This window comes from Chelonia mydas, chromosome 18, assembly GCF_015237465.2.
Source record: "Chelonia mydas isolate rCheMyd1 chromosome 18, rCheMyd1.pri.v2, whole genome shotgun sequence".
Lineage (NCBI taxonomy): Eukaryota > Metazoa > Chordata > Testudines > Cheloniidae > Chelonia > Chelonia mydas.
This window is the reverse complement of record NC_051258.2, coordinates 14933836-15005924: the sequence shown is the minus strand read 5'-3', so window position 1 is coordinate 15005924 and position 72089 is coordinate 14933836. Positions and strand designations below refer to the sequence as shown.

Below are 72089 nucleotides of genomic sequence, written 5' to 3'. Positions count from 1 at the left end.
TTGTTTGATAATTACTCTGAGTCTTTCAACCAGTTTTGCACCCACCATATAGTAATTTCATCTAGATCACATTTCCCTAGTTTTCTTATGAGAATGTCACGGGGACTCTGTCAAAAGCCTTACTAAAATCAAGATACTTCATGTCTACAGCTTCTCCCCAGCCACGAGGCCAATAACCCTGTCAAAGAAGGAAATTAGGTTGGTCTGGCATTCGCTCTTGACAAATCAGTGTTGGTTATTCCTTATAACCCTATTATCCTGTAGGTGCTTACAAACTGATTACTTAATAATTTGTTCCAGTATCTTGATGGATATTAGGCTGGCTGGTTTATAGTTCTCTGAGTCCTCTTTGTTCCCCTTTTCAAAAATAGGTAATATGAACCTAGAATGTAAGTAGACAAGTCAAAGGGTGCGAGGGGTGGGGAAGTGACTCTGAGGCAGAGCCCAGAATAGAATGCAGGCATCCTGACTGCCAGGCCTCCGTGCCTTATCCATTGAGCCAAGCTGCCTCTCCCTGGTTCATCTGCACATTGGTATCCAGGACTGGCTTGACACATGACACATGCTAAACTACTCAAGAAATACCAGTTTGATCCTTTGATGAGTTCAGCACACACAGTTCCCCCTGAACTCCAGTTGATGGTGCTCAGAACCTTTCAGGATTTGGCCCATAGTTTTAAGTATAACAATCAAGCTCTGATCCTAACTTGCTCTGAGGGAAGAAGCTTTATTCATTCTTTTTCATAAAGGAACACTTTTTCAAGCAAATAATAACGATTCCTGACAGGGTCCAAATGCCTTTTGCAGGCAGCAGCAGGCAAAGTGTTAAATCCCTGCTCTAGTCTCCAGCAGTTGCAGAATGATGGGGGTAATGAGAAAAGGGTGGGGGAGGGGGACACCCAGTTAGTTGATCATGAGTGAATCAGGAAGCTTGAGGAAAATATATCCTCTGAAGCAGCGTGTGACATCAAAAGGAGAAGGGACTGTTTTGGCTGCACTCCAAGCAGGGTCTTTTGTTTCTTGTTATCAAAGAAAGTTAATGCTGCAAGCCAGACAATAAAGACTTTGGGGGAAAGCCATCCTGATAAATGACAATGGGTTAAATTCATCTCACTGGAATGGCTCTTGAGATACATTTTGCCCACTTAGTTTTGTAACTTGCCTCTACCAACTTGTCAGGGTGTTCACCCAGAAAGCTCTCAGAAACACGGTGAGCTGAATAAGCCAATACACTAAATAAAATGTCACATAACTTCCCCCCCCCGCCCATTTTATCTAGCACCTCCTGGGTTTTCAGGCTTTTTTCTGGACACAAAGAGGGCAATGTGGCTTGAACTCTGGTGCCCCTGAGTGGCCAACACAAGAAGGGCACTGCCTACCCTAAATCTGGTTTCAGAGTAGCAGCCGTGTTAGTCTGTATTCGCAAAAAGAACAGGAGTACTTGTGGCACCTTAGAGACTAATAAATTTATTAGAGTATAAGCTTTCGTGGGCTACAGCCCACTTCATCCTAAATCTGTATGCCCACACAGGCTCAAGCGGAAGGTAAAGTTGTGCTTCTGCTGAGAAAGGAGGGAGCAGAAGTGTGAGATGAGAGGCAAAACGGATGGGGGGAAGGATGCAAAAATCATAGGACTGTCAACACAGAGGACCTATCTTTTAGCTTAATCACTGTCTCAAGAAAGCCTTGTTAGAGAATGGATAGTATGGCGGCGAAGGCCAGGCTCAGATATCGCTGGCAATTTGCATCCGAATGAAACAAGGGACAAAAATGCCTCCCTGGAGCAGCACATATACTAAAATTGGAACGATACAGAGAAGATTAGCATGGCCCCTGCGCAAGGTTGACACGCAAATTTGGAGAAGACCAGACCTAAGTCATCTCTGTTGCAGTGCAGACTACACTCAGCAAACCAATCACTCCCTTCCTTAGCTATGATCAGCTGGCATACTCCTTCACGCACAACCCTTTTTCTTGTTTCTCCATTTTATTAGCAAGTTTTCTAGAAAATGTGTCATTGATACTCCAAGGCTCTCTGTGTCGCTGTGCATACAGTCCAGCTTAGAGCTTCTCATTATGTCTGCAAATTCAAATGATTAAGAACCCTCTAAAATCCACACTGAATCTGCAAGTCCCCTGAAATTTTACAGAGGGCTGTAGTTTCCTATTCTGTTCAATATGTGACACCATTGCTCTGCAACCAAGATACCAGGACAACCCCAATGCAACCACAATGCAAAATGGCTACATAACACTTTTTACAAGTTTCTAGCTACCGTTGAACAGCTCAGAGTATCTGTAACTGAACTCAAGCAGACTACAGAGGATAGACTTTAGCTACAAACCGTGTTGGGCCAAATCCTCAGCCAGTGTCAATCTGTGTAGTTCCATTGACTTCAATGGAGTGATGTTGCCTTACACCAGCTGAACGTATAGCCCATTAGTTCTACGTCCACTGGAAGAACAGAGTGACCAAATGGCTGAAAAAAGCATCAAAATGTCGTGGAACAGGAGATGCAAGAGTTCACATCTCCCATTCATTGTAGTGTGAGACCCTGTGAGAAAACTTATTCTGATCCCTGAGCATGTGGCCAGTCCCTTTTCAAGAGAGGCGCTGTATTTCCAACAGAATGAATGAGTATTGACTGTATCCTGTAACTCTCATCAGAGCTAGCAGAAGTTATGCATGTAAATACCTGCTCAATGACAGAGGAATATAAAAAGAGAGAGTCTATGACCTAAAATGTATTTATGATGAGAATTTGTTCTTTGAAAAGAATGAGTAGCTCAGATACTACTGTGATAGGTGCCTTAGGTGATTGGCACATAGGCAGACAGGCTGTGAAACAGCCAACCCAAGGTTTGTAAAAGCACTGCAGTGTTTTATTTTTTAAAGTGAAGATACTTCAGAGCTATGCCAAGGAAATGACTTAGAGTGGCAGACGCATCTCGTGGTTAAGACTGTACTGGAACTGAGGAGATCTGAGTTCTGTTCCCAACTCTGCCACTGACCAACTGTGTGAGCCTGGGCTAGCCGCCTCTCTTTCCCCCTCCCACTTTTTATCTATTTAGGTTGCAGGCTCTTTGAAGCAGGGACTGTCTCTCACTGTGTTGTACAGTGCCTGGCACAATGGCGTCCTGATCTCAGTTGGGATATGTTTAGAAGAGGGGTGGGCAAACTTTTTGGCTCGAGGGCCACATCAGGGTGCAAAACTGTTGGAGGGCCTGGTAGGGAAGGCTGTGCCCCCCAAACAGCCTAGACCCTGCCCCCTATTCGCCCCCTCCCACTTCCTGCCCCCTGACTGTCCCCCTCAGAACCCCCGACCCATCTAACTCCCCCTGCTCCTTGTCCCCTGACTGCCCCCTCCTGAGACCCCCCTCCCCAAACTGCCCCCTCTGGGATCCCACCCCCTATCCAACCCCTCCTGTCCCCTGACTGCCCCAACCCCTATCCACACCCCCAGCCCCTGACAGGACCCCCGGGACTTCCACGCCCTATCCAACCCTCCCTGTTCTCCGGCCCCTGACCGCCCCAGAACCTCTACCCCATCCAACCACCCCCTGCTCCCTGTCGCCTGACTGCCCCCCCCAAGTCCCCTATCCAACCCTCTTACCGCGGCACACGCACCGTCGCCTCCCCCTTACCATGCCACTCAGAGCGGCAGGAGCTCGCAGCCCCGCTGCCCACGTGGTGGTGTAGCTGCGGGGCAGGGAGAACAGTGCGGGAGGGGCCGGGGACTAGCCTCCTGGGCCAGGAGCTCAGAGGCCGGGCAGGATGGTGCTGCAGACCGGATGTGGCCCGCGGGCCATAGTTTGCCCACCTCTGGTTTAGAACTACTAGAATACAAATAATAAATAATATATTAATATAACAACTATACATTCTTTGTATTTATTTTCCATCACTTATCACAGCCATCCTGCTAAGAGGCAGAAGGACAAGTTGATCCCTGGTGTAGCGCCACTGAATGCAATGGAGTTAGCCCAGTAATGTGTTTGGCCCAGAGTCACAAGAGGTCACCCCATCTTCAGCAAAGGAAAAAAAGTATATGTGAACTGTGACATGGTTCACTGACCTGCCCTCATCCATGTAGAGGATAAAACAAAACCTCACAGAAGCAATCAGCACAGTCACAAATCCATCTATAGAGCCCCGTTTCAGTGCCCTCACTAGAGAGCCATTAATGTCCAGTGATATAAAGCTCCTTTATGGAGAAAGAGATCTCCAGTGAAGGAGAAAACAACACAAGAAAGACAATACACTTCCTATTGTTTGCATTGCTATAGCAATGAAATAAATGTTTGGTGCCTCAGTTTGTGGGTTCCCAATTTGAGACACCATAACGGGGGGTCCAATTTTCACAAACGAGAGCTCAGCACTTTCTGGAAACCAGGCTCGTGTAAGAGGTCTCAAGCTGGGCACCCACAAATCACAAGTCATTTCTGAAAAAATAGGGCCTGTGTTCATTAGAGATTCACAGATTCCAAGATCAGAAGGGTCCTTTGTGATCACCTAATCTTATCTCCTGTATAACACAGAGAACTTCTGCAGAATAATTCCTTTTGAACTACACCATATCTTTAAAAATTAAAAAAGCCAGTTATGGAGAATCTACCATGACTTTTGGTGAGGCTGAACTGCAAAGTTTGGCTCCAGATCCAGAGTTTGCAGGTGTTCAGATCAGGGCCCATCTCTGTGCTAATGGCATGCTCAGTTAAACCCTCAAGACTCAGGAAATTCAGATATCAGCTGGTTCACTTTCATCCCCTTTGCTATCTGACCTCTTCCCCTTCAGCCTTCCTCTCCCTTCCCATCTCATCCTTATCTCTGCCCCCACCCCATTTGTGAGTATGCATTAAGATAAGGCAACTAGATAAGTAACCTCTCCTATGTCAATTTACCTGTATAATGTGATAATTTACTGCAATTAGATCATGAAATAGTTCTATATCTTCATCCTGTTTAGCCCAATCTGTAAAGTAAATATTTGCCCAGTGGTACCTCCCATTGCCCTGGGCTAGGTATTGGGAATGCATATTAGGGATAGCAATAAGAAACAGCCCTCCTGATATTTCAGATTGGTTTGCATGCATTAGAATGCTTCAGAGGACACCAGAAGGTAATTAGCTATTGGAGCAACTTACCTAAGGAAGTGGGATTCTCCATCACTTGAAGTCTTTAAATTAAGATGGGATATCTTTCTAAAAGATATGCTATAGCTCAATCAGAATTTATAAGCTTGATGAAGATATTACTGGGTGAATTTCTATGGCCTGTGTTTTACAGGAGGTCAGACTAGATGGTCCTTTCTGGACCTAAAATATATGAATTTATTAATCAATATTATTTGGGTTAGTACCAGATTTTAGCAACAAGGCAGCTGATGCAGGTAGCAGATCAGATGGATCCCAGTCTGATATGAGAGGCAAGGTTAATAATGAAATTGAATCTTGTTTATATTTCTGGTGGATGTCTGATTACATGACAAGACACAGACAAAAGTATGAAACCAATCAAACAAAGTACAAGGTGTGTTCAACCTGGTTCTCTATAAGTCTTCAGGAAACATATCTGGGTTTATTACCTGTCAACTTTTGATGCGAACAGTACTGATTTTCACTTTCTATTATGCCCTGAAGCACCAACTGTGGGCCATGACATCTCTCACTTAACCTTTTCTCCCACAGACCTCAAAGTACCACTGAACTTCTGCTGTATAGATAGCCTGTGAGTTTCTGATGTGTCCCCATCAGCCAGCCAAGGGCAAAGAATGGATCAGGGAGGTAATGATCCTGACTTTAATCACATAATCTTTTCTGTAAATGGTTGCTGTCATTTGTAGAGCAACGGGGAGAGGAAAAAATAAAGACATCTCATCTGATATGGAACCATATGTGACCACAAGAAATGGGCCTGAACTATAACCCCAGATATGAACATCCTTAAATTGTAGGAAAGTTCAGATCCAGATCTGATCTCTGGCTTGGGCCCGAGACTACTGATAGCATTAGAACATAAAACTGCAGATTAGGGGTGGACATGTATCCTCTACAATTTTACTGATCCCTCCCAGATGGATGGCCTTGTATTTAAGGTACTAGACTGTGATTTAGGAGATCTAGGTTCAGTTCCTGGCCCTTCCACAGATTTCCAAGGAAACCATGGGTAAATCACTTAATCGCTCTTTTCCTCAGTTTCCAGCTGTAAAATGAGGATGAAAATAATACTTATTCTTCCCCATTCTCTGTCTGACTTGTCTATACAGATTGCAAGCAGAGCTTCATTGAGCTCATTGGAGCTAAGCAAATTTACACCAGCTAAAGATCTGACCCAAATATTTTAGTCTCCATCTATCATTTAACAACTGCAGCAGAGGTAGCTTTATCAACGAGAAAGTTAAATGTGATCATGAAAAGATGCTGCTTTTTAAACAGCAAATTTGCATGAAAGATTTGAAAACAGGCAAGTAATAAGTTAATTCAAAAGCATCAGGGTAAAACCATTTCTTGAAAAGACATCTGATGACACAGACTTCTGAGTGGATCTGAAAGCCAAGCCACTGGGCTACTTCCTCTTACAAAAAGAGTGAACCTCTTAGCCAAGTCCTGCTTTTCCAGCTAAGTCTTGCATATATTTGCACCTTAACTAAAAGCAAAGCCCAAGAAGTTGAGTGAATGTGGATTTATATATTTGCCATTATCCATTATGTGTTCTTACAAAACTGAAATGTTATTAGCACATTTCTAATCACAAGGGCATGGTCAACTTCCTTATAGGAAACCTGGGTGAAGCAAACCACAGCCATTTGTTTAATGTTTTTTAAGAAAACATTTAAAGATACAAGACATGGAAGAAAGTAAAAGGCAACTCTATGGATATTCAGAAAACTTCCCAAAATAGTCCAAAATTTGGGTCTGATATAGAGGGCTGTCCTTAGCCATACACAGCATATGTGGGTGCGTAGGGCACCAGAAAATTTGGGGCACCACCAGGACAGCTCCCGCACACCAAGCACACGCAGCAGGCTCTTTAGGCAGCCGCTGTATTCACAGAGCCAAACGCGCCGGTGCGGCGCATTCTGCGTGAGGGAGAAGGTACAGGGGTCTCTGCGGGGAACTGTGACTCTCCACCACCATGAGGCGGACAGGCGGCTTGGTATTCTTTGCTGCCTCGTCCCTCCCACCCCGAGCATCTGCTGCCTACAAAGCTCGGTGTGTGTCAACAATGGGGGCGAGGGGGTGGGATTCTTCTGGGGGTCCGCAGGTGGAGGTGGTGGCTGTGCCCCAAGCCGGGCATAGGGGTACCAGTTTAATAATACTGTGTAGGGCCCCATAAATCCTAAGGTCAGCCCTGGATATAGTGGTTAGAGCAGAAAACTATGTGTCAGGAAGCCTACATTCCACCCCCTATTCTTCCACTGATGTTTTGTGTGACCTTGGGCAATTCACATCACCGCTCTTTGCCTTGGTTATCCTCATAGGACATCTTATAGGTGCCTTTTACACTGCTCCAGGACAGCCATTTTGGCTCTGGCTTTATTGATAATTGGTGACATCTAGTGGTCAGGTATATGAATCCTAGGTGTGTACTCCACAGAGACATTTCCTAGTCTGGTTCCTACCTTACTGAAAAGTTCTGTTTCCCATTTAAAACTCTGTGTTTGGCAAAAGTTCTAATGGAAAATGCAACTCTCTTTGGAGGCTACTATCAAGAAAATAGGATCTTGTGCACAGGTGGGTAGAAGAAAATGGAAATAAACCATTGTCAGTGATCTGAAACTATAATACTCTCTTTATAAGGTTTGATCTTGCAAAGTGCTAACTAACTTCTGGAGTGTCCAATGGGAATCAAAGGTACTCAGCATCTTGCCAGATTGGGCCCTAAAATGAAGTTTTCTCTACCATGTGTTTATCTCTCTCTTGACTAATGGGAACAGGAATCTGCACTTTCTGAACTGTTGGATTCCTTTGGTTCAGACATTAATTCTGAGCAATTAAAATGTGCCTAAATTTTCAAATTTGAGTTCATAAATATAAGCAATTAATTCTACATTCAGGTGCCAAATTGGACACTTAAAACTGGTATTTAGACACCTTGTATTGAAATGTGGTATAGGGGCCAGATTTCAATGCCCACATTTGGAAATTGGAGCCAAAATGATCAAATAATCACAGTGGACCTGAGCCTGCATCACTGAACTCAGTGGGAACATTGCTATTGACTTCAATGGCAGCTAGACTGGGCCTCGTATGAACTGGAAATATTGCATCATTATTTGTGCAACGTGACATCACAAATCTTAAAAAGCAGCCACTTGGGAGTAGTGGAAAAACACACCAATTTTTACATTCATCGGCAGTGCTCCTTTAGCAGCCAAAAGTATATTTGCAACCAAAATGCAAAGGGACATGGAAATAGAACACCAGAGAGAACATATTTTAAGAGGCTTCAAACTATAAAAGTCTGTTTTATGAACCTTTGAAATGGAAGGAGTTGTTATGAATATTTGTGTGAAAGGCATAGAAAACCAAATGCATAAATATATATTTATTAAGCATGAAATCACTTCAGTCTGGTGTTTGCCTTTAACAAAATTTTGTAATTTCTATTACATTATATTCCATCCAGCCCAAATACTGTAACTATCATTCTCCAAACACCATCTCGGCTCTGTAAACTAACATATGGTAAGAAATCAGGAGTGGAAAGCAAAATATGTTTATGCCCAACTTTATATGCAGAGAAGACATTATTTGATCTTAGCAAAGAGGTTACAAAGTATAAACACAGTAATTAAGGCACTCATTCTAATTGCAAGCAGTTAATTGTACTGTATATTGCATAATTGAACCACTCTCTGAGCTATAAGGCTGGCATTATTGCAACCCTTGACTAATCATTGGGGTTTATTTGGAGAAAGTCAACAATCCCCTCCCCTGCTCATTAGGCTGACTAGGGTTCCCTCACTACCACATCTGGCTGTTCACTATTATCATTTACTCTTATTGCTATCCTTATTATGCCCGGCAGATGGTATTAGATTTTTTTAGGAGACTTAAAGAAGGGGATTGAGAGAGTTAAGTAAAAATGATATAAAAGGGATTTAAGGAGGCATATATTATATTGTTCATGTTACAATATAATTGGTGTTGGGCTTCCCTTTTACAGGTGTGGTCTTTAACCCATTACATGGCCTTTAGATGACATGAGTAGTATGAGATAGGGTCTCATTGCTGGTTAAGGGTCTGATCCTGTTCCATTGAAATCAATACGACTTTTAGCATTCACTTGGAATAGGAACAGGGATAAGGTATAGTTTTGCCATATTGTCTTTTCTAAAAAAGGTTTCTATGTGATCAGCATGGTACTAAAAATGTAGAGCACCTTTGTTACAATGCATTTTGTAGGCTTTGGAGGAATTCCAGAAGCAGAAATAAAGTTTTCATAAACTCTAGTGATTTTGTTCTCTAAGTCTCATAAAACAGGTGTGAATGTTACAGTACCTAAGAAAACATCCTGGGATAAAACTACATGAGGACCATGTTCATGGAGACATTTCTGTTTTCCTCATATTTGAGCCAGAATGCTTAGAAATGCTTCTTCCTCTTTCTCCTTTGGTTTAATAGCCAAACTACCTTGGCCTGTGATCTCATTAGGTCTCCTAGGCAGGGGTTGGCGTACTCAAGACTTGGTTGGGAAACTTCTGAGGAAGACCCGCGTGCAGCAAGAAGGTCCTCCTAACCACATGTGACCATGTAAGGTCTTTTTACAAGAAGAGGGATGTTCATCCTTGCTTCCTGGACAACTGGGTAGATACATTATTCTTACCTAGATATTCTTCTCTAGTTTCAGAGGATACAGTATTCTTCACCTCCTGTTGTCAAGTGCTACATGGTATTGCTCTTGAACAATTGCTATGTTTCACCCTCAAACATGGGCCATGCTCATGGTATAGTTTGTAAAGTGCTTTATAATCCTTCTGGAGGAAGCTGCTCTGCAATGCAGGATATTACCATTGGGCACATCATCAGACGGAAGTGATGAAGTAATTGGCAGCCCTTGATTTCACTAGCAGTCCAATAATACAATGGATTTGTTGGTCTCGGCTTGATCTTCAGTGCATACTGCAAATCATCTATTCCGTTCAGCATTGACTGTGCAGAAAAAGAGGATAGGAGCAGGTTACATTCTTCTGCTAGGCTATAAGGGGTGGGAGAATTCTCAAAAAACTTCTCTTCAAATGTCATTGAGCCATCACTTTTATATACCCTTAGTTAACTGTTTATTCCGGATGTAGTGTGAGTATGTATGTGCATGTGTTAATTGTTTCATTTTATTATATGTACATAGTAACCTTGATGTACCGAAAATTGTTTCTTTTAACTATTTGGTATCACACAAGTATTGATGTCCTATAGTACTATTTTGTAGAGCTCTGTTATTATTTCACAGCATATTTCTTTCAAAGGGTTAACCCAGCCGGACAGTGCAATTTCTTTAACTAGTCAGCTAGTCATAAATAAACCTGAAATAGTCGTATGAACAGTATGTGGGATGTTGTTTTGTTTATCTATTTATTTATTTTGAACAATTGTCTATGACAATCATTTAAGGGGGCATAGTCAAGGAGTTTTTCACTTTGCTGAAAATCTTTTTCCTTCCTGTTTGTAAGGATCCATTGGAAAGCATTATACTGACATTTGTTTTCTTACCAAATGCTCCCACTAGAAGTGGACCTGTCCCAAAACCCCAGCTCCACGTAACCACGAACTCTAGGTCATTTGATATTAAGGTACAGTTTTCAGCACAGGCCCATGCTGAGCAGAGATTGGGTTTTGCAGTAAGGTTGATCATGAGTGCAATGTAGGGAGTAGACTTTTCAAAGCAGAAACACAAACACCAGTCATGGGAACGGTAGCTGAGGATGTCAGGAGACAGTTTTGATGCATATTAGGTAGTATGCGTGAAAGACAAGATGCCCAGTCCTCCTCCTCTTCCTCAGCCTAACAGTACCACTCCTCCTTTCTGCTCTCCTGTGAACTTGACTCCATGCAAAGGGGGAATGCGAGTTGAAGGACTCGTGTTGGATTAAGTGGTAGGGGAGGGGAGGTTGTCAGGCTTGGTCAGGGGTTAGGCAGATGCTTCAGATACCTAGCAGTTTTACCAGCTCAGCTTGCCCATGATGGCTTCTTCAGGGATTGGAAAAACTATGACTAAAACACAGATCTCTTGTAAAACTGAGAGAGGTTTTCAGGGGTACACATATGACAAGGCTGCAGCATTGATACATTTGTTTGGGGGAGAAATGGATTTAGAGCTCAATCCCATGCCAATGAAGTCAGTGACAAAATTACCATTGATGTCAATGGCACAGGATCATGATCTTAAAGAGCTACATGGACTTTGCAAACAGACAAACGGAGAAATGGTGGGAAAATCTGGGAGCCACCAGGCTTGCAGCATCCCTCCATGCAAGTCTCTCTCTCTCTCTCTCTCTTCCCCCCCAGTATATGTATTAAACACTTAATGCAGAGATTATTTCAAATGACAGCAAAAGCAGCTCTCTGAACTGCAGCAGAAACCCCTCTGTGTTGATCATCGCTAGAAGGGACTGCCATAGCAGTAGGAGCACTACAGACTCTAAAGTGTGTTTTACCAGCCTAAGACACACAAACAATGATATTGAATCACAGACTCATAGAATATCAGGGTTGGAAGGGACCTCAGGAGGTCATCTAGTCCAACCCCCTGCTCAAAGCAGGACCAATCCCCAACTAAATCATCCCAGCCAGGGCTTTGTCAAGCCTGACCTTAAAAACTTCTAAGGAAAGAGATTCCACCATCTCCCTAGGTAACGCATTCCAGTGTTTCACCACCCTCCTAGTGAAAAAGTTTTTCCTAATATCCAACCTAAACCTCCCCCACTGCAACTTGAGACCATTACTCCTTGTTCTGTCATCAGCTACCACCGAGAACAATCTAGATTCATCCTCTTTGGAACCTCCTTGCAGGAAGTTGAAAGCCGCTATCAAATCCCCCCTCATTCTTCTCTTCCTCAGACTAAACAATCCCAGTTCCCTCAACCTCTCCTCATAAGTCATGTGTTCCAGTCCCCTAATCATTTTTGTTGCCCTCCGCTGGACGTTTTCCAATTTTTCCACATCCTTCTTGTAGTGTGGGGCCCAAAACTGGACACAGTACTCCAGATGAGGCCTCACCAATGTTGAATAGAGGGGAACGATTACGTCCCTCAATCTGCTGGCAATGCCCCTACTTATACATCCCAAAATGCCATTGGCCTTCTTGGCAACAAGGGCACACTGTTGACTCATATCCAGCTTCTCGTTCACTGTAACCCCTAGGTCCTTTTCTGCAGAACTGCTGCCGAGACATTCGGTCCCCAGTCTGTAGCGGTGCATTGGATTCTTCCGTCCTAAGTGCAGGACTCTGCACTTGTCCTTGTTGAACCTCATCAGATTTCTTTTGGCCCAATTCTCTAATTTGTCTAGGGCCCTCTGTATCCTATCCCTACCCTCCAGCGTATCTACCTCTCCTCCCAGTTTAGTGTCATCTGCAAACTTGCTGAGGGTGCAATCCACACCATCTTCCAGATCATTTATGAAGATATTGAACAAAACTGGCCCGAGGACCGACCCTTGGGGCACTCCACTCGATACCGGCTGCCAACTAGACATGGAGCCATTGATCACTACCCGTTGAGCCCGACAATCTAGCCAACTTTCTATCCACCTTATAGAACATTTACTCTCTCATAAAAATGTGATTACGTGCATACAGAGAACTGATTTAAGACAATCTGCGTGTTGTAGATCTTCCTGGGTGGCACTGGTAGTTTTATGTTTTCCTCTCATGGTAGTCAACTTTTAAATAGCAAAGGGCCAGACTAGCCTCTTACCATGTCAGCAAGCTCAATAGCCAGAGAGGCTATTTCTCATCACCAGCTCTTGTTTGCAACAGAAGTGGCTCTTTAGAGCAGAGTTTCCCAAACTTGGGACACCGCTTGTTCAGGGAAAGCTGCTGGCGGGCCGGGCCGGTTTGTTTACCTGCTGTGTCCACAGGTTCGGCTGATCGCGGCTCCCACTGGCCACGGTTCGCCGCTCCAGGCCAATGGCGGCTGCAGGAAGCGGCAGCCAGTACGTCCCTCGGCCCACGCCGCTTCCCACAGCCCCCACTGGCCTGCAGCGGCAAACCACGGCCAGTGGGAGCCACGATCGGCCGAACCTGCGCACACAGCAGGTAAACAAACCGCCCCGGCCCGCCAGGGGCTTTCCCTGAACAAGTGGTGTCCCAAGTTTGGGAAACACTGCTTTAGAGAATAAGGTCACAATAGAAGATAGGGAGGCAATGTGTTTAGAGGGCAAGGCGCTAAAAGAAGAATCAGGAAATCTGGGATCTGATCTGAGCTCTGCCACTGGCCTGCTGGGTGAGTCATTTAGGCCCAAATGTTCCAAAATAGCCACTAAAGGCCTGATCCAATGTCCTGCAGAATGGTGATTTTTTTCCATTCAGCCCATAGTTTGGAGTGTCTCTGTTTCTGAGTGCTCTACTTCAGGCACTTCAGGCCTGTATTTTCAGGGATGAATAAATATTTGAACTGTAATTGCTCTCTGCCTGAGTTTCTCCATCTTTAAAATGAAAATGATCATGTTCACTTGCCTCTCCAAAGCTCTTTGAAATCTACTTTTGAGACCTATTATTATTGAGAGATTGCTGTTTCATATTAAATCATCATTTAATATAGGTAACAACATTCTAAATCAAGGATTACTGTTTACAAAACCATTTTTAGTAACTTTAGCCAATTATTTTTGGCTATACTTTTGATGGCAATATGGAGATCCTGTATTTGAAAGAAATAGATATCACAGTTGGATTGATAATGTGATATGGAACATTTAATCACTAGGTCACCAGTTTGTATCTAGCCTCTGACAGTACAGAAACAACAAAACATTACCTAGTAACAGAGAGGCAGTGTAGACTAGTAGACAGAACACTGGCCTGGGACTCAGGAGATATACTTTCTATTCCTGGCTCTGTTACTGGCCTGCTGGGTGACCATGGGCAAATCACTTCTCTGTGCCTCAGTTTCTCCACCTGTAAAAGGGAGATAATGATGTAAAGAGCTCTGAGGTTTACCAATGAAAAGTGATATAGATCAGAGCTAGATGGCATTATTTTTATAATGGTTGCTCGATTGCCAGTGTTAAATGATTTGATGTTTCTGTGTTCCTACTGGATTGGTGTCTGTATCACAGGTCTAGATTCAGACACACTGGTGAAGTGCTGTGGGGGGAAGTTTGCACTGCTCTGTGGATGACTAGAGGTCATCAAAGCTCTCCATCTAGCACCAATCTTGAGCACTAAGTTTGCTTTAAAAATAGGAAATGAAACTCTGAAGGATCTGTATTATAGAAGGTCACAGACATTAAACTTTGGTTGTGAAATCAGACATATAGAATATTGAGTGGAAATGTGTATTATTCATGAAATTTTACACTCTGTTCATCTTAATCATGGTCAGTTCTGAATCTCTTGACAGGATATTTACCTGTAGAACCAGATTATCTTTTACTGTGTTATCTGAGGGCACCATGTGCTTTAAATTAGATTTTCAAAGAATATTTTCCTTCTACCCTCCTTTTCGTCCATTCCCAACACAGAATTTCTTATAAAGTAGGAGGTTTGTGACAGGTCGCAAACTGAAGTTAGGCTTTTTTCTCTCCTCATTCTTGATCATTCTAACATGAGGCCCTTCTCCTATCATTACTGCAGATAATAGGTTTCTATTTATGACACTCGCTCTCAATCACAAATAAATTTCCTTACTGAAATTGCATTGTAAAAGAAGGAGACCATCTGTACAGCAAAATAAAACAACCCCAGTTATTTTATATCTCTAGAGCACATATTAGGAATTATTCACCGAGCAAGCCAATTAACATTTCAAATGCTCAGTTTTGCTGAATTAATTCTTGATCGGCTATAAATATAGACTGAAAGACCTAATCAAAAAGATGGATTTTCTTTTTGATGTCTAATACCTTGCATCTTGTCATTTCACAGCAGTGATGCAGTACAACATGAAGCAAAGTAATACAAATACATAATAGAATATATATACAGAACATCCAAAAGATCAAAGGGCTGGATTCTCTCCTCAAATAGATTTTACACTGGTGTAACTATTGATTTCAGTGGAGTTACTCCTGATTTACATAGGTGTATTAACAGAATTTGGCCCAGGGATTTTTTAGAATAACAACAATGAACTGGGATAGTATGTGAGTATTCAGAAAAACAAGCAGCAGAAAGAACCATTGACTATCTGATTCTGACTTGATTCTGAAAAATATAATAAAACAGATACAATTTTAGCATGTTGGGCTCTAAATCAAATGTTCACCACTAGGTGTCACTGAAGTACCGCTTACTGTTCCAATGTACTGCTGCAGACAGAGTCATCTCTTTAAAGTGGGCAGAAAGTTTTGACAGTCTGGGGGACTTGTTTCCCTGTTGTCTCTGATTTAAGCATCCACAACCATGAAATCTCTGGTTACATTAATAATATGTATTATCCTTTCAGATTATAAACAGTGCATTGTTTGTTGACATCCTTTATTCAGAGAGACAAAGCGGGCAAGGTAATATTTTTGATTGGACCAACCTCTGTCTGTGAGAGAGATAAGAGCTCTGTGTAAGGTCAAAAGCTTGTCTCTCCCACCAACAGAAGTTGGTCCAATCAAAGATATTACCTCATGCACCTTGTCTCTAATATGATGGGACCAACACAGTTACAACAACACTGTGTGTATATGTGTATGTATATATATATATATATATATCCTTTACTCTGGCAGTCTCTGCTCTGCAGAAATCCATGCAGGCTAGGGGAAAATCAAGTTGTCCCTTAATGAACTCCTTAACAGTCTCCTTTGACAATCAGAGCCCAAATTCACACTGATGTGTTATCTGGTTATTTATTTGTCATAATCCCCAAAGCACAGGGAGGCAAATCGTCCTTTTCTCTCCACTGCTGATGCAGCTGTCCCCCTGTGGCACACAACTAGTTCAGTTTCATGGTCCTGGGGCATGATATGGGGAGACCATGGTAGGGGTACACACCCCACTGTAGTTCTGTGAGGCTCTTTGTGCTGTGTTGTGGTTTGGGCAAGGAGCGTATGGACTTGGTGGAGGGACAAAGCTGAGAGATCTACCTCTGGTTCTTTTCCTTGAAAGGTGCTTTGGAAGCTACTACAGCAGGGGTTCTCAAACTTCATTGCACCGTGACCCCCTTCTGACAACAAAAATTACTACACAACCCTAGGGGTGGGGACTGAAGCCTGAGCCCTGCTCCCCAGGGAGAGGGGGGCAATTCCAAAGCCTGGTGGGGCCAAAACTGAAGCCCAAGGGCTTCTGCCCTGGGACGGGGGCCTGTAACCTGAGCTCCACCACTCAGGACTGAAGCCTGAGGGCTTGGGCTTTGGCCCCGGGCAGTGAGGCTTTGGCTTTGGCCCCAGGCCCCAGCAAGTCTAATGCCAGTCCTGGTGACCCCATTAAAATGGGATCTGGATCCACTTTGGGGTCACGACCCACGGTTTGAGGATCCCTGTACTATTGCCATTTGACTTGAATATCAGCCACAGGGTGGTTCTTCTGTTCAGTAACCTGAGGACAGAGGATTCTTTCCTACCATCCACCCAGTGCCTGGCTGAGTTGCTCAAAATGTGCAGTAGGGAGAGAAATGTAGCCACTGAGAACAGTTCAGTTTCCCATTCTACAGGACTAAAAGTAGCACAAAAGATGTTTTGACAATAAAGCTATCAACAGCTAAGCAACGTGTGTGTCAAGCCATCTCAACCCTGCCCATGACGTGCATTGATCTAGCCCTGTGTCTGGAGGAGCAATGCATATTTTCTGTGAAAACAAGAGAGCAGTACAAAAAGCTGTCATGGTTTGAAATGAGCCCCTAACATTGTTTTGGGTGGTCAAAGGGGGCATAACTCAGAGTAATGGGTTGCAGCTAAGAAAAGGAATATTAGGCTGGTTATCAAGAAAGCATTCCTTACAATGAGATCTATTAGCCTGGGGAATTGTTTCCCAGCAGAAATGATAGAAGCGTCACTGCCTGGGTCATTTACTACTAGATTGGACAAAGTACTTGATATTTGAGAATCTACTGTAGGCACAAATCCTCAGCTGGCGGAGAGCTGGACAAGATGACCTACTAGTAATAGTGCTTTACTGTTTCTAATCTCTCTGGACTTGATCCTGAAAAGTGCTGAGTGCATCCGTCAAAGTGCAGAGTGCCCTCAGCTCCTACTGACTTCATGGGCGTGGATGGGCTGAGTAGCACACAGAATCATGCTCTACGATCCTATTATTGGGAAGTACCATTTCCAGATCTCTCACATAGAGTTATTATGATGCCTAGAAAAATGCATTGTTGGAAATGGCTCAGATTATATGTAAAACCCTCAGAGACAGATTATGGCACGCGTGAACGGGAGAGGGCACAAGGAGCCCCATTACCCCCAGCTCTCACAAGGAGCAGCCATTATTTGGTGTCTTGCATGCCCCAAGAACAAGGAAGGGGGAGCAGATTGGGACTTCCATGGAGAACACTAGTGGGTTGTGTTTGGCTGGATAATGATGTGACCCTGGTACTAATCCCTCTCTCACAAGTCCCCTACAAACTACACCTGTTATACGTGTATAGTAACCTCTACTGGTCAGCATGCTCCCTCTTAGTGGCATTCATCTCTTCCTGCACTGAGCAAGCCTAATACCTCCAGGTCAGGCTGTGTACCCCGCCACAGCATGGCTCTAGCCCTTTGAGACATAACAGCCTCCTAAAACTTTATAGTAGGAGGGTGTGTCTTGTCTTTTTTGCTTTTCTCAAATGCCCAGACATCTCACTTGGATATGGTCCCTCCCCTGCCTCTCACCAGCCCTGCAGGGCAATGATGGATGGGACAAAGATACTTACCATATACATATCACCACTGTCATCTTTATACCTAGTATATACGATCTATATATTTGTTTTGCACTCCTTGAGTGTCTGAAATACAGAGTTGATTTTCTGTGCACAGTGGTTGGATGCTATTTAGTGTTTAGTTATGGCCAGTACATAACTCAAAAGAATTCATAGCTTTGGTTCTTGTAATTATACCTGCAGTTTGATATTAATTTGTTTTATCATAATATGCAATGAATCATTCAGCTGTTTAGAGGTTTGATAGGACTATGCCAGTTAAGTTAGATGTGATACTGATTAAGAAGGACAGTAGAAGAAAATATCAGTGATATACCTGTCTATGAGAGAAGAGCTCAGTTTGCTTTAATTCTAAAGAATATATTCGGGACAAACAAGCAAATCTTGCCCTAATCAGAGTATATAAACATAAAGGATGAGATATACATTCCATCCCAATGAGATGCAGCAAAGTAAAGCAATCAGTGTTCGCACAAGGGTGAAGTGTCCTTGTAGCATGTCAAATAATTTATCGCCATTACCCTTATATGAAGCTATAAAAAAGGACATCAGGATGCTTTTTGTGCCTTCATAAATGCTTAATTTATATCTTAATCTTCGGCTCTGGTTCTGCTCACAAATGCTTTTTGACACACAGAACTACTTTGGAGAAACACACTCTCACTCGGAGCACTAGTGAGAATCATCAGTTCAGTTAATGAGCCAAAGGGCGAAGAGTGATCACGAGTGACACCCTTTTAATATATTTCTCCTACCTTTCATATACATATTTATTATGCTATTTTGGTAGATTAAGATAATAAAGTACTTTGTGGCTATCACCCCCATGCTGTCTTTGCGTTTCTGAATCGGCTCAATAACTTCTAATAGACTAGATGTACTGTAGAATGGTTACCATTGTACTTTAAAGGATGGAGTGTTTTCCTACTGTGGAATCTAGTGTTAGTGATAGCTGAAAGAGCAAAATCAAAGAACTTGCTGGGTCAGATCCTCAGCTGCTGTAAATCAACATAGCTCCATTTAAGTCAGTGGAGCTTCACCTATGTATACTAGCCAAGGATCTGGATCTTTGTCTTTATTTACAGAGAAGAACAGACTTATGGAAGATTGGGCAGGGTTGATGTGTCTCTCATATTTGCACATGCAGCCACATACAAATATATACTGTTCTTTTAAGAGCTGTTCTTATTTTGATTGTAGCCTCCTGCCACACCCTTCAGTTACTGCATGTTTTAGACCGTAAGCTCTTCATGGCAGGAACCATGTTTTCTTATGTTTGTGTACAGTGCACAGGACAGGGAGGCCCCAGTCTTCATTGGGGCCTTTGGGTGCTATTGTAATATGAAGATATTTCAGTGTGTCGCTACACAAAGAATTGCTGTCGGATGCTGGTAAGTTTTCTGGGCCTTGTGAAAGCTCTTTAGGGTCTGGGAGGGACAGAAATGAAGCAGTAATGCACCAGCTACTACAGTTTGGGGTGGGGGGTCTGGCATTAGCTATTAGATCCAGGTAGTTGAGAATCAACTGGCTATGCACATCCACTACCCCACAAGCTTCGCTCCATGGTACCATAGAGAAAGATGCCAAACAGAACAAACTTCCAGGAATGCCTCTTTCCATCTGCCCCATGCACAGTGGAATTACAGCAGTTTGACTGCATTTAGAGCCTTCTGCATCTGTTGGGTCAGGATGAAGGAATGTAGTAATGCCATGTCCATATAACTAAGTAAACCGGAAGATGGCATTGTCTGTATGTGATGGGTAAACCTTTTACAATCTGGATTTAGGCATTTACGAACACTAGTTTACATACCCAATGCAAATTCCATCTTTCCTACTGAACTTTAGACCAGTGTTTCTCAACCTTTTTGATATCAGGAACCAGCTTGCTGCCTTCCTAAACGCTGTCAGGTTGATCTCAGGGACCGGTGCCAGACCACAAACCAGTCATTGAGAAACACTGCTTTAGACAAAGAGATCCTCCTGCAACGCAGGTGCCAGGGCTGCAGCATTCTAAATAAAGGTAACTGCCATGAGGTTTAGTCCCCTCCAAATGCATTGGATATTTACTCTAAGTGGCTTAAGGCCTAATCCATTGAGGTGCTAAGCACTGTCCACTCCCACTGAGTTCCATGGAAGTTAAGGGCACTCAGCAGCTCATAGGATTAAGCATCTGGTGCTAAGGAGAGTTTAGCATATCAATTCCTGTCACTCACTGTGAAGAAAACACACCCTATATTGCCACAGAAGAGTTGCTCTGCAGAAACTAAAATATAATTGCTGTAATCAGCATAATTACAGATATCAACCCTCTGTGTATACAGAAAATGGATACCAGTAAGTCATATTTCATTTCCACCTAGTTACCAGATAGATAGATAAAGTTCTAGATCTTGGTTCAGCAGCAGCAAAACTCCCAAAGTCACAGAGAAATTCATGAACTCAATAGTCATTTTTAAAACAGCTGATATACATACATGCATGCTTTACAATCCTAAATTGACTGACTACTTCAGAGACACCTCCACATGCCCCTCCCCCCCCCTCAAACTCATCAACACAGATGCATCAGCCATCATTCTCTACTATAATATTTAAGGGGAGCCTCACAGTAGGGCTGCCAACTGTGAAATTCCCTTCTGTAAGAGATCCAGCTGAGCCCAAACCTGACCACTACTAGGTCATGTTGCAAGACCTCTCTCTTTGTCCAGGCCTTTTCCTAGCAGTTACAGAATTGCCCTGGTTATGTCCCCCTGGATGGCCACCATTTGGATTTATTCTTTCTTCAAGTAAACAGTTCTTAGTGAGGAGGGAGAAAAGCAGAGTAGGGATCCCTTGATGGGAATTTGATGTATCTATAATGTACATAATGCATGCCCAGGTGATGGGTGCTTTAGCAATGTGTATATCAAGAACAACAGTTAAACTAACTGTACATCTATCTGCTTTTCCTAAGTGCTTTCTTACATGTTTATACAATGCAGAGCACACTGTCGGCACACAATAAATAATCAGGTTTTCTGTAATCTATCTTGCCACTTTTGCTAATGATCCATGTTTGCAATAAACAAATGATTTTCCTTTAAAGAGCTTCAAGCTTCCTATGGTCTCCTGAGGTCCTTCTTCCCTCTCTTCCTCCCCCATTTTGAGCTTTGACACTTGATAAGTTCCCAGATTTGTGAGCAGATTAAGTTAGGTTTAACACAGTCTCTTTTAGGAAAATAAATAGATATGGAGGCATTAGCAGGGGAGCGATCTCTATTATGTAAGGCCTTTGATCAAAAACAGAAACTGTGGTAGGAGAACAGGTGAAAAAAACTCTGGGAAGGTCTCCGTGGGTTGTGCCATTGACGAGGACAAATGGAAAAGAAGAAGAAAGCGAATAAAAGATATGTCTAAAGCTCTGGATATGTGAGACTTAGTACAAAATCATTCGTAGGCTTTGAATATCCCCAGATCTAAGATATAAATGTGTCCCAGAATTCTCTCCCACATATAAGGCACCCTGGTAAACTTGGGTTCATTGCTGGTGGTTCTGACCCCTCACTGATCCTTTCTGAGATTAGGTGCCCTCCTTCTTGTCAATCTGTTTTAACACTAAAGAGATTTTCAGTCCCTGGAGGATCTGAGGTAAAGAAAGGTCCCAGTCTGTGCTCATTTGCAACAAGGAATTGTATCTTTAGTGTCTCAATTCAAGACAATCCTGTAGTGACTTCAGAGAGATCTACATTATTAAATATTTTGGCTGAAATTCTGTGCTGAGGTATATTTGAGAAGGTGCAGACCATGGGGGAGGGATGTAAAGGAGCTTTTAAGTCACCTTTTCACTCTGGGATTCTGGGCAGTACTAAGGACTGGTCTAATTTACAGAAGACTCTAGAATGCTGCTTCACACAATACCTCCTAGCACTCAGTTCTCGACCCACTCCATCTTACTTCTGGCATGCTCTGTGCATCAGAGCTTGCAGTGTGGGGGAAGATTTGGGCTGCCAAGTAGCACACATTAGAGAGTAGGGGGGCAGAACTCCTTCCTCTGTAAAACATTCAGTTATGATCAGAAATTAGGCCCTGAATTTTTACAGGTTCAGGAGACTGATTCTGAACTCCCTCCTCAGTAGCCTGAAAGAGTTTGCTGAATTGCACCTGGATGATACCATCTGGGAACTTTCCAGCTATACAATTTAGATCTTAGACCCCAATCCTGCAAACACTTACCCCATGCACTTAACTTTGTGCATATGAGTATTCCCACTAATTTCAAGGGAAATTACGCAAGAAAAATTGTGCACATGCATAAGTGTTTGTAGGGTTGGCACCTTTGAAGAAAGTGGTTTGGTGGGGGTGTTTTAACTGTTGAAAGGCAGGAAAAGAGTTGGTTGTACATTTCCTGCTGTTTTACCAGTTTCTGCAGCTGAGAATTCTGCAACAAAAGGGAATGTAACAAACCCTAGTTTTATTGCTATGCTTATTGTTCACAGAGTTCATGTTTATGATACATGTTCTTGAACCAATACAAATGATATACAAGCTCTCACCTCAAATTTTCTCTCCTGGATATTTCAACTGAGTGAGATGACAATGCTGACTTGGTAACAGAATCCTTTAGCTGGGAACAAACTGCAATGTCATAAAGTAGGATTTTGGTGCCTGCCCAACGCTGTTCCATGTCTGAACTGAGTATTTTGCAGGAGGAAGGGGGAAAGATTTAAATGGAAGTTAGGAGCCTAAATACCTGTGAAGATCTGGGCCTGTACAGCTATATAGGAAGATACAGTTCCTGCCCCCAAAGAGCCCACAGTGCAAAAAGACCCAAGGCAGATGAAGGGTAGGGAAAAGGCATGCAATATAGAATCAAAGTGTTCACAGACATGGCAGTCTCCAGCTATATTTTGTTTTGAAGATACCCATTTGTATAAAGCAGTGCTTTATCCCACTCTCCAACACATATTTTCCATCCATTTGTTTATGACAAAATATGGCTCTGGGAAGACAGCATTCTAGTGATAATAGTTATGTAATATGGATTTAAAACCCACGACTGTGCAAAACTACTTCCTGCCTCTCTTGTTCATTTCCTGTTTCCAACAGCTTCAGTAATAAGATCTAGCTCTTATATAACACTTTGCTCTCATAAGTGCTCTACACACATTAACTAATTCATCTTCAAAACACCCCTATCAGGTAGGGGAGGATTATTATCCACATTGTACATACATATAGAGAATTAAGAGAACACAGAGTTCCTGGCTGCCAGCCCCATGCTGTCTGTCCACTAAGCAAAGCTGCCTCTCAGTGAGTCTGGTGGTCCCAGAATTTACTGTATAGAAAGTTGAAACACAGACAACAGTCCAAAACAGGTTCATTCCATGCCTCAGATCTAATCATGAGCATGTTCTGTTCCTATTCCATTGAGCCCTTGGCCCGTTAGATGACATCTATGGTGTAACAGGGCAAAATGGCCTTTTGGGGAAATTCCTAGAAAAGGAGGGGTTTAGTCCCAATATATGCCACTCCCTCTTGGGTGTAAGGGTGTGATGGGACACAGCATGTTGCGGACAGGGGCAGGGAAGTGCTCTGTAATGTTTTGGGGGCAGTCACACAAGGCTACCATAAGTTCAAATAGTCTCTTGAGAGATAGAGCACAGTCACACCTCTCTGTCTCTCTACATGCACCATCCCAACACGTGAGATCTCCTGAGATTCTTCTCTTGACAGAAACTAGATTTTAACGTGGGGGTATATGGAGGCAGAAGTTTCCTCAATTCTGGAACTTGCTACCTCTATGTGTGTGACAGTGTCCCATGTCCGTTAACTTTCAGAGCAGAGCTAGGGTGACCAGACAGCAAATGTGAAAAATCGGGACAGGGGGTAGGGGGTAATAGGAGCCCATATAAGAAAAAGACCCCAAAATTGATACTGTACCTATAAAATTGGGACATCTGGTCAACCTAGGCAGAGCATAAGGCCTGTGAGTCCATCCACATCCCATTAAAGTGACTGGAAAAACCACCATGGCCTTTAAAGTGAGTTGGATTGGGCCCCTCCCAGGGTCAAAATAATCAGAAGTAGCCTCTAATTTTAATTGCTTTAGGTTTTGGGTATCCAATCTGAGAGCAAGATCCTCAAAGTATGTAGATGCTGAAGTCCTATTGGAATCAATTGGAGTTATGCACCTAAATACCTTTTTGAGGGTCTGGGCCTTGGGGCTTAATTTACAGAGAGGCTTAATACCCCCAGCTCTCACAGACTTCTACTGGGATTGTGGTGCACAGTCGTGCTAAAAATCAGAGCCACAGTATCTCAAGCTGGGCACTGCAAAAACAAGGCAGGAAAAATCTGAGTTTGCTTTTGAAAATGTACTCTGTGTGTTTACCCAAGCTTTTGCCTGAGGTTAGGGGACAGAGGTTTTGGTCCTGGTGTTGTTGTTGTTTTTGCTAAGACTGAATAGTGCTAATTATTAGGTGACTGTAAACTGTTGGCTTTGGTAGACAGCATTCAGTTTCATTGATTGTGATTTTAAATTGTAAATGCACAACGATGCCACACAGCAAGCATATTTTTATAAATTAGAAATTTATAAAACTGTAAATTTTATATTTATAGTTTCTATTTTTAAACTCATGCTGTCATTTTCTGGTTTAAGTCTTTTCAGAGATCTGATTTACTGTTTTCTAGTTTAATCATCCTTCACTTTCAGGAAGTCTTAGGCCAGAAAATCATCTTTTAAGTGTTTGAACATGGCCTAGTGGGTGTATTACCTTTGTCTAAGGACACAGGGAATTTGGTTTATGGCATGACACAGTGGACTGTATTAAAAGCTGTTTGGCCAGATATACTAGCTGTAAAATAGAAGAGAAACATTTGGGGGTGGAGGGGAGAAATAGCTTTTATCTTTTGTGTAATGCAAGATAAGTATAGGGTTAAAAATTCCAGTGCAGTAATCTGATATTTAAGTGAATGCAGATGTGCCCCTTTAGAAGATGTTAATTGGGTAGCAAGTAGGCACACATAGGAAGCCCAGCAGGCTGGGTGGGGATTTTTTTTCTGTGTGGGTTGATCAAGGGCTAGGGTCAATGCAGGTAAAATGAAATAAATAAAGCTCAGTTTTAGTTCTGTACTCCTGTCTTTGTTAGATGTAATGCTTATAAGGCTTTAAAGATCAAAAATTCAGTATTTCTGCCTACAATAGACTGGTTGACAAGAGGTGGATTATGTAAATTTAGGGACCTCTGATAGTTTTATTAGGAGGAAACATCTAAAGTAGCCAGGGAGCAAATCTAATATAGAAACAAGCTTCTGCTACATACCTAAGGTCTCTCCGGCTCTTGCAAAAGCTTGCAGTTTACCTGTGAGTCCATAACACTCTACTCCTGGGGGCATTCTGTGCCAAAAAAATAAAAATTCTGTACACAATATTTTAAAATTCTGCAAATGTTATTTGTCAAAATAACACTACATAATCACATCAGTTTCAATTATTTTGGTAATTTATTTCAAAATACCTGTCAGCGAGTATGTCTGTAACAACACACATAAAAGTTCCCCCAGGAGTAGACAGTTAAAGAAACCCCTATGACAGTTTCTGTTTCTCTGTCCCCTTCCCCCAGCCCTGTGCTCAGCCATGGTGGCTCCCTTGCCCAGATACCCATACCCCCTCCCTCCAGAGCCCAGCTGCAGGGCCCCTCCCAGCCCAGATACCCACACCACCCCTCCCCAGAGCCCAGCTGTGGCCCCCACAGCCCAGACACCTGCCCCCTCCCTCTCAGAGCCCAGGGATCCAGAGGGAGGAACAGCCTGATGCTTGGTCCTGGGCTTGCATGGAGTTTCCTGCATGCCGCCATCTCCTTCCCTTAGGGCAGGCTGGGAACTGCAGCTGCCAGGAACCCTCTAGCTACCTCCCCCTCCCCCCAGCAGTGTCTTCTGTGTGCAAGCTGAGCTCTGCTGGGTCGAGCAGCCCCTAGTGGCGGCCAGAAGCCCTGCAGCCCATTTCTGTGGGGGAAAGGAAATGCTGCAAGCCCTGTTAATTTCTGCAAAGTTCTGCATTGCGCAGTGGCACAGAATTCCCCCAGGCGTAACACTCATAAGATGTCTGCACTGTGGATACCTGCAGTTTCCTAAATAGCCTTTTAGGATTGTATCTTGGCTATGTCACATTTCTAAAGCCTGTATATAGAAAAAAATGAGAGATTGTCGTGTTCATTCACTCAGAGCACAGGTCCTGGGTAGGGGCAGTTTACTGTTTAAAGAGTGGATAATTAAACGGCTGATTACACATTGTGGCTTTTAGTAGTGGACAAATATGTTGAGGATACGAGCTATGGCACCATATTGGATTCAGTGGGTATCTGACATCCAACAGCCTAGATGAAAATTATTTCTTGAAAAGTGGGGAAGGAAATGTTCCACTTCTTGGCAGGGATAATGGTTATCGAAGTGCTGTAGTTCTGGCTGTCTGAATGACAGCAAGACCCTAGAGAAGGACAGTATCATAGATGTTAGAAAAGTAACAGAACTATTCTCAGCTTATCTCCCAGCAGATGCAGGATTGTGAGTGCTTCCAGTGCTTTCTAGGGTTCCCCCCCAGTCTGACTTTAAACATCCCAGGTGACAGAATTGTCACCACTTCCCTTCGAAAACTATTCTGCCACCTCATAGGCCTCACTGTCAGGAAACTTTCCCTGAAACACAGCCTAAAGTTTCATATGCTTAATTTGATTCCACAAATTATAACTGTATCTCCATGTACCACATTAAAATTCTTCTGCCTCCTTAGTATTTCCATCCTTCAGCTATTTCTACTATTATATTTTCCCCTGATGGGATGACTGCCTGACTCATAATTCTGTTTTGGAAAAAAAACTGGATTCAATTTTATGGATGCTATATCCTACTGAGCAAACTCTTTTGTAGGATTTCACCAATCTTGTGGCGGTATCGTGGTGGTTTTTTTTTTTTTTTTTTACTATTTCTAATTTAGGCCAGGGTATCTAAGTCGAGTGAATGGGTCACATCTAGAGCCTTCCTTGCTATAACTGAACCAATTAATTCAAATTCAAATTCTGGAGCTGGCATAATTCTCAGGTGACTTGCTCTTAGAAATATCAGGAACTAAAGTTTCCCTCTGCTTTGCTGGTGGCACCCACCGCAGAGACGTGAACTAGAGAAGGACAGATGTCATATGGTGATATTCCTGAAAACTGGGAGGGAGTGGAGAAATAACCATATTTATAGGGGGGGACACAAAGCCCTTCACATTGAAGAGAGAACTCTCAATATATAGCTACACACATACTATTTGAAATACATTGTGAATTTCCTAGGTGAGAGAGGCTTTTATAGATTATCAACTGTTTGCACTGGAAAAGAAAAAGTGAAACCCTAAGGCAGGTTGATAAATGGTAGAAACCTCATGCTTAATAAACCCAGACGGGAGAGCTATTAAATTACCCAACTTCAGTAGCTGCTAGAAGCCCATTGGAAGGAAATCCTGTTGCGCAAATCTGTTTCCCTGTTACTTCCTTTCTAGTGTTTTTCACCAGAAACAATCAATCCCATGAGTGCTGTACAGGGTTTAGAGACTTTCTTATTTTGTTTTCTCCCTTCCTCCTTTTTTTAAATCTGAGGGCCGTTCAAACTTCTCTTCTAGACATTCTTTTTGCTCATTCAGGGTCAGGGAAATCTGTAAGTATTCACATTCCAAGCTGATCCTTCTGTGCCTCCCAGCATTCAATGCTCTGTGTAGGAGGCACTGAATAAGGAGAGATGAAAGATGATGAATTATGATAAACGCAGAAGGGTATGGGGAAACTGCAGTGGCTTACATGCCAAAGACACCCTTGAAGGAAACTTGCTTTGATCCCCAAAAGAACTCTAAGGTGTGCTGTTCTAATTATTTCACAGCTGTATCAGGGACAGAACAGTTGTTTGAGTTTTAGTTGAGATTTTGTTCTCTGGCAGAGTAGGGAAGCTGAGTTTGCTTCTGTGCATGTGTCCATACAGTGCACACCAGGAAAAAGCCCATGATATTTTGGGGGGGGAGGGGAGGGCGAGCTTGAAAATGAGAACATTTCAACTGATACCTATAGCTCTAACAAAAAATAATTTCTAGGAAGACTGGAGGGGAGGCAGAGGTGTGTGACTTTAATTCTTCCAACATCTAGCCTGTTACAAAGTATAGTATAAGATAAAATTTCTACAATAAAGCAGTGTTCTTCAATGCTGCCATATAATTCAACAGCCAAGACTCTCCTTGCCAATCTGTAGTCACTGTTACTGTGTATTGTGTGTGTGCTGCTTTTACAAATGATGCCTTACAATGGCTAACATTCAGTACAAGTTTTGCCATGATGCAACTGATAAAGTATCTGAGTCCATCTAATTTCATGTAGCCAAAAATAGTTTTTCAATGAAATCTGGGAAGCCCCGGGCCTAAGTGGTACACAATAAACTCTGATGATCAGCATACCAGGATAAGGTGGAATCTCCTGCTCTAGGACAGTTGTAGCAAGGCATAGAAGGAAAGCAGAGCACAGAAGTTATGTGCCAGGTGCTCAGACTAGGTGGCAATGCTTTTCTTCTACCATACTCAAGTTCAAACTGTTTCAGAGAGGATTTTAGAGAATCACTGTGACTCCACTTGAGGGAACTAATTTGCATGTTAGGACTCCCAAATCCATTTAGGTCTTTAAGAATGACCATGAAATTAGTGTAATCTTTCTAGCTTCCTACAGATGGTTCTTTGTAGACTCTATATACCTTGCTTTGGTATCCACTTAGTGAAATAGGAAAAGCAATTGTAGTAGGTCTTCCATGTTAAGACTGCACTGTATCTTGCAAGAAGTACTGATCTGTGAAGCAATTTTCTGGCAAATTAACCATACACCACAAAATTAACTCCAGTACTGTAAGAATTTGATGATACTGTATTTCAACCTCAGGAACTAAATTCACTTTGGATATCCCCAAGAATGTTATGTGCTCAGCTCACCCTCAACTTGGAGAGAGACATTGCTGCTTATCTTGTAAGATCAGCTGCTGCTCATTCATTTGCAAGCACATTGATTAATTTTATAAGACATATGAAGCATGCCAGTATATACTATATCTTACTAGACCCTTTATAATTGATTTCCTTAAAACACCCAACTGTACTTTCACTAGTATCAAGTTTTTGTGCTCATCAGCTCAAATGAAAACAAAATCCTACCCAAACAAAATGAAATTTATTTTTAATAACTCTCCAATAGATGCTAATATATAACTGAAAATCTTGTCCCAGGTACTAATAATGAAACCTTTATATTGCTAGAAATATTAAAACTTTAATACTCTCTCTATTATGTTTTATATAAACTTGTACTTAATCTTTGTACTGGTAACAAGAGTTTTGAGAGACAAATTTACATATTTGTCCCTCAATATTTTTCTTTTCCCCCTTATCTGGGCTATATATGTCATGTAAACTGTTTACAACTGTCATGAACATTTTATAGCGTTGAAGCATTTAAACTGTAACTTGTATAATTTATATATAAATGCTGAATACACCATCAAATGCAATATAAGAATAACAGACTCATTGGTCTTACAGGTTTTAGAAATTTACCATTGCGCACATTCACAAATGGTTGTGTACAAAAACTCAGTACAATTACATACAAAGCTTTCATCTGCAATACAACACAGGAGTAGATAAGAAGGAAAAAACGTTATCATTTTAACAGTAATTACAATACAATGTGTGGAATAACAGTTCACAGCATTTAAAAAACAGATTGCTTATTTAGAGACAACATGAATAAATGAACTCTCCACTTTGGCTATACTGTTCAAATTTCTTATATTAAGTGGAAACCCATCTTTTTCAGGGATTAAAATGCAGCTGATTGTATGCCCACTAGTGCAGCAGTTTTCCCCATTTTTCCCTTAAACAATGGGTCTCTGTGGGATTTCCCACTCATTGTAGTATCCATCTATTCAGCTCTATTTTGATTGGTTAATCCTGTTCAGTATTTTTCCAGGCAAGAAATGACTTTGATTTTTAGCAACAGGCAAACTCTGTTATTTAAGTTATGGGCCATGTTTTTCTCTGTTACACCTGGAAGGTCAGTCTTGAAGTTTAACAATTTGTCTAACTTGTGTCAGGTTTCAGAGTAGCAGCCATGTTAGTCTGTATTCTCAAAAAGAAAAGGAGTACTAGTGGCACCTTATAGAGTAACCAATTTATTTGAGCATAAGTTTTCGTGAGCTACAGCTCACTTCATCGGATGCATTCAGTGGAAAATACAGTGAGGAGATTTATATACACACAGAACATGACCCATTTTTTCATGTTCTGTGTGTATATAAATCTCCTAACTTGTGTGTTTTTCAAATCTTTTCATCCACCGGCAGAAATTACTGGTCCTTTCTATACTTATTCCTCATTCGTGAGCTAAAATTATGAGCATGCTAATGATTTTAAGCATTTATAGCCACTGCCATGAGCCATATTATATGCTTCCATCCAATATGTCATCAAATTGACTTAGGAATTGTACAACCAGGCTAGTACCTCCCAGTCTAGCCTAATATGTCCAGAGGTTATTGCACAGTAGTATGAAAAAATCTTAGTCTTCCATAAAATTATTTAAAATAAAATGTGAACACTTAGATGTGATGTCATAAACCAAGAAAGGTAAATAAATTCAAAGCTGAAGATTTACTGCCAGCTAGAAAGATGTCTTTTGATTATTGCTTGCAGTGAGGAATGGTCCAAAACCAACCTGAATACAGAATTAGTTTCTGTGACTTTCGAACAAATTATCTATAAAATTTAGACATGATGCTGATGTGATATTATCAGGTTTATCCCCATGCGGTCATTTTTCCTGACAGCTTTATGTACTAAGTAACACTCTTTGGGTACCAGGCAATGCAGGCAATCCAGTTTACCACCCATAAGAAACCCCATCTCTGGATGGAATCTAAAAGATTTTTAATTTGCATGTCACTACGCAGGTGCACTCAGCCTGAAACTATGATGAAAAAACATCAGATGCAACTGAACAGTTGACTCACTTTCCATGGGTACTATGGTGATGCATTGATCATAAAAGATGTTCAAATGGGCTGCAAAGAGGACTCGTTAAAAGTCCCAATATAGATACCAGAAATATATTTAAAAAACAAAAGTGCCATGATGTGGCAAGATGCCCATGTGGCACCAGAGTAATTTCAGTTTTGAATGTGCCCCATATGCACACACAATAGCAAAAGAGATAAACAGAACTATTATCAGGGACTGACCAGTTGTAAAATAACCCTGATATGCTGTGGAGAACACTGCGTATGTCCTAACATTCCACTGACATCAATAGAATACAATGGTACAGCAAGTACAGTGGAAAACCAGCAGTGATAGTTTATAGGGGCAATATATTTTACACATAATAAACTTGGTTGTACATAGAACATATGGCTTCTGGAAATTCCCATCAACCCAGCAACCTAGAGGCCTTGATCCTGCAAGCACAAGGTTCTAGCACTCCTGCAACCAGAGGCTACGCATAGGCACAAGTAAGGTTAACTGCTAGACACAGACCTCTACACTGAACAGTAATAAGTCTCACTTCCCCTACATAACAGTCCTCTTAGTTGCAGATATATAACCCAAAAAGGGACGGGACATGGGCAGACAATGGGCATGTGTTTCTAGACTCAACCTTCACCACCTGCACTGTGCAGGATCAAGTTCCCAAATTTCTATTCCTATATGTTTGAGATAGTATTGATAGTAACTACTTAAAAATAAGGACAAATATTTCAAATAGAAATAATGTCCACTTCCCATTTTATATTGTAAAATTAACAAATTTGCCAGAAAGAAATAGAAGGAAATTCCATCCTGGGGGGAAAAAGCACTTGAGTTCTGCTATTCTACTTAATACGAACATCAGACACACATGCATCCCCATGCTACGGAATCATTTTTTTGTTAGATGTCTTTTCTTCTCTGTTAGACTAGAGGTAATATCTGGATTACTAATCTCAAACCCCAACGTAAATTAGACACCGATCAATCATTCCTACCTGTCATTTTCTTCTGAACTTCTGAAATGCCTTCTGGATACTCAGAGTCTCCATTTCATTTTCATTTTTTTCCTGATCTAAACCTTCAAGATACACCATGAAACAGCAGTTTCTCTTCTTTCCTGATTCCATGCTTCTTTCTAGATAACTATTTTGGACCTGCAATTATGAAAACGTTTACTTTACAGACAAGTTGTAATTAAAATACAGTTGCTGAGCCAAGTGGTGTGTATGTGACACCAAATGGCATTAAAAATCCTGTTGGAACTCATCAGTTCAACAGTATAGTAAATATGAGAAATATGAGATCCAAGCTATCCAGATGTTTTATGAAAACTGATCCAAAAATATTCTCATTGTATCTAAAATAGAATCAGCAACTGGAAGGACTAGATTAATTGTTTAAATCAGCTATTAGACACTCTTCAGATGAGCTGGCCTACACTCTACTAACATAGTCCACATGGATAGATAAACACACAAGTTTTAATTCAAATGGCTATTGAGTAAATAACAGCCCTTGGCTTGATTGAAAAGTGTAGAGTAAGAGCTCTTAGGAAGTTCTCTGATTCCTCCTGTACGATGCAAGAGAAACAACGAGGAGTCCTTGTGGCACCTTAGAGACTAACAAATTTATTTGAGCATAAGCTTTCGTGGGCTAAAACCCACTTCATCAGATGCATGGAGTGAAAAATAAAGTAAGCAGTGTATATATATATATATATATGAAAAGATGGGAGTTGCCTTACCAAGTCGGGGGGGTCAGTTCTAACAAGGCCAATTCAATACAGACTAACATGGCTACCACTCCGAAACCATGCAATAGAAATAAATTAAGATAACTTCTTGCATACGACTCAATTCTCATAGTGTAGGTGGGAAACTCAAGATACATCTGACTGTGAAATTGTCTGATTTGTATAATATTGCTGGTAAAAATCAAACCAGTTCTATCAAATTCACTATGTAATATAGTCCTCCAAAGGGTACCCGTATATGCCAGAAATGTCGAGATGTTTCCCTGTTTGAGATACCAAAATTTTATTTCCGGTTTAGTGGACCACAAAATTATGGCAATTTAGGACAGATTCTCTGGGCCAGACATAAAGACTTGCAACCCTTAGTGTTTTTACTTTGGGTATGTAGGTCACTCCTGCTAAAATGTGATAGCTTTCTGCCTGGGTGCCCAACTATATGTCACCCAAGTAATCTTGAAGGAAGATAATAGGATGAGCAAATACATTACGAAACACAAACTATCATTGCCGCCTGGCAGGTGTTGTTTGATGTGTCCTGTTGCAGACCCTTAACAATAACTCAGTGAAGATTTTTCTTAAATATTGAGGTTGTGATTTACCTTTCCACCAGTGTAAATCCACTGAAGTCAATGTAATTACATGAGTGTAAACCTGATGCAAGCAACAGAGAGGAGAATCAAGACATGAACCTTACCTTTTAGTTGCTCTGGTTGATCTAAATGGTCAATAAGAAATGAGATCTCTGTGTAAGCTGAAAAGTTTGTATCTCTCACCAACAGAAGTTGGTCAAATAAAAGAGATTACCTCACCCACCTTGTATCTCCAATAAGAAATAACTAAAAAGTGCTTAAGAGAATCACCTTGAATATTTGAAATTGTGGCAGTTAAGTGGATTTGCTGGCAGCCTAATATAACTACCAGGTAAAATGCAAGAGTAATCTCTGGCAATTTGGAGAGGTGAGGGGAAATCATAAGGATGACACTTCCAGCCTCTCTAAATTGCACAGTGTAGCTGAATCTCTGTGAAGAAACCTTTCACTGCCTGCACAGTATGGCAGTAGCCCAGGAGGACTCTAACAGCACCTCAAGTCACATGAAACTTGTACAATGTTGCATCCATTTAAAAGTACCCACTTGGAGAACAATAGGACATAAATGCTAGAAACAGTTCTTGGATAATGATAGCATGAATAAAATTTGCATATCGCACACAATCTGATTTTAATATTCCAAATCTTTTGCATTAAGAAGATCTGAAACTCACTGGAATATGCTATTGGTCCAGATTAGTAAGAGAAAGACCATGCTCAGATGCCTCTGGTTTTCTACAATAACCCTCAGCCTCATGCCCCCTCAAAACAAAACAAAAATCAAACCCAAAACAAAGCATCCTTTCAATGTGTAACCTAAAAAAAGCAGCTGGTATTTTTTTTCTGTCTTAAGTTAAAAAAAAAATCAAGTTACATGTCAGCAACATTACATAATGCCTTTATATGGTATCTTTCTGTAAAGTTAATCACTGCATGCAGTAATATGTTTATCAAAAACAACTACTGTAGATGTAACCATGCGCACTGTACATTGTTTGGGTCTCCTTGTCTTTCCCAGTCCTTCTGTGGTCCATGACAGCTCCTTTTGCATCAGAGACCTTACACTAAGCCAGGCCTTGCATTCTCCTGGCTCTGCCACAACCAAGGTCAGAGTTCAGTCTCTCTCTCTCTCTCCCCCTTCCCATTCCTTCCCCCCCGCCCTCTGGCATCTGTCAGTGACTGTCCAATTAACAGTTCTGAGCCACAATTGAGCTGTAGCTCACGAAAGCTTATGCTCAAATAAATTGGTTAGTCTCTAAGGTGCCACAAGTACTCCTTTTCTTTTTGCGAATACAGACTAACACGGCTGTTACTCTGAAACCTGTAATTACAGAAGTCGTAAATGAAAGGATACTTTATTGGTAACTGTATATAAAATGACAAATCATAAAAAGTAAGAAAAAATAGACCTATTTAATAAAATAGCGCAGAAGTGATACAAGACTTAGTTCCAGAACACTGAAATATTACTTTCATGCATCAGAAAAGCATCTTCCCTTCTCATAGTGAAAACTTTCTTCTAGTAAGCATCTAGATGTTACGGTGTATAGAAATACCATAGAGAGACAGGTAATAGATAAAATAGCCCAGAAAAGTTTCTTGCTGTAGCCAAAGCTCCCTTTCTCATAGCTTAATAAATATAGTTTAGTATCTGGGATCTCATCTTCCAGCTAATTCTCATGTAGTAATATAGGTGTTTTCTTTCCACAAATATGTTTTCCTTAATTTAGAAGCAAATTTATTTATAATTCTCCCTAATATCTACTCAAGGGATTGTTTTCTTCCTAACACCTTGCCATTCAAGTACTCATATATTAGCAGATATTCTTTTGTCTATTTTAATGATTGCCAACATCTTGGGGAGATATCTGGACATGTTACATAGACAAACCTTGATAGGCAGAGCTGCGGAGTCAATACAACACCACTATAGAATTATTTTAAAATAAATATTATAAATGCATTGGCTATATTTCAAGAACACATTTATGTAAATCATGCAACCAGATTTAGTTAATTGCCACAATATGCCTATTAGCTTGTATATTGCACCCGAAAAGGATGTAATCTTCCACCATCCTCACTTGGAAAGATCACTGTAGAAATTTAACTGGACTGCATGCCCAGTTTATCTACTCAATCTACTTAAAAGTTAGCTAGCTGATGAAATTTGTGTCCATGATCATACAGCTAGTTTGAGAGAACCCTATTCTAACTTTAAAATGTTGCAGTAGTACGGAATATGGGAATTCTGGCATTAAAGAGGGGGTATTTAGTGTACTCATTTGCAGTGTCAACATCCAGACAAGTTCTTTTCCAGCAATTTTATTTCACAGCAGTGCTGGTCTGAGTTATACAAACAGAACAATTTAAAGAACTGGGTATGTTTGTCAGTGCATGGATTTTCTTCTACCTTGTAAATTATTGGCATGTTTCACTGATTCCAGGTTTAAACAGCACACAATCTTTCCTTCCATCTGTAAACTTGTAAGTAACATATCTTACCTTACACAGAAATGATGCTGAGTTTTACAAAGCCCTCATATATTGAAAAATGTAGTAAGTTGTGGTACTGTAGAAACTATTCATAGGCTTTAAAGGACTGCTTCTTACATACACTGGATCTGTACTAATTATGATGTTATGTCTGGGTTTTTTTGTGCTTTATATTCACACCTGATTTATTTGTGAAACATACAAGAAAGTTAGCAGAAAAGCAAACATTTTTTTTTGCTTTTTTCAGTTTGTTTACTTTGTGCATCTGTTTATCTGAAGTTGTTATTATAAATCTTCTCTCACTGTGATGTCTAGGTGCCAAACAGAATTAAAATGCAGAAAGCTTAAATTCAAAATATTTTATCTTTTCTCATGTCCCCTGAGCAAGGTGGGACGGCTTGTACTGTATGTTCAACCTGGATGAATGAAGCTGTAGGAGTACTGTCTCAAAGTTCAGCAGCAGCATCTTTTTGAGCTGAGGTTTCTTTGGCCTTGTTCTCAAAAAGTGAACTTAAAATAAGTCTCTCCATGTCTGATTTTTGGTTTTGCTTTTTAGGCATTGTAACTAGTTCTCTAACTGCTTTTCAAAGTTGCTAATGTAGAAATTTCAAAAAGGTCAATTTTCAAAAAGTAAAGCTGAAACTTACGTGAAAATTGTCTTAGGAGCTCCATTCAGCTTTCCATCTACACAGCCAACTAAATATTACAGTGAACCTGTGTGTATCTGACAATACTTTGTGTGTAGTCAGTTTCACTATTCTCCATTAGTCAATTACTTAGGTTCTCCCTTGCTGAAAAGACCTTTATAAATATCAAGAGGAGAACAATTTTCAAAGTTTTTTTTTTTTAATGTACGCTGGACATAGTATTTAAAAGAAGTTTTCAGACATTGGAATTTCTTAATTAGCCAACCGGCAGTTTCTCTATCTAATTTTCCATAATCTAGGCTTGTCACAGAACACAGGATTTTATAAAATTGTTGCCTTTATCAGTTAGCCCTATAGGACAAATTTTGTTCTGTTACAATGACATTGCTTGGTCATAGGGAGAGTAACTGCTCCTCCCTTATTTTAAACGATGTCCATTATTTCTTATCCGACAGAATAAATGAACATTATGTCTCCATGTCCTATGCACAGGTCAGAGAGGGGAAAAAATAAATCATGATACTTTTTCAATCTCTGTCCGCTCATTGGAACAAAACGAGATGCCATCAATAATATTCTGTACATCTTCATAATGTGATTGTCCCTCTTCTTGCTGGCTTACATCAGCAGTGAAATAGTTAAGTGATGTCATGTAATGTATCATGTGTCAGAGTTAACATCACATTGAGATGTTCACATGTCTCAGAAATAATGGTTGTAGTCTGTCTGCAGGTACCATTTCTGTTTACACTTGGATCACATTTTGATTTCCCTTTGCATTCATAAGATCTAGAGGGGGTTTTTTTAAGTGACAACTTAGGTTCTGGAGCACAAAATGGCAGTCTCCAAAGAATAGTGCCACCTTGCCAGCCCATTTTGACTCGTGGTCCAGTATGTCAGGCAAGAATGCCCCTTGTCTCATATTTCAGCAATAATCAGTCGAAGGATCAGACACTGATACCACGGTAGGTCTGTGTAAATAAACTCTGCAGGGTGGGTGTCATCCTTTTGGAAATAAGCTTCATCCCAGAGTTCACACATCTTTCCTTGAAATCGGGGTGCTCACGAGGGTTGCGATGCAGATGTCATGGCACAACCAGGTGGTGTCAAGACACTTGCGTAACTTCTGCAGCATTTGGGGGAGCTCCCTACACAATCGGGACAGCCCCTAAAAATCCTGGAGGACCATCTCCCTCTCCCCCCCCACCACCCATTTATCCTGAAAACGCCTGTCTGGACCCCATTTCTTTGCATTCATTTTGTAACTGACTTGATGAGGTGGGGAGAAAGAGTCCAACTCTGTGCCCCCCCCGCACTTACCACCCTACTCCCCCCCAACCCAAGTGGCACCAAGGTCCAGTACCAGGCTCGTGGGGTTCCCCAGCATAGGGGGCTGTTCCCTATCCAGCAACTCTTCCCCTCACCTGCTCCCTCCTCCTCCTCCAGGGGCGTCTCCGTCTCCTAGCAACGCTCAAAATGGCTGGGCGGCGCGGCGATTTCTGGGAATTATAGTCCTGGCACCCCCGAGTCTCTCGTCCCTTACCGAGGCGAGGGACTATATTTCCCAGGAGGCATCGCGCGCCGAAGTGGGGAGCTCGTCGAGGCGGCGCCGCGGCGGGGTTCCCTGTGGAGCGAGGGGACACAGGTGGGGGAAGCGCGGAGGGCGCTGGGAATTGTAGTTCCGAACCCGGAGAGACTCTCCAGAGCCAGTGGACGGGAGGGCGGAGCAGGACTACAAGTCCCAGGGGGACGCAGGAGGGAGCGGGCTGGACGCCGCTTGAGGGCGGGGGGTACGAAAGGGAACCTGCTGGCGGAGGCTCTGGAGGTTCCTCACTCAGGTGAGGGGGTGGCTGTGGAGAGGGGCTTGAACCCCTCCTGGGCCTGCAGGGTTTGAAACCGCCCCCCCCCGACACCCAGGCGATGCTCCGCTGTTCCCCCCATCTGTCCCGCGCTCTGGGGGCTCAGGCCCTGCCGGGTGCCCCAGCGTGGGGGGAGAAGGGGAGGGCTCGGGGTCCCCCGCATCCTGGGGTGTAGAAAGCGGGGGCGATGAGGGCTCGGGCCCCCCACATTCTCTGGGGTAGGAGCCAAAGGCTCTGCCTCCCTCTGCAGTTGGGGGAGAGACCAAAGCCCCCATATTTTGTGGGGGACAAGTCGGAGAGAAGGCCAAGCCCCCCCCCCGCCATCTTCCATACTTGTGGGGGGGCAATAAGAGGATGAGGAATGACTAATGTCCCTTTTACTTCGGTGGGGTGAGGAGGAGAAATGCCCCAGTGTCTCTTCTTGTAACCAACCCCCCCCATATACTCACCTTTTTTAGGGGGGGCAGATATTTGGGATTCAAATGGCTCCAGTGCCTTGTCCACTAACCCCCTCAATACACCCACCTTTCTGGGGGTGGTGGGCTCACGTTTTTGGGTTTCATTTACTGGGCTTCAGAATGAGGAAGGCTTAAAAAGTAAACTAAGTTTAAATGTGACTTAAAACTTGGCATTAAAACAGGCACGGCAAAAATGATTCGTCTTAGGATCTTCTAAAAAAACCGAAAATCTTGATTAAAAACAAATGCCTGTCTTAACACTAGTAATTAGTGAAATTCCTGCAATGGGAAGGGGAAGTTGCGCAAAGGTTTCAAAGCTGCAGACAGTAAATAGTTTGTTGTAATATATTTAGCAAGCAATGTGAACCACAGAAAAATAGGGGGTGTGGAGAATACATTCCCTGGCAAAGAAGCTACTGTACATTTTAATTTGGGGAGCGGTTGCAGCATTTTGGTATGTCAGGGGAAGCCAAGGAAATAGAAATCTCTCTTTTCTTCCCAATCCTTACAAATAAATTATATAAAATCCAGACCTCTACTAAGACAAGGAAATGCCCACATTTTTAGACTGATTTCACAGTACAGAATCTCTCTCCAATGACAGAATTTTTGTAATGTATTCTTAATTTGAAAAAGTGGGGTTTTTTTCTGATCATAGTTTGGCAGTCCTGGATTTTAGGTTTTGTTTTCAGGAAGTATTTTTTAAAGTGTGTTTGCCAGTTTAATCTCTTTAATTGCACAAGATCAGGCTTAGTAAGTATCTAAAGGCATTTCTAAAGCACCTGTAACTGGAGTATGTAACTATATTTTGGCAACAAAACCTTGCCAACATTAATTTCTCTCATCAAACATTGAAGGTATCTGTAACGATTGTCATTGTAGAAGCAGTTATTGCAAACTTCTGGCTGACTGAACAATGATGGCAGTTTTGAGTCACCCAGTGGCTGCTTTACGCACATTCGAATCATGTAACTCCCTTGCAGTAGAAACAAGGCTTAAAGTGAGTGTAACTTTGCAGTCTTGTAGATGGCATGAGGGTCTGTTTCAATGCTTGCAGGAGGCCTCAAATATACTTAGGTCAACTCTGTAGGTCGCAACTAAACTAGCACTGTCCTTATCATGGGTATGTGTTAGGAGAGCAGGAAAAACAGGTAAGAGGATCTGGAAAAACAAGTCGTCTTTTTTTTTTTTTTTTTTTTTTAAAGCTTTCCTTTGTAAGGGATTGTGATAAGCATGGCCCAAATAATTGTCTGTCCTTCTACTGTGTAGGTGTCTTGCTACATGTATTTGAGGTATGAATGAGAACCTAGCAGTACACCATGTTAAATTCCTCCTTCCTGAATAAAAAGTGTTTGTGGAAGATCCAGTACTTCAGTATGAAACTCTGAAAAATTTGGTAAGTGAGAATTTTTTGGCCTTTGCCAAGTATTTGGTTTATGAAACTGGGATCTAATTTATTTTGCCTGTATGATATCCTGACAGTTATGAGCAACTAAAGGTCACTTCAGAACTAAAAATGCATTTGGCAGCAGAATGGAGATGATAAAATTTCAAAATCTTATCTGATAACCACAGACTGAATCCACCTGAAATGTATGCACCACCCACTCCCTTCCTTTTTCTTTCTTTTTTTGTTTTGTTTGGCCTATATCTGGGAAAAAAAGCAAACAAACTTGTGGATACAATTCTTTCATAATACTTAGTCCTGCCGTGAGTGCAGGGGACTGGACTAGATGACCTCTTGAGGTCCCTTCCAGTCCTATGATTCTATGATTCTAATACTGGACACAATGCTAAAAATGCACCTAAGCTAGTATAACTGATGACTATCCTTAAATTAAGTTTTGTTATTTTTAATAAACCTTAAGTTATAGAAGCACCCCTGCATCCAATAAAGGGATAATTCTCTGGTTGTCAGGCTACAAGAACCAAATAAATACTGCTGAGTAAAAATGTAAAGAATGTAGCTTATGCCTATTCGAGCACGTGAGATCAGAGCTGACAATAACTTAAGGTTTTAGTTTTCATTTTTAGCATTTTATGATAGGAAGTATCTTAACGTTTAAGGATATGATTCTGTCATTGAGGTCATGGATTCCATGGCTTTCTGGGACCTCCGGGACTTCTTCTGGGACAGAGCCAGAGCAGCGGCCGCTGGAACAGCTAGCCAGTGGTCAGCGCTGGGGCTGCCAGAGCAGTGGCTGCCCAGTCAACCCCAGGGCCACTGAAACAGCTGATCAGCCCCTGCAACAGTTGGCCGGTGGTCAGCCCTGGGGCTGCCAAACAACTGACCAGGGGTCAGCCCTGGGCCCGCCGGAGCAGCAGCCGGGGTTGGGTCAGCCCCCTGGGGGCTGGAGCAGCAGTGGTCAGCCCCTGCCACGGGAGCAGTGGGAGGGCTGGAGCAGCTGCAAACCCCGGCAGCACTCTGTTTGCCTCCCCTCTTCTCCCCTCCCCCCCCCCCAGGTATTTTTAGGAAAAGTCAGGGACCAGTCACAGGCTTCCATGAATTTTTGCTTATTGCCTGCGACCTGTCCCTGACTTTTCCTAAAAATACCTATGACAGAATCTTAACCTTACTACTGTTTAATTATAATATCTGTGTTTTCAAAATAAAGGATGTTGGCACTTACGGTATAAATACTTTTAGTCTGGGCTCCAGTTTGTGTGTCCTTTTTTTTTTTTAAACCGAAAGTGAAAGCCCTGCCAAATGTAGTACTCACCAGAGAACTGTTTTCCTAATTTGCTAGTAATTTGTTTCATTATGCATTATAGTCTGAATAAGCTATCTCCTCCTGTTATAATGTCATTCTAAAGTCAACAGTATTACATTTCTGATTGCATAGGGCAGTGTTTCCCAAACTTGGGACACCGCTCATTCGGGGAAAGCCCCTAGTGGGCCGGGCCGGTTTGTTTACCTGCCATGTCCGCAGGTTCGGCCGATCGTGGCTCCCAGTGGCCAAGGTTCGCTGCTCCAGGCCAATGGGGGCTGCAGGAAGCGGCGGCCGGTACATCCCTCGGCTCATGCCGCTTCCTGCAGCCCCCACTGGCCTGCAGTGGCAAACCGCGGCCAGTGGGAGCCACGATTGGCCAAACCTGTGGACGCAGCAGGTTAAACCAGCCCGGCCCGCCAGGTACTTTCCCTGAGCAAGCGGTGTCCCAAGTTTGGGAAACACTGGCATAGGGGATGCAGTAACTTTTCCCTCTAGTTAAAGTGCTGGCCATGGTGTTAGTAATAAGCCTATTAGTATTTGACAGCTAAAGGCCCATGTAAAATGAATTACATGGTCTTGATTTATTTTCTTGTGGATGGATGTCCACGGCACAAACTACCATCAAAGTCAGTGCCCTATTTGGCTGTCTTGCACTTTGATTATCGTGGAGAATGAACTACTACAAGCTGTCTGTGCACAAGGTACCTAAACACTTGCAGCAAAGCTTAAGGAACTTTCATATGTTTCACCTGTTTTATTAATAACAAATTTGAGTTTCTAATTCTGTCTGACTCCTTTCATGAGCGTTATTTTTCATTTAAACAAAATATATGATGTTACCAGCATCGCTTCACTGAATGTCCTATGCCTAATCCGATCAAGTATTCTTAATATATATACAAGTTTCCACTCTTCTGCATTTATTTGCTAATAGATATTTCTATGAGCAAATATTGGTTCAAATAAAATATAAAAGATGCCTTTATAGTTTGAGAGGGAGAAAGATCAATTCACTGGAAAGATTCAAAGGCATTTTTATCCAATGTCCTATTTCTGCTGGAACAGCTGCAGGGGAGATGTTCTAGTTCAGTACAATCATTAGCAGCTGTGAACAAGTAGCTGTCCATAAGTGTAATTGTCTCATTGTTGATTAGTACTCTAATGTATTTCAGGGATGGAAATATAAGAGGTGTGTGGAGCCTATACCATAAACTTGTGTCCAACAAGAATAAGTACCAGTCATTCTGAAAGCATCTAGTTACTGATGTTTTCTTGTGCGGAAAATATTACATTTTTCTTTCCTGAAAGATAAATATATTTAGATGACAGGAAAATTCTTATTTAAATAGTTTTCTCCTCTCTCTTCGATATTTAACTTTAGTATACTAATGAAGCAGGTATTGACAGACATTTGTGTGTAGAGTCCAAAGTGATGAAAAATTGATCAGCATCTGGCTATAACAGCTGAGGACATTATCTCAATGGAAGTCATATATAATCAAAGAGGCAATATTTACCTTTTTGAGGAGCATGAGGTATAGAAGATAAGACAAATTCTGTCTCTGAGAGTTGGATGTATTAATGAAACTCAAAAAATATTAAAGCTATACACACCGTCAACAAAAGCTTTTTAAAGATATGGAATTGATTGCAGTGTTGAACTGCCTTGAAAAGTATCAAGAGTAGTGTTGTCTCCCTGTGCCTGTTTATAGCAGCTGAAAATCTGGCCTAAAGTGCTTGTGTCCCTTGTATGCAGCTCTATAAGTACTCCATGTGATGAATATATTTTTGAGTCAAATATTTAAAAATGAGAAACGGGTCTACTACCACCAGAAAATTCTAGTCAACATGCTTCCTTAAAGCCCACAAGGAACCTGGATTTGATTTTGGTAATGATCTGGGCAATAGACCAAACAATTTTTTTTTTATGTTATGACATTTTTGGATCTTGTTTGTCAATTGCACTGTGAGTTACGAGTGAAGGTTTTAAAACTTTTTGTTTACTATAAAAACATGGAAAACATAGGCTATTTTAAACTGGAATATTTTCCACAAGGTAGGTCATTTTGAAATGTTTACCCTTGTCTTGTGATTAAAACCAGTGTAATCTATATTATTGCATTTTCTTACTAGAGGGGAATTTTGTCACTCAGACTTGACCACTGGATGCATTTCATCTATAGTATTAGTGTACTTTATTTTGTTTTTTCACTGGTACGATTGAATTTCTAGACTCTTGTCACAGTAAGAGGACATTAAACTAAATCCTGTGGAGTCTTATTGAAAGGCTTTATACTTGAAACAAAGCTGCATCTACATACTCAAAGTAGAATTATTCTTAGCATTTATATAACCATTTTACATTTTGATAATCCCAAACAAAGATTAATATTCAGAACACCCTTATGAGGGTAGGTAAGTGGGATCTCTATTTACAAATGTGTAAATTGGGGGAGGGGGAGGAAAGGAATTGAGTGTCTTGCCCAAAGCTGTACAAGAAATAAGTGGCAGAGGCAATATTATCATTTAGGATTTGTTGGCACCTGTTTCTATGCTCTAATCTCTAGACAAGCTGTCTCCTTAAGTAATCTCAGAAGAATGTTGATAATTGAGGTTTTGATTAAAACTAGCGATTGAGGTTTCAAATATGCTGTTGAATAATACACCTTGTTTTCACAAGTGGTTTAGGGACCTATTTGTGAATTACAAATTTGTTTCCATCCTGCCCTAAAGATGTCCAATTTTGTAATCTCCAAATCTGAATCTTTTCCAGTCCTTTCAGATGCACTTTTTCTTCTGAAGTATCTCCCTTCAATAGCCCATTGTATAGTTTGAGGTGACCCAAAGATCTCCCTTCCAAATGCAGTGCATTCAGCATGCTCTTTATAACATAGGAGCAAGATATGTGTAACTATCATTCCCGAGGTTCATTAATTCTCTGTTATAAATGTCTCATTTTGGAGAACCATTTTGTTCATGGGGGATATATACACTTTGTCTCCAAATACTGTAATCTGCATCAGTAATAGCAAATCTAATCAAGAGCTCAATCTTTTCTTGGAGTCTTCAATTATCAGTGTCAGATAGTGCCAAGTACATAATGAACTTGAACTGACTGCTTCTCATTTGGCAGTGGTGTCACTTTATTCATGTGTGTAAATTTAAACTTGAACTAATGGAATTGTGGAGGTTGTTGAATTGACGCCACTAGCCATCACCTTCAGCCCCCAACTAAAACCTCTCCAATGCATCATCAGGCATCTACAACCTATCCTGAAGGATGACCCATCACTCTCACAGATCTTGGGAGACAGGCCAGTCCTTGCTTACAGACAGCCCCCCAACCTGAAGCAAATACTCACCAGCAGCCACACACCACACAACAGAACCACTAACCCAGGAACCTATCCTTGCAACAAAGCCCATTGCCAACTGTGTCCACATATCTATTCACATCATAGGGCCTAATCACATCAGCCCACAATATCAGAGGCTCGTTCACCTGCACATCTACCAATGTGATATGTGCCAGCAATGCCCCTCTGCCATGTACATTGGTCAAATTGGACAGTCTCTACGTAAAAGAATAAATGGACACAAATCAGACGTCAAGAATTAGAACATTCAAAAACCAGTTGGAGAGCACTTCAATCTCTCTGGTCACTCGATTACAGACCTAAAAGTTGTAATACTTCAACAAAAAAACTTCAAAAGCAGACTCCAACGAGAGACTGCTGAATTGGAATTAATTTGCAAACTGGATACAATTAACTTAGGCTTGAATAGAGACTGGGAGTGGATGGGTCATTACACAAAGTAAAACTATTTCCCCATATTTATCACCCCCCCCTTCCCTGCCCCCCCCGCAATCCCCACGGTTCCTCAGACGTTCTTGTCAACTGCTGGAAATGGCCCACCTTGATTATCACTACAAAAGGTTCCCCCCGCCCCGCTCTCCTGCTGGTAATAACTCACCTTACCTGATCACTCTGGTTACAGTGTGTATGGTAACACCCATTGTTTCATGTTCTCTATGTATATAAATCTCCCCACTGTATTTTCCACTGAATGCATCCGATGAAGTGAGCTGTAGCTCACAAAAGCTTATGCTCAAATAAATTTGTTAGTCTCTAAGGTGCCACAAGTACTCCTTTTCTTTTTTCACTGGAGACTTGACATTCTTTGATGTCCACAGTATGAGGTATCATGCACTGTAGTCTTTTCCCCATTTGCTCTGCCTTGTGCTTAAATCATCCCTGGCTGGAGGGACCTCTTCTAGCCCATCTCCATAGCACGTTCAAGTCCTCAGTCTCTAGGCTTGAAAGAGCTGTGAAGGGGGCTAATTATAGTAGTGGTCACCGTGAGGGGTGGACCCTTTTCCAACCACCAAACCTATTGGTCCAATTTTTGGAGTTAGGGACAAGAAGTATGTCTGACTACTTTATCTTTTGGTTTTAACAGAAAGACTTACGAAAGTTAAGATTTAAAGATGTTTTCTCTTAATACAGAAGTCAGATTTGTTTAACATGGTTTATGTGGGTTCCTTTAGCTTTTTTTTATATATAATTGGTCAACATTGCATTACCGTGACTCTCAGTAATTCGGTAATATCATAAATTATTTTAAAATTCACACACAGGATCCTTTTTATGCCACAGCACTTCAATAACTACTTTCGGTTTATTAAATGACACTGAAGGCCCATCTGGAGCTTTCAGCCTGCAGTCCCCCATTTCTAACTTTTTCTTCTTATTAAACTTCAATCAGGAGGTCTTTCATGTTTCCTCTGAAATACTTTCCCTGCAAGTAAATAAGGTTTGAAAGTTTTTTTTCTTTTTTGTTCCATAGTATTTCAGAGGAAAATGGGTCTGACTACCACACACTTTATTGCTTGTAGTGTGTTTCGATAACATGGTGATAACACAGCAAGTGTTTGAACAGCACAGTCAGATCAAGGAGTTGAGGTTACGTTTTTGGTTAGCTAAACTTTATTAGGACTGGGAGAAGGGGATTGACTTCCATTGGGGTCTTTTTGGGCCTGGCTGGAAAAAGTGGGGAAGAGAAGACACATATATGTAACAATAGTTTGAAAAACTACATTCTGCTTTATATGGAGATAGTTTCAAAATAATCTAATTTAAATTATTGCAGCCAGAAATCCTGACTAGCTAAACTTCTGTTTGAATTCGGTAATGTTGCATCTTAACTTGCAGACTTTATTAAGACTTCAGGTCTCTGTTCTGGGGAGAATAACTATGGCATTAACTTTCTGAAGAGCTGTTACTCTGTATCCTGATACCAATCCTTTTGCAGTTCAGTGCTGCAGCCAGAGGAGTCGGTTTTTGTTGTGGGCAGGTTTATCAGTGATGGTGCCAGGCAGTAACTGTTCGTATTACAATCCCATTGATTTTTAGATCATGGGTGTGGAATAGTCTCTGCATAGCACTGTTTGGAACAGACTGATAAGGCTCCTTGTTTCCTAGCAACCACACAGTCTGCCATAACCAGAAACCTGCCCCTCTGCAGCTGGAATGAAAATTCTGAGTGTCTCAAATTTGTACCTTTAAACAAGGTAAGTCTTTCTCCTGTGAGATGCTGAATGTAAAAGCCTTTGTGTTCAGTTAAAATTAACATTTCAGCAGAAGTTTGTTTTGGATGCAGACAGAGAGAGAGAGAGAGATTCTACCTTCTTTGTCCTTAATATAGTGTTCCATTCTCTCTCTCTTTATTTAGACATTTCTCATTCCTGGGCATGGCAATGTCATATGTCCTTCTCCTAACTAGACTCATAGCTGAAGTTACAAGCAAATCCACTGAAAGTTTGGTATGTATTATATGTCATAGCTCTGCATGAAGTTTCATTCTGCTATGAATGAAATGGAGTTAAAATTGCCTGTTTATATGCTAAATTCTCTTAGGAAGGAAGTGGGGGGTTTCCCCCTTAAAATGCTGTTTATAGAAGATTTTCTGATCACAGGAAAAGCAGCACACCCAGAACTTGCCTGTAAACATTAATATCAGCTTTTCCTTTCTCCAAGCAGTGTTTGCTGCCAATGATCAATATGATAGGTAGACGGAGCAAATCATTCCCAACAGGAATGAAGATCTAGCCCTCAGTATTGCAGTATTGATTGGATGCTCTGTCTAGACAATTTGGCAACTAGTGAGGGGAACTTGCTCTGAAGGCTGCCTGTCAAAGCTTTGCCCCCCCACCCTGACACAAACCCACTGGCTAGAAGACATGCAGCTGATCACACTCTGAAAAACATAGATAATCATGATTTTAAAAGCTTTTAATCTTTCTAGCTGCTTGGCACTACAAAAGTAGCCCAAAATATGGAAACCTAAAATCAGCTTTAAAAAGCTGCCCGAGCTTACAGGAAACTGCTGCTGCCTATTGCACAGTGAATCAGCAGAACTTTATAACCTGTCCTGACCTACAAGCCTTTGTATGTACCAAGCTGCCTATTTTCTCATTGACTGTGAGCCTTTCTGGTTCTTTCCTGTTCCCTGACTTCCCCTCCCACACTCCACTAACTTGAAGTCTGCCGCAGTCATTACAAGTGTGATTATCTCAACCAGGTCAGGGATGAATGATACACTCTTCCTGATATCCTTGAACCTCATCACTTGCTTGATTAATTGATGACTACATATAATAACAAATACTATGCTGGGTTGGCTTAGACTGACTTTGACCCTTTAGTCATATGCATGGATACTAGCCTGATCTTGTGCTACTTTCCACGAAGCTCAGTGAATCTGAGACTTGAACAGCTTGGTATTTTTGAGAAAAAAATCAGATTTAATACAACTGCAAAGTTCCTGGCTCCCATCTCTGTGCTCAGTCCACTAGCCCATATTGTTTCAGAACATTTTTTTTAGCCCTATGAGGAAGAAGTTGTGTAGCTTAAATGACACTCTCCTGCATTGCAACATGAATATCCAGAGAAAGAATGACTTTTCTATAAGGGAGGAGTTATGATACTACTATCTGTCTTGCAAAACCACACATTTTTATTTTTAAAATTTGGCATCTGGTATTTGGCTTGTTTACATGAATATGAAGTGCTCTAAAGAGTGCTTTCACTTTATAGTACTGACATCCTAACAGTGAGAGAGTTTATTTTTTTTTATAACGGAGTTCTCCTGTCACTGCATATAAACATCAAAAAGAGAGCAGTTTTAGTCAGTGCGCTGTTTCACATGAGATTAGTTTTTGCCATGATTCTGACATGCATTATGTTTTTCACCTACAATATTAACGCAAAGCTCCCTTTTCTAAAGGTGCTCTATGAAATTAGGAAATTCCAATGCAAATGTGAAGTTTAATAAAAAGCAGCCTTATCCTCACTTTGGAGTATGGGGGAGGAATGAGGACCCTCAGATCTGTGCACAGAAGAGACCTAGCTTAGCTGCCTCTGCAGCAGTCCCCCTAGAGCCCACAGAGTGCTCTCTCTGCTACTCTGAGATCTGTACAAGCGAAAGCAATGAGGACTAAGTGAGATAAGGTAGACATGCATCATCCCGCACATTTACTATGGAGTCCCCTTTCTGGTGGGGATTCTCTTTCGCAGAGGGTTTCTGGGGCAGCTGTGTCCCAGGGAAGTCCCTGGAACCACCAGGAGTCAGAGCTGCTCTGAAGCACAGACCCTCACCATGGATGATGCTGGCCTCCTGCCCCCCTGGAATCTGCAGCTTTTTGAGTGGTCCTGTGGCCTGTTCTGTAAGGGGCAAAGACAATGATTAGGGAAAATCTGTTACGGCAACCACGCTGAAATTGCCTTCTCAAGGGTTTTACCTCAGGAGAGTGAGATTCAGTCCAAGGAGATGAACGGTACATTGTTCTTTCTAGAAAAGTTGGCAAGTGCTTTTACAAAGTGGTTCTATGAGGTCCCATCCAAAATCAACACGGACATGTACCTTCTTTTACATTTGTTCGCAAAGCCCTAATTTGGGCAGTTGCTGACTGGTCAAAATGATCTCATTGATGTAATCCAACCAGTTCTGTATCCTCTTCTGCTGATTATTAAAAATTGACAATGAAGTGTTCATTGATACTGTAATTTGTTCCTTTTTCATTAGTATGTATTGGGTAAGATTGAGCTGTGTTTTTAATAAAGCCAAGAGCTGTGGGAAATGTGCTGTAATGTTTTCTTTTTAGGTTTCACAACCAGAATGCTGTATGGATGTATTGGATGCTAACAGCACCTGTCCAGTCACTAACCAGTGCAGTCCAGGTAGTGTCTTTGTCCAAGAGAAATTTCCCAGAGCATTTTTCTGTAGCCAGTGGCAAAACACAGAAGCTAATTAATTAGGGAAGGAAAGAAAACTTACTGTACACATGCATCTTGAGGAATGTTCTCTGTATGAACACGTGTAACTCTCATGGAAACTGTATGCTCACATGGGGAGGATAGTAGCCTGGCATTGCTGAACTTGTTTTTCAGTTTTCACATAGCATAAAGTGGTATGATGCTAGGTGTACTATAAATTAATATTTACAAGCACATGTGATGCAAAAATACAGTAATATACAGCTAAGGGGGAAGGAAGAAAGACTTAAGCCTTGGCTAATATGATGCAAATGTACTATCTCTTATGATGTGGGTTCCCTTTTGTGCCACTTAAAGCAGACTTTCAGAGAAATATTAGTTGATTTCCCACCTCCTTTTATCATTCTCCAACAATGCCAGGAGAAAAGATGATCTAACGTTTGTAAAAATCCACCTTTGTTTAAGGTGAAGTGGAAAGCTTTAAAAAAATAACCAAACTCTTCTAGATTCAAGATCAGTAAGAGAACATATAGGCTTCAATATTACTGATTCTCTGAAGAACTAAAGAATTGAAAATCACATTTTTTCTTTCTTATGACTAAAACCGTGGGTTCTGTCTTTTCTTCACATTAGATATTAAAAGGTATCTTAAGGTTCGTTATTTTTCTAAGCTAAATGCTTTGATGCTCAGTTACTTAAACATTACATGATTACTACACTCATTTCTGTTCTTAAATGATCTGAGATGTGGCACAAACTGTTGTCCATAAGTCTTATAGATTCATATCTTTTTGCATCATGCTATAAAATGTTAAACTATCTGAATATTTGGTATCAGATAAAGTACTTCGTTGCTTTCTTCTTATTTACTATAGAAAGGCTTTGCCCTTACAGTGGGTATGTTTTGTGTTTAAAATAACTGTCAGGTGTAATTTATTACTAAGGGCATCAAATGTGCAGCTTCCCTCGGAGGAAAACCTACCAGCAGAGCTGTTTTCCAATCAGTGCTCTACTAATAGTGTGCTTTATGGAATAATTGATCCCAGTTTGGCCAAAGGCTGTGGAGGACTGGATTTTATCCTACATAGTGAGTTTTTGCTTTAGTATCTAGACTGTAACATGATCTAGCAGGAATATCCTTCTAATAATCAGGCTCCTAAGTCATAAGACACACAGAATGAAGCCACTACTGCTTTATTCTATTAAATAAAGTTGGTGTTGAAGACGTGCCTTAACTTTTTTTTCCTGTCTTATCAAAGATAGAAACTTGTGCATTTAAACATAAAATGAGAGACAGAAGACATCACTCAAGACACAAGTTTTAATCAGTTTTCAACCGTGTGGTAGGATGGCTGATATAAAAGACCCCACTTACCTCTCATGGAATAGTTTAAACAGGATTGAGTCCTTCTAAATTGATGCAAACTGTACAATACCAAAGAAGTTTGGGCAATAGAAAAATACTGTATTATGGGCCACCTTCATATTGTTCGTTACTAGCCATCAAGTGACTGACAGGGTTGAGTCCAATATATCCTGATGCAGGAGGTCCTTTACTGGTTCTTAGCATCTTTATGCCTCTCTCTCTACCTTAACTTGTGATATCATACACAGACATGGTCTTAAATCTTGCTTTAGCAGCATGGGGACCCGGAGGGTGCAGGAAAAATATAAGCAGGGAGGTTCCTTCTTTTCTGGTAGTTTTTAAGAGATGGCATGGAGGGATTGGTACAATTTTCCTATTTTTCATAATTTAAAAAACTAAATGGTGAATGGAGCTGCATGAAAATAACCTCCTAGCATGTGCTTGCTTGTAACTGATTTCTCCTTAATGTCCTTTATATGTGGGATAACACCTTGTTTCCTTGTTGCAGCAGGCACATTAAAAATTAAAGCTCTTTTTTTTTTTTTTTGATGTAGTATGATAGTAAGCAAGAGACATTCCATGCAGGAAGCCTGTGTTCTCAGATGCTTGATTCTGGAGACTAGAAGGATGTTCCTGACATTTCTCATGCCATTTCCAGCTCAGTGTACATTTTGTTCTTGTGCAGGTTGTTACAGAGAGTGGAATGAGGATGGGAGTAGCAGTTGCATTAAATGCAAGAATGAAACCACTCCTGTTGTGTCAACTTACAATCTGACCGATTGTAGAAATAGTAAGTCATCTGCCATCCTCTGGTCCTGAATTTCTTATTTATTTATTTTATTTTTGCACTTGGGTCTCTTTGTACACATTCAGCTCAACCAAGACTGTCCCGTAAGAGATTCTGATGATTTCCATTCCTGATTTTTCTTCTCTGAAATCTCCATCATTCTCAGAGGCCCTACTGTACCTGTGTAGCTTTGGGTGACAAACCCTTCGAAACCCATCAGAACTTTCCTGAAGTCAACCAGCAGAGACAGCTGTAGAGCAGTGTGAGGCACAGCATCCCGTAATCTGTAATCTTTTGTCTCCTAATCTCCTTTAGACACCTTTTGTTTACACAGTAGAATATCTGATCTTTACAACCAAATGCAATGTCCAGACTATATCTTTCTGTGGCTTTTAAGAACTCTCGGTATCTGTAACGTACACAATTTAAACAAATACCAAAATGTTTAAAAAAAACAAAAACAAATTTGCATTAGACAAATAATTAACATTGAATTTCTTGAATGATTTAATCACTATTTTCAGAAACAGGCATTTGCCGTAGGCACATACTAAGGACTCCTTCAGACCTCAAATAGCCCTTTTATTCAGGAAGCTGGACTGCACTCTCCCATATGTAAGAGGCCCCATTTCTCATTTTTGTTCTCCATGAGCAGTCCATTCCATTTAATTAATAAATTGTTTAGCAAAATTAGCAGAAGAGCTTGAGATGCTTCCTGTAAGGGCAATGCAGTAATGAACACTTTTGCCAGAAGAGGGTGATCACACTCCTCTTCTTTATCTCTCCTGGGAAGTGGTAGAGGAGCTGTTATCGCATGAGAGAAACCAGGCATCAAATATGATATGATGGCTTATGTCACTCAAAACCTTTACTAAATCTGCTCTGAATTTAATGCTTCATAAAAATGCATTTTTCCCCATGTAGCTGGTACCAGAGGAATGAATTTTCAAACGAATATAAGTACCGTAACCCCCTTTCTACAGAATATAGGTAAGTAAATGGAATTGTCTTGTATTGGGGGGTAGCCACTCTAAAGCTTTTCCTGTTGTCACCTGTACCCGCTTGTCAACATAGCGTGCGATACAATCTCAGTAAGATGTTTTCTCCCATATTTTTAAGCATAGCAGCCATTTTAGAGTGTTTAATTATTCCAGACTGTAGGAGGTTTTATTCTTTTTTTTTAAAAAGCCAGATTTTGAGATAACTGCACTTCTTCTGCAGGATGGTGTTTGATCATGACGCAGTTTGCTCAGAGAGAAACATTTATGCCAGTTACTTGCCAGCTGATTTTTAAACCTGATGCTGCAACAAGTGTTGTGGGATCTTTTTGGTATGCCAGTTGTCAATTCTAATTAGATCTGATGCCTGATGAGTTTGACTGGCTCTTCTAGGGCTTGAAACTTTTTGTTTCTGGAGCTGGTTGTAAACTGCACCAGTCACTTCAGCTTGACTCCTTACATGTATTGTTTCACTTGTACTGCAAGCAAATATGAATTGAAAATAATTAGATTGCTGAAGTATGGACCACTACTGGAGGTAGGATACCAGACAAGGTGACTCGGTGAACAGTATCTAGTATAACTACTTTAATGTGAAAAGAACAGGAGTACTTGTGGCACCTTAGAGACTAACAAATTTATTTGAGCATAAGCTTTCATGGGCTACAGCCCACTTCATCAGATGCATAGAATGGAACATCTAGTAAGAAGATATATATACAGATACAGAGAACATGAAAAGGTGGAGTAAGAAGCTAATTAATTAAGATGAGTTATTGTCAGCAGGGAAAAAAAACTTCCGTAGTGATAATCAGGATGGCCCATTTAGACAGTTGACAAGAAGGTGTGAGGATACTTAACATGGGAAAATAGATTCAATATGTGTAATGACCCAGCCAGTCCCAGTCTCTATTCAAACCCAAGTTAATGGCATCTAGTTTGCATATTAATTCAAGCTCAGCAGTTTCTCATTGGAGTCTGTTTTTGAAGCTTTTCTGTTGCAAAATTGCCACCTTTAAGTCTGTTACTGAGTGGCCAGAGAAGTTGAAGTGTTCTCCTACCGGTTTTTGAATGTTATGATTCCTGATGTCAGATTTGTGTCCATTTATTCTTTTGCGTAGAGACTGTCCGGTTTGGCCAATGTACATGGCTGAGGGGCATTGCTGGCACATGATGGCATATAATGTGAATGCTCTTGAAGTGAGAGGGTAAATGGTATAGTCATAAACAAGATTCATGTACAGTTGGATGCTATACGAGCGCCTCTGAGACAGCTCTGCCAGTGCACGTAAATCTTGACCTGCAGCACCTCTTGCTATTGTATCCCTGTACTTCTCTGGCAGAGCCCGCCAGAGAGGCCCAGTTGTGTTATCTTATGACCTGCACAGAAGGGGAGTGGGGGCTCTTGGATGTGAGTAAGCTGAAACAGCTATTGATAGGAGCCTCATGATTCCTGGTTTCTCAATCAAGTTCTAGTTTATGATGAGTATAAAACAAGTGCTGCTTATTTCCTTTTGTACTACATGTGATGTAACAGAGGTAAATCACCTTTGCAACCGGCCCTGTGAAACTTGTACCCACATGGTAAAGAAGAAGAGCTATCCTGCCCAGGGAAACTGAGGACTAATATATAGCTTTAAAAAAAAAAAAAGGAATTGCAAGATCTAGGGAATAGCTTTGGGAACTTAAGACAACCTATGTAGTGTTATACTAAAAATTTCACTATGCCAAGTGTTTAAAATCTCATTAAACATCTTTTGTCCCTGACCCTGAATGAAACAAATTTAAAACAGAATGAAGCCAGAATTTTAACTGAGGTAAAGTCTTTGTATTCCATTTACTGTAAATACCAGAGATGTGGTGTATCTGCTGGTTCTCTGTCCTGAACAGAAGAATTTCAGCATTCCTCTGCTTCATAAAATAAATCTGTGCCACCTCATGTGATCATGACCTTAAACAAAATATGTTAAGCAAATTGAGCAAATGTTTTGGAGAAATTTTTTTGCTAGTGTCTAACTTTCCTTTGAGGCATTACAAATTGGCCATTTTGAAGGCAGAATACCGGATTTAATGACCAATGGCCTGACTCAATCCTGTATTGGGCAATTTAACTTTACTTTAAGCGTTCTTATTATTTTGGTTACTAATCCACTTTTGTTCAATGCCTGGCAACACCAGGTTTGAAAAGGATAAAGAAGGAAACACTTGGGACAAAAATCTGTGGCTATCTTCAGGAAAACATAGAATTAAAATAGTGTAGGTAGAGGCTAAAACACAGCAAAATTAGTGTTGGAGGATTTTTCCTGACAATTTTGATGAGGTTTTCTGTCTGATATTTTGATACACAAAAGGAATGTTCTTCTCTCATCTAAATGTAAGGAAGTTTATTCTGTATTCTCTATAGCAGTGATGGGTCAATAAATCCCTTTGCCCCTTGTATCATACGGGTTTCTAGTAAATAATAGGCTATTTCTTCTGGTTTCACAGGGGGCCCAGAAGTGGCCGCCTCTCTCATTTTAGGGACATTCTTCATCAGTTTATTCCTGATACTGTCTGTGGCTTCATTCTTCTACCTCAAACGTGCCAATAAACTTCCAAATATGTTCTACAGAAGAAACAAAGGTAAAGTGTTTCTTAGTCATTCTCTGTTTCATCATTTATTTACAGTTTAGCTGGGAATTTGAGAGAAGGCCAAAACCTTTTCCATATGTTTTAGAGTTCCATGTTCTACATTATTTTTAATATACATATTGTAATCTGTTCTGTGCACTTCTGTACTGGGACCAGTGCAGTCCTACATACGCGTAAATGAACTGGAAAAAGAGGTAAACAGTGAAGTGGCAACATTTGCAGATGATACAAAATTACTCAAGATAGTTAAGTCCAAAGCAGATTGCGAACAGTTACAAAGGGATCTCGCAAAGCTGGGTGACTGGGCTACAAAAATGGCAGATGAAATTCAATGGTGGTAAATGCAAAGTAATGCACATTGGAAAACCTAATCCCAACTATATATACAAAATAATGGGGTCTAAATTAGCTCTCAAGAAAGAGAGCTTGGAGTCATTGTGGTTAGTTCTCTGGAAACATCCGCTCAATGTGCAATGGCCATCAAAAAAAGCTAACAATGATAGGAACCGTTAGGAAAGGGATAGATAAGACCATAAATATCATAATATCACTCTATAAATCCATGTTATGCCCATACACTGAACACTGCATGGAGTTCTGGTTGACCCTTCTCAAAAAAGATCTATTAGAAATGGAAGAAGTACAGAGAAGGGCAACAAAAATGATGAAGGGATGGGTTCTAGATAGATTTATGTGTAGTGCAGGGGAGGAGCCGGTGGTCGTGGTACATGTAGGTACCAATGAAATAGGGAAGGATAGGAGAGAGGTCCTGGAGGCCAAATTTTGGCTGCTAGGTAAGAGATTGAAGTCCAGGACCTCTACTGTAGCACTCTCTGAAATGCTTCCAGTTCCACTTGCAGGGCGAGTTAGACAGGCAGAACTGAAGGGTCTCAATGCGTGGATGAGACGATGGTGTAGGGAGGAGGGGGTTAAGATTTATTAGGAACTGGGGAAACTTTTGGGAAAGTGGGAGCCTGTACAGGAAGGATGGGCTCCACATAAACCGGAATGGAACCAGATTGCTGGCACTTAAAATTAAAAAGACCAAAGAGCAGTTTTTAAACTAAGGGCTGAAGGAAAGCCGACAGTGCAGAGGAGCACATGGTTCGAACAGACACATCCCTTAGCGGGAGGATCTATTAATGGAGATTCTCTATGTCCTCGTAAGGAGGAGAGGATGGAAAATGATAAAATCAGGTAGGAGCTTATACAGGGTAAACTCATAAATTGTCCGCCCTCTATAACACTGATAGAGAGAGATGCACAGCTGTTCTCCGCCCCCGCCCCCCAAGTATTAATACATACTCTGGTTTAATTAATAAGTAAAAAGTGATTTTATTAAATACAGAAAGTAGGATTTAAGTGGCTCCAAGTAGTAACAGACAGAACAAGGTGAATTACCAAGCAAAATAAAATAAAACACTCAAGTCTATGTCTAGTACAGTAATAAAAACTGAATACAGATAAAATCTCACCATTAGAGATGTTTCAGTAAGTTTTTTTCACAGACTGCAAAAAGAAAAGGAGTACTTGTGGCACCTCAGAGACTAACAAATTTATTGGTTAGTCTCTAAGGTGCCACAAGTACTCCTGTTCTTTTTGCAGATACAGGCTAACACGGCTGCTACTCTGAAACCTCTCACAGACTGGGCACCTTCCTAGTCTGGGCACAATCCTTTCCGCTGGTACAGCCCTTGTTCCAGCTCAGGTGGTAGCTAGGGGATTCCTCATGATGGCCGTCTCCTTTGTTATATGGCTTTGGTACAAGGCGGGAATCCTTTGTCTCTCTGGGTACCCCCCGCCCCACCCTCTAAATGGAAAAGCACCAGAATTAAGATGGATTTCAGTACCAGGTGATATGGTCACATTTTCTGTGAGACCCCAGGCCTTAATTGCTCCCAGCCTGACTCACAGGAACAGAGCAGTTCAATTGTTCTGGTTGATGGGAGCCATCAAGAATCCAAACCACCATTAATGGCCCACACTTTGCATAACTACAATAGGCCCTCAAAGTTATATTTCATATTTCTAGTTTCAGATACAAGAGTGATGCATTTATACAAACAGGATGACCACACTCAGTAGATTATAAGCTTTGTCATGATACCTTATAAGAGACCTTTTGCATGAAGCATATTTTAGTTACATTATATTCACACTCATCAGCGTACTTTTATAAAATCATACAGAGTGCATCACACCCAGTATGGTCATTCTTATGTTCATATGCCCTGAGTAAACACTTCCTCTGCATACTCTGTATGGTTTTTGTGGCAATACAGAATTTATCTATTTTCAGTTTAGTTTTTGCATGGATGCTTCTTGTGCAGTATCAGTGACTAACACCAGTTGAATTATTTTGTGGTGTCAAAGGGTCCAACAATCCAGCCCTTCACACTAGATGGTACTAAATGGTCTATATCTGGGGTACACACTCATGGTCTATATCTAGGGTACACACTTATGCTATGTGGACAGGAAGTATTTTTGTAGCATTTGACAATAATATTTTTCATCCAAGGTGCTCCAAACACTTTGGAAAGTTTTATTAAGCCCCACAACACTGTTGTTTTATATGAGTTTTACAGATAGGGAAACTGATGCACAGAAGGACAAGGGATTTACCCAAGATGAGGTGGCAGCAGCAGAATTAGGAAGAGAACCAAAGATTCCTGAAAAAGAATGAGGAGTACTTGTGGCACCTTAGAGACTAACAAATGTATTTGAGCATAAGCTTTCGTGAGCTACAGCTCACTTCATCGGATGCATTCATTCCCCCCCCCGCCCGCCCCGCTCTCCTGCTGGTAATAGCTCACCTTACCTGATCACTCTGGTTGCAGTGTGTATAGTAACACCCATTGTTTCATGTTCTCTGTGTATATAAATCTCCCCTCTGTATTGTCCACTGAATGCATCCGATGAAGTGAGCTGTAGCTCACGAAAGCTTATGCTCAAATAAATTGGTTAGTCTCTAAGGTGCCACAAGTATTCCTTTTCTTTTTGCGAATACAGACTAACACGGCTGTTACTCTGAAACCTGTCAAAAGATTCCTGGTTATTCCTCTGCTCTAACCACTACACTTGCCTCTGTGTTTCACATGGGGTTATTTGGGATCTCCAGAAACAGAGGAATGACCTGTTTTATGACCAGAATTCTTTCATTTTATTGTGAACTCTCCCCCACCCACCTTAGTTTCTGCTTTTGTAGAACGATATTGGAAAGAAATGTAAATCTGAAATGCAGCTGTGTAACTATAATCTAATGAGTTGAATTCATCCCTGTGGTAACACATGAAAGCCAGTAGAATTATACCAGGTATAAATTTTGTCCAATATGTAATTTTTATGGAGTCAGCTGGATTTTTCACACTCTCTCTTCAGTTGCAGAATCTCTGTAAAACAATTCTGTGTACATTATTGCACCCTAACCTTTCCTGGTCAGAGAGCAAGTGTGTAAATATGGTGTATCTAACTTCTGCACAGTAAATTTTGAAATAATATAGAAATGTATCTATATTTCTCTACTTGTCCCGACCCCTTCTCTGCCAACCCCACGTGTAATAGCTGCCATTTAAGAGATTCTACCAGTTTAACAATGAGCTACTCTTAGTCAGATCCATCCACTGATCAGCTGGATACCCCCTCACCTCCATTTAGCTTCTAACAGAGCTAATTCAAAACAAGACAGTCTCAACACAAATCAGTAAATAAGAGCAATACACCAGCAAGGAGGAACATGAGATCAAAGTGACACACGTAAACTTAATTGCATAGCACAGTTCCAGTGAATTTGGTGCCAATAATAGACACCTAGATGCTAAGCTATTTTGTGCTAAAGAAACTGTTAGTATCATGAAAACTGATGAATTGAAACCTGTTCTTACAAGTTTCTTTCAATACGTTTAGGTACCACAGGTCTCCCTTTGGGTGTTTGTAAGTGGGTCAAGAGCTATCATACTGTGACATCTAATCTGGCAGGTCACCAAACTTGTGCTGTTTAACAACATTTAGACTAGAATTTCTACTTTTTGTGCTGCTAGTTCTCTTTTGTCCTAACATGTCACAATGTTGAAACTGAGGTTTTTATCTGAGGGAGAAGAGTTAAGAGCCCACTGGAGGGAATCTCTTAGGATTTCTGCCAGGCTGAATTTCATTTTGCCTGGCTATTTGCTTTGTTGTCAGTAAAGGTTAGTATTTCCCAGTGTCTTCTGCTGCTTCTGACTCCTATATCCTTCTCTCTCCACACCATTTGCGGCCTTCACGCACTGACAGCTAGCTTCTACTGCTTTCCTTCCATGGCAGCTCCTTCAAGGCAAAGTGATGCTCCGGTGGCCTCCTCAGGGAGCAAAATAAGAACTGATTTAACCCTGTAGAAATAACTGTTTCCTGGAGAGCTTGAGAATCCTATGTCCTTAATGCACAAAAGCATCTTCTGGGCAACGTGCTCTGATTTCAAAATACTCTTGTACTGATGTCTCCTTCTAAGCAATGGAGGGAGAATTCTCCCTCGAGTGTTGGTTGGGATATTGGGCCTATCAGATTGTTCATTGTGAAGAATTTCTACAATACATAAGCAATTGAAGCAAACAGTTCCAACCTTCTAGAACAATAACGGCCTCTCTCCTTCCCCCTTAGCATCAGTTCTGCAGCCCAGTGAAACAGTAAGTAAAATCATTCCTTCTAAGGGATATAAACAAATAGTGTTAATTATTTATAGGGATACTGTCCGGTCAAATTTTTGGCCCAAATCAACAATTTTGTAGAAATGAAACTTACAAAACCTAAACTGAAAAGAACTGTCCCTGAATTACTTTTAAAATTCCAATCAGAACCATTTAAAACCAGATATTCCCCTGCAGTTTTTATCGCCCAAACTTTGCAGCAATGTATTGGTATATAAGAAATTGGAAGCAGAATTAACTAATAAAATAAAGCGAGTCTCACAAGTTTGTTGTCCTGAGAAAAATGCAGAAGTAAACACAGCGTTAATAATGAGAAAATAGATTTTTTACATTTTATTCTTTTAGCACAAGTGAGGACATTTTGCCTATTAAAAATAATTGTAACCTTAGTGTCCACTTCTAATTTCTGTAATATTAGAAAATGCAAAGATCTTTTATATTTTACTTGGCCCTTATTCTGTTCTGCAGGCATCAATGATACCTCCACCTACTTCTTCAGGTAAGGATCTGTTCCATGTTTGAGGGATCTTTAAACTTTATTGTGAATATTTTCACCTCCAACAACTTGCTCTGGTAGCTTTTTTTTTTTTTCTTTCCCCTTGTTAGCTTGTAATTAAGAAATACAAAACTACCTAGGAATATCCCCAAAAATCTGAATCTCATTGTGGGAATGCCAGGAATACCCAGTAAGTAAATATATATAAACTCCAGAATTCAAACCACAAAGTCTGTTCAGGGGACAGAAGTATGACAGTGTCTGTAATATTAACATTTGTTAATCTAGTGTCATTTGAGTAATTAACATGGACAACTTCATTATCTAGTAGAAGTGCTGCTTCCTTAATGGTATCTTTGGCAGAGATAGACAGCTTAGAAATAGATGGATGAGGGTTCAGGTTTTCAGAGGTGTTCAAAAACTGAATTATTCAGGGTGGGACATGTTTTCAGGGCTGGAACATCTTGAAGATTCCTGGGTGTCTCATTTTCAGGCTCACTGGATTGAAGCATGTCACACCTCTTCTAACAAATTACACTTACATGGTGTTTGGAACATGAAAATTGCGGGGGGTGGGGTGGGTTTGGAAAGGCTGTATTAAGCATGAAAAATTCAGGCAGTAACCTGTTCTCTGGATTGGTGCTCATCTAAGCAGTCCTCTTTCGTTCTTTCTTTTTAAACGCACATTCTTTCAAGCAGTGCTGAGTGTATGATTAAATAATCCATTCTAGGGATGTCTTTATTTATTCTTAACAAACCTCTACTGAGAATTGCAGGAAAAAAGCAGACACAGAGGCCACCAAAAAAAGCAGCAATACACTAACAAATATTATTCTCAAAGCTGTAGCTATCTGTGATGCTGATGTGCAAACAAGAAAGCTTAATGAAACAGAAACAGAACAGCCCTTGTCTGAAACAGAATATTGGCTACTTCTCCATTCAAAACATGGGAGAAGGTGAAATCAATCACTCTTTGTCAAATAAAAAAGTAAGCACTCTTTCAAGTTTCAAGTATTTCTGAAAACAATGCAAAGTCAAAAACGAATTCAGTGATACGTAACATTACAAATACTACAAAACTGTATTTGCTTATTTCACATGTAGGTATCAAAGAAACTTGTACTGCCTAATAGGGTAAATCTAATTATTTAATCAGGACACTACTGAAAACTAGTGTATACTGTACAGTAGAACCTCAGAGTTACAAACACCTCGGGAATGGAGGTTGTTCGTAACTCTGAACAAAACGTTATGGTGGTTCTTTTAAAAGTTTACAACTGAACGTTGACTTAATACAGCTTTGAAACTTTACTATGCAGAAAAAAAATGCTGCTTTTAACCATCTTCATTTAAATGAAACAAGCACAGAAACAGTTTCCTTAAAGGGAAGTTTAAAAAAAAATTGACGTTATTTTTTTTAGTAGTTTAACAGTACTGTACTGTATTTGCTCTTGTTTGTTTGTTTGTTTTCTCTGCTGCTGCCTGATTGTGTACTTCTGGTTCCAAATGAGGTGTGTGGTTGACCGGTCTGTTTGGAACTCTGCAATTCTACTCTATGTGTCTGATCTGTGTACTCTGAAGATAATGGTGAAACTCATATCGACTTTAAAGGAAGACCAATCAAGCCTTCCAGGAACTGGATAAAATGTTGTTGTGGGAGGGCGATTTTAAACAAGCCAAACTGTTTACTTTCATTGTGTGGGTGTATGTGGATTATTTTAAAATCTAAGCTGCAAGAATTAAGATTTAAATCTTGGTTACCACAATCTTAATTTTAGGCCTTCCTGCAGGCAGCATGCTGACTCTAAGGCTATGGCTACACTACGAGGCTTTTAGCGACACGGCTGTGCCACTACAACCATGCCACTAAAAGGCACGCAGTGTAGCTGCTGCCGACAAAAAACTCTCCAGCTCTCTCCTGCTGACAAAAAACTTCCACCCCTCACGAGCGGCAGCAGCGTTGTTGGCAGGAGAGCGTTCCTGCCGACAAAGCACTGTTCACACTGACGCTTTTCGTCAGTAAAACTTTTGTCGTTTGGGGGTGTGCGTGTGCTTTTTAACACCCCTGAACAATAAAAGTTTCGCTGACGAAGTGCCAGTGTAGACAAAGCCCTTGTCTGAATTTGTTCTGGGCTTCAGGGAGATATAATCTAATAGAACCAGGAACTCCTGAATTCTAATCTTGGCTCTGATCCTGAGACCCTGAGTGGGTGCAAGTGTCTTAGCCTCTCTGCCTTGGTTCCTATAGCCATAAAACATGAATAATATGTGACTTATCTTTGTAAGGCTGAAAATGGAAATAATAATGGAAACACTAGTATCCAATGAGCACCCAGTTCAATAAGTAACTTCAGTGCTTTCTTCAGAAGAGGCGTATTAGTGGGCTTTCTTAATCTTTAGTCATCGGTCGAATTTTCTTCTCTATATTCCAGAATAACAATAGCTACTTTTGGATCATTGGCTGTTGTGTTTAGGTATGAATTAATTATGAAGACATGACTAGATAGCAGTTGCTAACTGTGTGTCTGTGCCCACCCTTTCAGTTCGAAAGCCACGCTACGTCAGACGAGAGCGGTCGTTAGTGATGTCTGCATCCACTGCTATGATCCCTTCTGCAGAAACCAGGGTCAGCAATGTTTAGCCTTCAAAACTTTCCTGAGGACTTAATAAATATGCACAGTGTTGGAGAAACTTTCCGTAGCCACTGGAATGCCAGGAAAATGTCAGAAGCAGCTGACCTAAAAGCAAACCGAGCCACTGTGTCAAATGGGTTTGTGCCAAACGTGGACAGAGGAATTGAACTAATGCAAACGTGATGACTATAGGATATATCCAGTTCTGTGAACTGCTTTGATGGGCTTGAAAAGCACTTTTCTAGCTCTGTGGTTTCATTTGTCTCCTAACAGAAGCTATGTTAAAATCTGCAAAGAGTCTGCCTTTTTTGGAACACTTTCAGCTTTGGCAAGATCCATTTTCCTGCATTGTGATCAGCTGTCTGGTTGTAGAGCAGAAGCCCTCAGTGCAGCAGGCCAACACAGAGTTTTGGAGGTGGGCTTGTTTAAAGGACACATTTGTAAATGTTAACTCTAAGTGCCATGGCTTTAATGCTGCAGGAAAATACAAATGTATTTTACATGAAGTATCTCAATGCAAAAATTGATGCCTTCAGAAGCATCTTCTTCAGCTTCTCAGTCATAGAGGACCATGGTTTATAACTGTAGGTTTAGACCCACCTGTATCCAGATATTGTCATCCTAAGTGCTGCTGAAGACTGTGGTCAGTATGGGTCTGAACCAAAGCCCATGAAGTTGATGGGAGTTTCTCCAGTGAATTTCATGGGCTTTTAGATCAGGCCCTACATGAGGATCCATTTGCTGTGGCTTTGTAGTTGATAAGCTGCTATTTCTGCCCCACTGAGACACCCAGCCTTCCCTCATTCCAGCATTTCCTGAGGGTGGCTGTTGCAGTGTAAAGGAAGGCACACTCTGTAAGCTAGGTTGAGCCACCCTGAGCACTTACACACACTGATTTCAACTGGAGTTGTCATGGGAATTCTCAAGTAAGGGTTTCCCTAACACAACACAAGTCAGGGTTTCCCCAATCTAATCCTCCATTTGTGTGCATGAGGCCTACAGATCAGCACCTTAGCCTTTGACTTCCCCCACACATCACCTGCCTTTGTTTAAACCTCACTACCACAATGGGCTCTTTAGAGGAAATGACTCATGGTGGATTTTTGTCACTAGCCAGTGGTAGCCATCATGATTTCAAGAACACAACAATTGATCCTTATCTCTAAAAATGCTAAAGTAGCTGTCTCTGGCCAATGTGACACCAATGTGGAGAGTGTAAACCTCATGATTCAGATACCCTCTCTGCCTATGGCCAGAGGCTTGTTCAAAGCTTATAGAGTTAAGGTTTGGGGTGGGGGCAGGGAGGAGCTACTCGTCTTTTTTTATTGGATATCTATTTTATGCACATTTTAATGTAGTGTAAACTGTTTGAATTTCTTTCCTGAGAATGGAACCTCTCATTTTGCAGCTTTCCTCTAGTGAGGTCAAAGACAGTGGGGCTAAAGAGGAAACTATGAAGGAGCAGGGCCTGCTAACCGTACACATTGGACCACTATATGTAAAACTTTGACTCTCCTGCTATGGTTAAATCCAACCTAGTTTTAATTGCTATTTTTTCTGTCTGCTAAAACTTAACAGCCACAGTCAGTCAGGCCGTTTGAGAGGGGAAGCTTCTGTATGTAAGTTCTGTATGTGTATAGTTTGTTTGTCTGTCTGCAAACCAGGAGGTGGGTGTTTTGTCAGAGTTACTGTTTATGTCTGTTCTCTACATGTCAATAGGATTTACCTCTGATACAAATGACATTTTGAGGTGGTAGGAAGGCATAGGGGCTATGAACTGATGAAGTGTCAGAAACAACTTAACCTTATAGGAAAAAGAAGTAACTATGCAATGATACAATGCAAAGATATTACATCTTTAATGGGAGGAAGTTTCTGCTTATGAATCTGTCGATGAAACTGCATCCTTGCATGGCATAGTTGCTCATCAATTCTTTCCATACATAAATCATTGATGAGTCATTCTCTCCATTGCTGTGAGGGGACTGTCACTGGCCCATGTCACTGCTACATGTATGTATCTGTCTGATGAACCCTGTCTGACCCTCAAGTGCATCACTGTAACAGTTTAGTGCCAAGTATCAGATGCTTTGTCCTTCTCCCCTCACGCCCAAGACAGAGTTCAGGTTTCTCAGTGCTAACGTAACTTTGTCAAACTTTTCGAACACAGCAAATGTTATTCCCATGGGCTTTGTAGTTTGCTCAGATCACTTTAATGTTGTCTGACCCAACTGGATCCCTGGACAGAACCTCGTTAGTTTTTGTTGTTGTTGTTGTTTTGCACTGTCATGTTAAATGCATAGTGTGGAGTTGTTGTTTTCTCCCCCATACAGCTGGCTTTATTGAACACTTGATGACTGAGTCTTGAGCTGTAAATGGTTAATTCAAGGACAAAGGACTGATATTTAATGTACTGGGGTATTTTTAAATTGTGCCAAAATAAACACCTTTCAGCTTTTTTAACTATTGTTGAGGTCATGCATGTATTTGCTTTCTAAGCACAGGAAGAAAGGGGCAAACTTAGCACAAGAAGCAAATCACTGACCCTTCTCACTTGGCGTGTTGCCTCTTCCATAGCTCACGTTTCAGGAGAAAGTAAAAATGTCCATAATTCTCCTGTCCAATTATGCAATATGATAGCAGGGCAATAAGAGGGGACTGGAGCAGAATTCCTTGAGAATCTGTTTGCCTCCAGAAGCACTGAAACTTGTCCCCTTTAACTTGTTTACCATTATAAATGCTCATTTACAAGGATCTAATGCAGGGGTAGGCAACCTATGGCACGCGGGTCAAAGGCGGCACGCGAGCTGATTTTCAGTGGCACTTACGCTGCTTCCTGGCCACCAGTCCGGGGGGCTCTTCATTTTAATTTAATTTTAAATGAAACTTCTTAAAACATTTTAAAAACCTTATTTACTTTACATACAACAATAGTTTAGTTATATATTATAGACTTATAGAAAGAGACCTTCTAAAAACGTTAAAATGTATTACTGGCACGCGAAACCTTAAATTAGAGTGAATAAATGAAGACTCGGCACACCACTTCTGAAAGGTTGCCGACCCCTGATCTAAAGCAAGGAATAAATCACCCTTTATGCCTGAATTCAGAGGTGATGGGCCAAATTTTCTACTGGCAATAACTCCACTGAAGTTAGTGTAGTTATGATAGCTGAGAATTTGGTCTGAAGTAAATGGTTGTTTAAATTTCATGTCACTGAGTTGACATAAGGTTGTGTGGATCTTGCACTAAAGAGACAGATGAAGATAGCAAGAAAAAAATCTAACGCAATGAGGCTGTAAGGTAAAGTAGACCCTTCCATACATGAAAGCGATGTAGTGTAACACTTGTAAATCTGAACAATAAGTTCTCTTTAGCTACAGTCAAATTCTTACAGACCTCTAATCCCTTCATAGTAAAGCGTTTCTTTCTGAAAGGAGTTTGATGGGATGTTCTTTACTGTAAACAGGAGGGTGTGTTTTGTTTTCCTCAAATTTACTTTGCAAATATTCAGAGTAACAGTGAGAGATGAGCCAATGGAAAGTATGGTGCACAGTCAGACAGCCGAACTACAGATGGTTAAATAAATACAAAGGTAAGAGTTGAGCAGCGATCCTATACATGGGAAACATGCTATTTTCAGCAAAGTATGTGTAGGCGCAGGGACAAGCCAAAAGCTTTTGTACCTACTACGTAGGCACTGGGAAAATTCCAAAAAAGTGTTGTCAAAGCAAGGATGAGAATGCAATGTATGAAAAGATTCAGGCAATGAAAATGATCCCCTGGGAGCGGAAACTCGAAAGGTGTTTTGTCAGTTAACTGGACTCTGAGCCAAAGCACATGCCAAAACAGAACAACCTTCTTGAAGATGAAGTGGTCAGTGCCCGAGCTGTTAGCCACTTGATTGAATTCATTAGATGGAACAGGAAGTGAACTGCGGAGAGTAGGCGCTGAGTAAGTGTACAACAGAGAACAGACTGAGGCAGCATATAGGGCATACCTGAGAGGGGCTGTCTCTTTTCTAAGATATTCATGCCACCAGCTGAAGGTGAGTGTGCACTGTATTGAGGAGAGTATGATGGACAATCACTTTTTGGACAATAAGTGTAAAATCTGATACCCAATTATATACTCTTTCCAAAATGCTGGTGCTGGCATCCTGCTGCTTTGGACTGAGTAACTGACGCAGAAATGACATTCCCCTCAGCTAGACAAGTATAGCAGCAATTCTTCGCTGTATGGCTAGTGTCTGTAAATTTGTATGGGCAGCTAACTATATGGTTAGGACTCCTCCACTTCTTGGCCCTGCCATAAATGACTTGGATTAGAGCCCAAAGTGAGCCTGGACCTAGATTTCTGGAATCTACCTGTCCTGAGATTGCTTCTTGAGCCTTTCTTGCACTCATTCCTCCCAGGGAAAGTTTCCCCAGGGAGTATCTCTGGGAAATGTATACAGCGTCTTAAGGGAATTCTACACCTTCCTTATGATAAACTCAGGGACAGGAGGAAGTCATCCTGAAAAACAAATCAATAGTGTGAGAGAGGTGGTGTGGGTGTGTGGAGGGGAAAAAAAGACAGTGTTTCTTTGTAGGCAAATGGCTTAGCTAAGGTTTATCACTCGCACATTCATTCTTCTACGCAGCTAGAGGGAATGGGATGGGGAAGACACCAAGCCAATGCAGAATGGCCCAAACCCCTCCATCCCATTTAAGCCCCATGTAAGGCTGTGTAGGGAGTTTTAAGCAGCTGAGTGACCAGGTGAGAGTGCCATCTAATGCAAACCCCCAGATAGGTACACCATTTGTGCTGCAACGAAACAGTCTCCACAATGATACAATGTCCATTGGCTTCAGTAGGAGTCGTACCTGCTCAGACCAGACGATGATTTCGTCCTGTGTTAGCACTGTCATGGGTAGAAGTGTATATTAAGGAACATGCCTAGAGGCTCCATTTTGTGTTGAATTTTGCTTGCATTCCTCTTGCCACAGGACACTGTGAGGTCTATTAGCATGTATAAAAGCTACTTTGCATCTTTGTCATTTATTTTTAATGCTCCCTGGGAAAGAAGAAATGAAATGGTGTAAACTTGATCATTTTACAATCCGTGCCTTGCCATATTTTTTATTGTTAACTGATTGGATGCAACAGCATTCAGATAAATCCCAGTCTCTGAAAAAGCCTGAATTACAGAAATGCAATTATGTATCTTTACCCAAAGCATGTAGAGAAAACTGTTTTTAAACAATAGTTTTCAATATGATATAATGCAACTCTCTAAACTATTTGCTACAAAGGATTAGGATTTCACCGTCATCCTGGCTTTATTTTTTGGTAATAGAACTAATGTAGGAGGGATTAGGCTGTAGACCTGTCAGTTTCATTGTATAATGAGCAATGTTTATAAATAGATCATTGGCTTTGTTGCAACCTCTCTTCCCTATACCATCATACTCATCAAATTAAAATGTTCCCCTCTGTTTCACAACCTTAGTTCGTGTAAAACTGTAATCCTTTGGATTTACTTCCTAAAGGGCTATAGCTGATCCAGAACACTGCACTACAATCTGCCAGCTCTTCAAATTCCTGTGACCTCATAGCTCACGATCCTGGTGACATCAGTGTTTATAAAGTTTTCATTTCAATCACTTCCCCTTCTTCCCCTCTAAAATATACCACTACTTCACTGTCCTTTCATGGCCATGGCTGTGTTTCTAACATTAATGCTACTCTGCACCAGAACCAATCACACCCCTGGCCACCACGTACATTGTGTTTCTTGGGCATCAGAGCACTACATACCTCTGAAATAGACTGGAGAGGACAAGAGGTGAAATCTTTATTTGTATGTGCTCCACGCTAACAGGCATTCCCAGCCTTATGATGTGAAATACTAACCTTCTACTGGGGGGAACTGTTGATTCCAGCCAGTTATATTTTCCTAAGCACTTTGTGACCCATTTAAATGATACACTCAAACTATTTTAGTCAGTGCCTTAAAGTGATGCAAAAATGTGTCTAGTAGTAGACATACCAACACCACCAAAGTTTGCGGATAAGTGTACAAAGAAAGGAATTCTTGTTCGATGGGTGTTTTACGTGTTATATAATGAGCTACCAACATGTAAAGTATTAGGAAATGAGCTGTAATTAGTAAAGCCCAGATCACTAGTTGGCTGAAGGCAGCTAATGAGAAACAAAGCCTTGCTTAGCATCGGCGGCTGATTCAAATCCAACCCAAATCATTAATGATCACAAATTGTTGCCGTGCAATGACTTTGGCCTGTGTGAAATGAGTTTGAGTCAGTTCCCTAATGAGTAAGTGTCCATGTCACAAACCACTATCAGAACCGGTACTAATTGGCCAGGTTGGCAGTCTTGACAGAGGCCCAAGAATGAATGAGCACCCAGAGAGAACTTTCCTCCAATCACTAAAGGTCAGAGTTGAGAAACTGGCTGAGCAACTTCTGTTCTGCCTGACACTGAGTAGGTCAATTCAGGGACTGACTTTCTTCTCTCATGCTGGTGTAAATCAGGAATAACAGAATGGAAACCAGGGAAGCTACGCCAGTGTAATAATAGGAGAGGACGTTCTGGCCCACAAGCTCCAGAGCTGTCATGCAGCCCCTTCCATAACCACTAAAATTGCAAGGACTTTTTAAAACAAACCCATAATCCATTATTAGATCAACTTGTGCCTTTAGATTTGTACATTTTGCAGGGCAGGAGGTCTATTTGTCCAGCACTTTTTTATGCCTTGTAAAACTGCAATGCTTTATAAATAAAGTGCCCCAAACCAGTATAGCAACTGGGTGTGGGTGTGTGTGTGTGTATGTGGTTTTGTTTTGTTTTAAAGTAAGCCAGGATCCATTTGCAGCGAGAGCAGACTGAAACCTGAAACATAACTCATAGTCAGGTGACCAGCACGGCACAAGAAGGCACGGATGTGGATTGCCAATTGCATCGCTGGCTGATGAAATAATGCATCTAAACACGTAGTAGCCTATGTACTGTGTGTATTCATCAGAAGCTAATTGCAATCCAAAGACTTTACATACTAGTTTTAACCAATTATTTTTGCATCTGTGCTCTGACCTGAGAGCTGATGTAATATTAAATATGCTATACCAGATGAGAATTATACAAGGGCAACATGATTTAATGACTCAGCACCATAAAAGATACGGTTTGGTTATTTGTCATCTCTTGGAATCCCCATGCTGAAAATGATAAAGAGGGACGGGGAAGGGTGAATAGAAAGTAATACAGGTTCTGAAGTTTTTACAAAACATTGGTAAAATCAACCCTAGAGTTTTAAATAATGAGTTCTCGCTAGCCAGATGGTCTTCTGGCACACAGGCAAATCCAAAATGAAACTCAAGCTGACCTGTACAATGGAGTTTACTTGGGGTGTGTCCATTGGCCAAAAAAAAAGAAAAGAAAAAAATCTCGAGGAAAAGTACTCAATGGCATTCAGTTACAACATCCCAGTTAGATCTGTTCTCCCCACTAGTCGGGCTGGTGTCCAGGTATTGTACCCATTCTGAGCAGCAATTAGGCTCAGTATAAAGACAGGTTTCAGAATAACAGCCGTGTTAGTCTGTATTCGCAAAAAGAAAAGGAGGACTTGTGGCACCTTAGAGACTAACCAATTTATCTGAGCATAAGCTTTCGTGAGCTACAGACTAACACTTCGATGAAGTGAGCTGTAGCTCACGAAAGCTTATGCTCAAATAAATTGGTTAGTCTCTAAGGTGCCACAAGTACTCCTGCTCAGTATAAAGTATCTTGTGTGTTTTCTGTAGTTCCATTCCCAATATTTGGGGGAAAGAGGGAGACAGTGTTGTGGAGGAAGGGAAGAGGAGGTACTGAGAGGGAGAAGAGAAAAGGACAAAAGAGATAGGGACGCTAAAGGACAAAGAGAAAAGAGATGATTTCTTCTACTTTTTTCCCCTCTTCTCTCTTTCCGTCTTTTTATTTTCATGGCCAAAAGAAGAGAAAAGCCCATGCACTCTTCCTCCCGCCCTGTCCATTTTGATGCGAGACACGTTGGCGAGCACGTGGTTACTAATAAATAATTGATGGCACTGTAGGATGAATTTTATGTTACTCCAAGGGGTCCAGGAGGGACTCAATGGCAGATTGTTTGTAAAAAGGCTGATGGAGCGCGTTCCTCACCTAGAGGGGGGTAGGTAGAACGGCTGCATGTGAAAGAACTGAAACGCTGGAAGAGAGGCAGGAAGCAAACAATGTGAGCCAACTATACCGGAGGTTTAAGCTAGGGCCCGGTCCTCCACACAGCTCAAATTCCATCTTTGTGTCCTTTATTTACTCGAACTCTGTCCAGCACACAGACAACTAGTGGCTGAATAATATACTGCAGGTAAGCCGCTAATGCATCTCTCGCTACTAAACGCTACCCCAGCCTAAATCCTCCCAGTTCTTCCTTGTTGATCTCTTGTCCAGGAAAGTTTCCTGGTTGTGATACTTCCAGCAAGAACAGGGCTAGCCCATAAAGGACTCTAAGCATCCAGGAAGGTTGCCCCATTCATTTTATTGCCCCATTATTCTATTATCTGTAATATTTAGTATCAGTTGCTTCCTCCTGCCTGT

The 72089-nt window shown here is 41.1% G+C and overlaps 1 protein-coding gene and 1 non-coding gene across 10 annotated transcripts; both read left to right on the top strand.

The window, feature by feature from the left end:
* Nucleotides 1-1770: 1770 nt before the first annotated feature.
* Nucleotides 1771-1879, top strand: LOC114021965. Its single transcript, XR_003566277.1, has one exon. It is a non-coding gene; the product is annotated as a U6 spliceosomal RNA (small nuclear RNA).
* Nucleotides 1880-38114: 36235 nt separating this feature from the next.
* On the top strand, nt 38115-70309 carry C18H1orf159 (chromosome 18 C1orf159 homolog). 9 transcript variants are annotated; one of them, XM_027832357.3, is made up of 11 exons: nt 38115-38226; nt 40168-40294; nt 47343-47433; nt 49774-49849; nt 51937-52041; nt 52963-53028; nt 55524-55658; nt 60303-60328; nt 60818-60848; nt 61687-61833; nt 63389-70309. In XM_027832357.3, the coding sequence occupies exons 3-10, from the start codon at nt 47362-47364 to the stop codon at nt 61803-61805; spliced, it is 630 nt and encodes a 209-aa protein (XP_027688158.1). In that variant the 5' UTR covers nt 38115-38226; nt 40168-40294; nt 47343-47361; the 3' UTR covers nt 61806-61833; nt 63389-70309. The 9 variants fall into 9 exon arrangements, with proteins under 9 accessions (XP_027688158.1, XP_043387457.1, XP_043387453.1 ...); XM_043531518.1 differs by lacking the exon at nt 61687-61833 and adding an exon at nt 47093-47181 and having other exon boundaries at nt 38116-38226; XM_027832355.3 differs by lacking the exon at nt 38115-38226 and adding an exon at nt 38290-38419.
* Nucleotides 70310-72089: the final 1780 nt, after the last annotated feature.

What these genes read in the sequence shown, in the direction of transcription:
- C18H1orf159 (XM_027832357.3), top strand. Translation starts at nt 47,362, where the DNA reads ATGGCAATGTCATATGTCCTTCTCCTAACTAGACTCATAGCTGAAGTT. An exon ending in CACTAACCAGTGCAGTCCAG is followed by an intron (nt 49,850 to 51,936) that starts GTAGTGTCTTTG and finishes GTTCTTGTGCAG; the next exon opens with GTTGTTACAGAGAGTGGAAT. An exon ending in ACCTCCACCTACTTCTTCAG is followed by an intron (nt 60,849 to 61,686) that starts GTAAGGATCTGT and finishes TTATTCTCAAAG; the next exon opens with CTGTAGCTATCTGTGATGCT.